Source organism: Ranitomeya variabilis, chromosome 6 (assembly GCF_051348905.1).
Source record: "Ranitomeya variabilis isolate aRanVar5 chromosome 6, aRanVar5.hap1, whole genome shotgun sequence".
Classification (NCBI taxonomy): Eukaryota; Metazoa; Chordata; class Amphibia; order Anura; family Dendrobatidae; genus Ranitomeya; species Ranitomeya variabilis.
Window position 1 is genome coordinate 566,315,489 of NC_135237.1, and position 72,089 is coordinate 566,387,577.

Genomic DNA, 72,089 nt, shown 5'->3' on the forward strand with positions numbered 1-72,089 from the left:
TACCACAGGTAGTCAGGGCATGTTGGGAGTTGTAGTGGTGCAACAGTTGCAGACTAAAAATTGTTGTCGCACCTCGCAGGAGAAACTAGAGCATCAGTACGCACAAAGCTACAAGCAGGTGTCCCTCCTGAAGGACGAGCTGACCCGAGCCCGAAGCATCGAGGACCAGCTGTACAAGTATGTGAGGGAGCTGGAGCAGGCCAACGACCACCTGGAGAGAGCCAAACGGTGAGTGGGCGAGCCAAACGGTGAGTGGGCGAGCCAAACGGTGAGTGGGCGAGCCAAACGGTGAGTGGGCGAGCCAAACGGTGAGTGGGCGAACCAAACGGTGAGTGGGCCACCCAAGGGGGCGAACACATGTTACAGCACAGCAGTCCTCAGCCAGATGGTGTAAATGTTTTAATAGGGAGGGCGCCGGAGCAACAAGTTCCTACTGTTGCTAACTTCCCGTTCCTGTTATCTTGCGCGGCTGTTTCTGAAGTATCTGCAAGGAACTCCGCTCATTCTGTCTGTCTCCACAGATCTTCTGCTACCAGTTACCCAGTCATTCTGGACTGCTTCCGCAGTATCTACACTGGACCCGTCTAGTCCTGCCAGTCCGCCTGCCTCACTTCCGGACCACGCCAGTACTCCCGGAGCCAGCTTCGACTCCTACACCCGGTATCCTCCGGTCAGCTCTGCAACGTCTGTTAACCTTGCTGGTCTGTCTGTTCCGCTGGGACAGCCGCCATGTGTTCGGGGTATAACTGAAGGTAGCACCCGTGTCCTCCAGGCATTCCATTCTGTCGCTGTTCGAGGGGACTTACTACGGGTGTCTGGGGCTCACGCAGTAACGCCTTCTTCGGAGCCCACCGGACCGTGGTCTAGTGGTTCCACATCAAACCTTAATAAATACGAATGTGAACGTCTACATCTGTGCCTCCGTTTCCATTCGTTACAACTGGCCTCCATCTCAGACCCTGACACGCGTTTCCACCCTACTTCGTCTAGGGGTAAAGCAGTGATTAACTACCACAGGTAGTCAGGGCATGTTGGGAATTTAAGTGGTGCAACAGTTGCAGACTAAAAATTGTTGTCGCACCTCGCAGGAGAAACTAGAGCATCAGTACGCACAAAGCTACAAGCAGGTGTCCTCCTGAAGGACGAGCTGACCCGAGCCCGAAGCATCGAGGACCAGCTGTACAAGTATGTGAGGGAGCTGGAGCAGGCCAACGACCACCTGGAGAGAGCCAAACGGTGAGTGGGCGAACCAAACGGTGAGTGGGCGAACCAAACGGTGAGTGGGCGAACCAAACGGTGAGTGGGCCACCCAAGGGGGCGAACACATGTTACAGCACAGCAGTCCTCAGCCAGACTTACCATGTGAGCTCTGTACTGATTTCTTTGCTGCATACATATTTGGGTAGCACTGCGGCTTTACGTAGGGGCAGGTGAAGGTTTTTTCACATTATGGCGCCTTTTTTATTTTTTTAAATGCATGCATTGGGGCTAAAAATTATTTTTTGAGATTTCATTAACAATTTTGAATAATTTGGTTTTCTGTTGCCTCTGTGCTGCACTGTGTATTGCTGGCTGCAGAATGAGCTGAGAATCCGTCAGTGAGTGTTTTCTGACAGTCTCAAGGGAGAGTTTCTAAAAAAAAAAATTATTTCTTTTTTTTCAACATAAAAGTTGCATGGGCAGGACATATAAAGAGTATGTAAAAGCCAAATGGTGTAAATGTTTTAATAGGGAGGGCGCCGGAGCAACAAGTTCCTACTGTTGCTAACTTCCCGTTCCTGTTATCTTGCGCGGCTGTTTCTGAAGTATCTGCAAGGAACTCCGCTCATTCTGTCTGTCTCCACAGATCTTCTGCTACCAGTTACCCAGTCATTCTGGACTGCTTCTGCAGTATCTACACTGGACCCGTCTAGTCCTGCCAGTCCGCCTGCCTCACTTCCGGACCACGCCAGTACTCCCGGAGCCAGCTTCGACTCCTACACCCGGTATCCTCCGGTCAGCTCTGCAACGTCCGTTAACCTTGCTGGTCCGTCTGTTCCGCTGGGACAGCCGCCATGTGTTCGGGGTATAACTGAAGGTAGCACCCGTGTCCTCCAGGCATTCCATTCTGTCGGTGTTCGAGGGGACTTACTACGGGTGTCTGGGGCTCACGCAGTAACGCCTTCTTCGGAGCCCACCGGACCGTGGTCTAGTGGTTCCACATCAAACCTTAATAAATACGAATGTGAACTTCTACATCTGTGCCTCCGTTTCCATTCGTTACAACCGGCCTCCATCTCAGACCCTGACACGCGTTTCCACCCTACTTCGTCTAGGGGTAAAGCAGTGATTAACTACCACAGGTAGTCAGGGCATGTTGGGAGTTGTAGTGGTGCAACAGTTGCAGACTAAAAATTGTTGTCGCACCTCGCAGGAGAAACTAGAGCATCAGTACGCACAAAGCTACAAGCAGGTGTCCCTCCTGAAGGACGAGCTGACCCGAGCCCGAAGCATCGAGGACCAGCTGTACAAGTATGTGAGGGAGCTGGAGCAGGCCAACGACCACCTGGAGAGAGCCAAACGGTGAGTGGGCGAGCCAAACGGTGAGTGGGCGAGCCAAACGGTGAGTGGGCGAGCCAAACGGTGAGTGGGCGAACCAAACGGTGAGTGGGCCACCCAAGGGGGCGAACACATGTTACAGCACAGCAGTCCTCAGCCAGATGGTGTAAATGTTTTAATAGGGAGGGCGCCGGAGCAACAAGTTCCTACTGTTGCTAACTTCCCGTTCCTGTTATCTTGCGCGGCTGTTTCTGAAGTATCTGCAAGGAACTCCGCTCATTCTGTCTGTCTCCACAGATCTTCTGCTACCAGTTACCCAGTCATTCTGGACTGCTTCCGCAGTATCTACACTGGACCCGTCTAGTCCTGCCAGTCCGCCTGCCTCACTTCCGGACCACGCCAGTACTCCCGGAGCCAGCTTCGACTCCTACACCCGGTATCCTCCGGTCAGCTCTGCAACGTCTGTTAACCTTGCTGGTCTGTCTGTTCCGCTGGGACAGCCGCCATGTGTTCGGGGTATAACTGAAGGTAGCACCCGTGTCCTCCAGGCATTCCATTCTGTCGCTGTTCGAGGGGACTTACTACGGGTGTCTGGGGCTCACGCAGTAACGCCTTCTTCGGAGCCCACCGGACCGTGGTCTAGTGGTTCCACATCAAACCTTAATAAATACGAATGTGAACGTCTACATCTGTGCCTCCGTTTCCATTCGTTACAACTGGCCTCCATCTCAGACCCTGACACGCGTTTCCACCCTACTTCGTCTAGGGGTAAAGCAGTGATTAACTACCACAGGTAGTCAGGGCATGTTGGGAATTTAAGTGGTGCAACAGTTGCAGACTAAAAATTGTTGTCGCACCTCGCAGGAGAAACTAGAGCATCAGTACGCACAAAGCTACAAGCAGGTGTCCTCCTGAAGGACGAGCTGACCCGAGCCCGAAGCATCGAGGACCAGCTGTACAAGTATGTGAGGGAGCTGGAGCAGGCCAACGACCACCTGGAGAGAGCCAAACGGTGAGTGGGCGAACCAAACGGTGAGTGGGCGAACCAAACGGTGAGTGGGCGAACCAAACGGTGAGTGGGCCACCCAAGGGGGCGAACACATGTTACAGCACAGCAGTCCTCAGCCAGACTTACCATGTGAGCTCTGTACTGATTTCTTTGCTGCATACTTATTTGGGTAGCACTGCGGCTTTATGTAGGGGCAGGTGAAGGTTTTTCCGCATTATGGCGCCTTTTTTATTTTTTTAAATGCATGCATTGGGGCTAAAAATTATTTTTTGAGATTTCATTAACAATTTTGAATAATTTGGTTTTCTGTTGCCTCTGTGCTTGGACTTGCTCATTGCCCAACCCACTAACCAATGGAATACATCCGATCACTCCCATTTTTAGGGCTAACCGAGCCCCCTTACAGGAGATATATAAACTTGTGTCTGAATAATAAAAAGTCCTTCTTGGAGCTGAGCCACAGATTGATCAAGGAGAGTTTACATCTGACTGTGTGTGTCCGGTGTATTTCTTTAGTGCGCACATGATGAATATCCATTAGGCCAGGAGTAGGCAACTGAAGAGAGTGAACATTTTATTGTTCAACCCAACAACACCAACAATGACTCCTTCTCGTCCAGCTCGCTCTCTAAGAACGCGTTCCTCTCAATGGCTTGATTCAGCTGCTGTTCGAAGTCTTCCAGCAACACGATTGTGGCCCTACGGACAGGGGAGGGGGTGAAAAAAAAAAGGAGTCATCAGCAGAGAGGTTTACTACAAGGGAAAGGTTTCTTCTGTTGTCCCTTTTCCTGTTGCCTGAGAATTTGGAGGTCAGTATTTTGCCTTCAGACCACGTCTGAGCCTGACAAACGGGTATCAATGTGATGACTACATTTACCTGAAGTGAAGTCTACGGTTCGATCGGGGATACATTCAGATCCATTCTGCGGCACTTCAAACAGAAAACCCATGAAGAAACAAGAGCCAAATATGGTCTTAAAAGGATTGTCCACTTTTGGGGACTTTTTTCTTTTTTTTTTTAACTTAAACATTAGGTGCTAAATCTTTTTGTAATTAAAACATTTACACCATTTGGCTTTTACATACTCTTTATATGTCCAGCCCATGCAACTTTTATGTTGAAAAAAAGAAACAATTTTTTTTTTTTTAGAAACTCTCCCTTGAGACTGTCAGAAAACACTCACTGAAGGATTCTCAGCTCATTCTGCAGCCAGCACATGGTCTGCTGATACAGGAATGGCAGCCATCTTTAGTGTCTCATTGATCATCTTGGATACCAGCACATGGCATGCTGATACAGGAAATGGCAGCCATCTTTAGTGTCACACTTTGATCTGGGAAAACTTATGTAAGGTTTAACAGTACATGTTATGGGTTGCTTCTCTCAATCTCTTATGTCTCATGTCTTGAGGTTAATTAAGTATTTGATCTTATGGCTCTCCTCAACAGTCCCCCTAAATACTTAATTAACCCTTTTTTATTATCTTGATCCCACCGTGGTTCCCTAACTCACCAGTGTTAAGTGTCACTATGACATCAGAGGCTTCATGACAATACGGATGCTATAGACACCAGAGAATGTGTGACCATTTATGGGTATATCAGGAGGTATATTGGATCACGTTACCCGTGTCCTCGGGACTTTCCTACCTGCTGGATCTATTACTCTCCAATCTCCCATTTCCATGGTTACATAAAATACACATGTGACTGTTAAATATTGATTGAATTATTCTCATTCAATCCTGTACTGAGCACATTGTTTCTTGCTGACATTACAGCCAGCTATTTCTGTGCATGAAGCTCAGAGCATAAGTTAACTCCATATACAGGGAACACGTGGTCTGTAGACACATATATAAACACAGCTCTTAGGAGGGTGGGGGCCTTTTGTCACGTGGGACCTCCTGCCTTTACCATCATTCTCCATGGACATCAGTCAAGGAAGAAACAGCTGTTAGCTGGCAGCCATGATAACCTTCAGACTTCACACAGACAGACGGTTTTTACTGTTGTGAATTCTGTTGTGGGTTCTGCTCTTGGGCTCCCTCCTGTGGTTATAAATGGTAGTACTGCTGTTTGTCCTTCACAGCAGTTATCAGGTGCGTCCACTTTGGACGGGGCTATTTAGTCTGGCCTCACCCTTTGGTGAGGGCCAGTTGTCATTTGTTTTCTGGAGGATTCACATCTCTGCTTTGTTTCTCCTGCTGGATTGTCCAAATCATCAAAGATAAGTCCTGGCTTTGTTTTTGCAGTCCACATGCGGTGGACTTTATAGTTCAGTGAATTGCTATGTTTTTTCTTGTCCAGCTTTGTCTGTGTAAGGATTTATTCAGCCAAGCTGGTAGCTCTGGAGTTGCAGAGTTACTCTCCATGCCTTTAGTTAGGTGTGGAGATTTTTGTATTCTCTGTGGTGGATTTTTGTAGTATTTTAATACTGACCGCACAGTACTCTGTCCTGTCTTTTCTTTCTAGGTAGCGTGGCCTCCATTGCTAAATTCTGTTTTCAGTCTGCGTTCGTAATTTCCCTCACCTCTCAGTCAATATTTGTGGGGGGCTGTCTTTCCTTTGGGAATTTTCTCTGAGGCAAGATAGTTTTCCTGTTTCTTTCTTTAGGGGTAATTAGTCCTCCAGCTGTGACGAGGTGTCTAGGGAGTGACAGGAACATCCCACGGCTACTTCTAGTTGCGGTGTTAAGTTCAGGGTCTGCGGTCAGTATAGAGGCCACCTACTCCAGAGCTCGTCCATGCTGCTCCTAGGCCACCAGATCATAACATTTTACCATTCAAACTTTGGGAAAGATGAGTATCAAGTGCTGTTATCTACACATGGACAATCTGTTCGGCTACTTCTAGTTGCGGTGTTAAGTTCAGGGTCTGCGGTCAGTATAGAGGCCACCTACTCCAGAGCTCGTCCATGCTGCTCCTAGGCCACCAGATCATAACATTTTACCATTCAAACTTTGGGAAAGATGAGTATCAAGTGCTGTTATCTACACATGGACAATCTGTTCGTAACTATTTCATCAATTTTATGTTTTTGCTGCAATATGGTTTTTCTGTGGACAATCAATAAACCACTACACTTTTTATGAGAATATCATGACATTTTTCTTTAAGAGTAACGCACCTGGTTAAGTCCTGATTACATATTTGTGCAAAATAAGCATATTTAACATTGGCCAAGCCAGCCAGTTTGGATTTTTTGTACTATTTTTGCGTGAATTTCCTTCTTGCACACGGGGGGAGAGAAGAGCTTCGTTAAACGTCAATTGTGCAAGTTTTCAGGAATTTCACTTTAAAACTTCAAGTCACAAAGATCTCACAAGAAGAACATATGAGTAAGGAAACGTAACAGAGACTAACTAGTGTCAGTTGAATTGACAAGCAGTAGGAGTACTACAAGTGCCGGACGTGCTGAAAATAGATGTGCTGAAGTCCAGAGCCCAGCGTTGCCTAACAAAGGAACTACAAACTTTTCAAGGTAAGACAAATGGATTTAATTAATTCATATGCTAAATCAAGTCAGATAGAATTTGTAAGTTTGTTCAAATTTAGCTTAGAAATATTTTGGCTTTCTTTATTTGCAGAATGCAAAATAGCAAATTTAAAGTTAGATTCTAAGCTAATATCTAGGAAAAAAGAAAAAGAGCAACTGAAAAATATATTACATATGGTTAATGTATTTCACGAGTTTGTTACACAAAAGTCCAAAAAAGCTTGTGTAGAAAGAATTTCTAAGGAAATGGAAATTAATGATGTTCCCAAGATTAACTGTAATGTGGAGAGGGAGGAAGATGAAGAGGTGACGCACATGTCTGTAATGGCGGCCACCCAAAGTGACCTTGACTTTGTGTCTCATGATGGAGGACACGTAGGAGACATGACAACTGACAAAGATGATGTAGAAGGGTCACTAAAAATAGAAGACAGCTCAGAAGCCCAACCCCAAACTAAATCTAGGAAAATCCTGTTAAAATTATGCAAAATCATTCCTGCATATGACAAAATCCATGTGTGCAGAAATTCAGAGATATTTGAAAGTTTTGCCGATAAGTTTGATTTGACTAATCAACAGAAAAATCAATTGTTCAAAATGTGGCTTCCGGAAATTTTTATCAGAAGATTCTCATTAAAAATGCGGGATGATGAGTTCCATGAAGAAATGACTGATGTAGAAAGATTAAAAATTTTGATATTTTGTGGATTAAAAGAAAATTATATACAGGTCCTTCTCAAAAAATTAGCATATAGTGTTAAATTTCATTATTTACCATAATGTAATGATTACAATTAAACTTTCATATATTATAGATTCATTATCCACCAACTGAAATTTGTCAGGTCTTTTATTGTTTTAATACTGATGATTTTGGCCTACAACTCCTGATAACCCAAAAAACCTGTCTCAATAAATTAGCATATCAAGAAAAGGTTCTCTAAATGACCTATTATCCTAATCTTCTGAATCAACTAATTAACTCTAAACACATGCAAAAGATACCTGAGGCTTTTAAAAACTCCCTGCCTGGTTCATTACTCAAAACCCCCATCATGGGTAAGACTAGCGACCTGACAGATGTCAAGAAGGCCATCATTGACACCCTCAAGCAAGAGGGTAAGACCCAGAAAGAAATTTCTCAACAAATAGGCTGTTCCCAGAGTGCTGTATCAAGGCACCTCAATGGTAAGTCTGTTGGAAGGAAACAATGTGGCAGAAAACGCTGTACAACGAGAAGAGGTGACCGGACCCTGAGGAAGATTGTGGAGAAGGACCGATTCCAGACCTTGGGGAACCTGAGGAAGCAGTGGACTGAGTCTGGTGTGGAAAGGCGTGTGCAGGAAATGGGCTACAGGTGCCGCATTCCCCAGGTAAAGCCACTTTTGAACCATAAACAGCGGCAGAAGCGCCTGACCTGGGCTACAGAGAAGCAGCACTGGACTGTTGCTAAGTGGTCCCAAGTACTTTTTTCTGATGAAAGCAAATTTTGCATGTCATTCGGAAATCAAGGTGCCAGAGTCTGGAGGAAGACTGGGGAGAAGGAAATGCCAAAATGCCTGAAGTCCAGTGTCAAGTACCCACAGTCAGTGATGGTGTGGGGTGCCATGTCAGCTGCTGGTGTTGGTCCACTGTGTTTCATCAAGGGCAGGGTCAATGCAGCTAGCTATCAGGAGATTTTGGAGCACTTCATGCTTCCATCAGCTGAAATGCTTTATGGAGATGAAGATTTCATTTTTCAGCACGACCTGGCACCTGCTCACAGTGCCAAAACCACTGGTAAATGGTTTACTGACCATGGTATTACTGTGCTCAATTGGCCAGCCAACTCTCCTGACCTGAACCCCATAGAGAATCTGTGGGATATTGTGAAGAGAAAGTTGAGAGACGCAAGACCCAACACTCTGGATGAGCTTAAGGCCGCTATTGAAGCATCCTGGGCCTCCATAACATCTCAGCAGTGTCACAGGCTGATTGCCTCCATGCCACGCCGCATTGAAGCAGTCATTTCTGAGAAAGGATTCCCGACCAAGTATTGAGTGCATAACTGAACATTATTATTTGATGGTTTTTTTGTTTGTTATTAAAAAACACTTTTATTTGATTGGTCGGGTGAAATATGCTAATTTATTGAGACAGGTTTTTTGGGTTATCAGGAGTTGTAGGCCAAAATCATCAGTATTAAAACAATAAAAGACCTGACAAATTTCAGTTGGTGGATAATGAATCTATAATATATGAAAGTTTAATTGTAATCATTACATTATGGTAAATAATGAAATTTAACACTATATGCTAATTTTTTGAGAAGGACCTATAGATCTTGATATTCTTCTAAAATTGAGGATTGGCCAGAAAGAATGTACTTTTACATTCATGTCCATTTTTGAAAGGGTGCACAGACTGGTCAGTACAAATTTCAATAAAAAATCAATGATAAATTGTTTTGTAAACAAATTTAGATTCCTGAATCCTGTATCACGTGTTATTGCGTCACAAAAAGATTCTTTATATGAATGTGCGCAATCCCTTGATTTTTCTAGAAAACATGAGAATCTTGAAAGGAAAACAAATCATACTAAGTTTTTGAAACCAGGCAGAATTATATCTTATCAGAAGCCAAAATCAAAATCTCCAAACCTGACCCAAAATCAAATCTATGAAGTATGAAGAAAATTACATATTTGCTACAAACCCTATAAAAAAATGCAGGAGTCCTCCATTGAAGTGGCTTTGAAAGGGTTAAAAGCTGAAGGTTCAGATCTCTCTGTAAAGATGGCGGAAATTGACAGACGGAAACAGGTGAGTATCCCAGGGGGTGAACTGAACACTCCATTATCACAACTCGGTCTAAAAAAGACCTTATTAAATAGAGTTCTTCAACAAATTATCGACAGAGAGGTAAATTGTGGTTTAGAAATTGACTAAAAATGTAATAAATTATATGATGTGTAGATGGGTTATACAATGTATTATTTATTAATATGTAATTATTTTATAAAATATAATTCTACAGTTAAACATATATATTAATATAGTATACAGTAAATACTGTAGCATATTTGTATAAGTAGAGATTATATTAACTGTATTTTTATATGTACTGTATAGTGAAATGATAAAAATTTACTCCAGTAATAATACTTAGAATTACGTTTATTAAATATATACATATGTATAAGATATTTAAATAATTTTGTTTTTAAATATGAAATTAACCTTATCTTTTATTTTTTCTTAGAGCTTTCATTTCAAAACAGGAATTGAACAAAAAACCTCTTTCATAAATTTATGTCTTTGTTCACAGGAAGTTATAATAACTGCATGATTTATATATTTAACACTTAATAAAAAAAAATAATACATAACTAATAATCTAAAATTTGTGTATTGCAATTTTTGTTCTGTAACACTATCAAAAAAACTTGTTTTTTTTTTCTTTGCATGGTAATAATATAATTTTTTCCTCGTTTGTATGGTGCATGACGTGTCTAGCTGTAAGTTAAAAATAAAAATATCATATATTCTTGTTTTAGTGTAAGGAGAATTTAGAAAGCTCCTCAGCCTTTACATTGAAATGGATGAGTCTTATCTATAGGTTAGAACATAGCGTTACTGTAGATAATATTTGGGGAATGTTCAAATAAATATTAGAATACTAAATTTAATAATTTACAATGCGCATTGATTAATAATTAGGATACAATATTTTGGGTTAACCCCTTCATGACCTAGCCTATTTTGGCCTTAATGACCTTGCCGTTTTTTGCAATTCTGACCAGTGTCCCTTTATGAGGTAATAACTCGGGAACGCTTCAACGGATCCTAGCGATTCTGAGATTGTTTTTTCGTGACATATTGGGCTTCATGATTGTGGTAAATTTAGGTCGATAATTTCTGCGTTTATTTGTGAAAAAAATGGAAACTTGGCGAAAATTTTGAAAATTTCGCAATTTTCACATTTTTAATTTTTATTCTGTTAAACCAGAGTTATGTGACACAAAATAGTTAATAAATAACATTTCCCACATGTCTACTTTACATCAGCACAATTTTGGAAACAACATTTTTTTTTTGCTAGGAAGTTATAAGGGTTAAAATTTGACCAGTGATTTCTCATTTTTACAACAAAATTTACAAAACCATTTTTTTTAGGGACCACCTCACATTTGAAGTCAATTTGAGGGTTCTATATGGCTGAAAATACCCAAAAGTGACACCATTCTAAAAACTGCACCCCTCAAGGTGCTCAAAACCACATTCAAGAAGTTTATTAACCCTTCAGGTGTTTCACAGCAGCAGAAGCAACATGGAAGGAAAAAATGAACATTTAACTTTTTAGTCACAAAAATGATCTTTTAGCAACAATTTTTTTATTTTCCCAAGGGTAAAAGGAGAAACTGGACCACGAAAGTTGTTGTCCAATTTGTTCTGAGTACGCTGATACCTCATATGTGGGGGTAAACCACTGTTTGGGCGCACGGCAGAACTCGGAAGGGAAGGAGCGCCATTTGACTTTTTGAATGAAAAATTGGCTCCAATCTTTAGCGGACACCATGTCGCGTTTGGAGAGCCCCCGTGTGCCTAAACATTGGAGCTCCCCCACAAGTGACCCCATTTTGGAAACTAGACGCCCCAAGGAACTTATCTAGATGCATAGTGAGCACTTTAAACCCCCAGGTGCTTCACAAATTGATCCGTAAAAATGAAAAAGTACTTTTTTTTCACAAAAAAAATATTTTAGCCTCAATTTTTTAATTTTCACATGGGCAACAGGATAAAATGGATCCTAAAATTTGTTGGGCAATTTCTCCTGAGTACACTGATACCTCACATGTGGGGGTAAACCACTGTTTGGGCACATGGTAAGTCTCGGAAGGGAAGGAGCGCCATTTGACTTTTTGAATGAAAAATTATCTCCATCGTTAGCGGACACCATGTCGCGTTTGGAGAGCCCCTGTGTGCCTAAACATTGGAGCTTCCCCACAAGTGACCCCATTTTGGAAAGGAGACCCCCCAAGGAACTTATCTAAATGCATAGTGAGCACTTTAAACCCCCAGGTGCTTCACAAATTGATCCGTAAAAATGAAAAAGTACTTTTTTTTCACAAAAAAATTATTTTAGCCTCAATTTTTTAATTTTCACATGGGCAACAGGATAAAATGGATCCTAAAATTTGTTGGGCAATTTCTCCTGAGTACGATGATACCCCATATGTGGGGGTAAACCACTGTTTGGGTGCACGGCAGGGCTTGGAAGGGAAGGCATGCCATTTGTCTTTTTGAATGGAAAATTAGCTCCAATCATTAGCGGACACCATGTCGCGTTTGGAGAGCCCCTGTGTGCCTAAACATTGGAGCTTCCCCATAAGTGACCCCATTTTGGAAACTAGACCCCCCAAGGAACTTATCTAGATGTGTGGTGAGCACAAAATTATCTGGAATCGATAGCGGATGCCATGTTACGTCTAGAGAGCCCCTGATGTGCCTAAATAGTGGAAACCGCCAAGTTACCCCATTTTGGAATCTAGACCCCCAAGGAACTAATCTAGATGTGTGGTGAGCACTTTGAACCCCCAAGTGCTTCACAGAAGTTTATAACGCAGAGCCATGAAAATAAAAAATAATTTTTCTTTTCTCAAAAAATTTTTTTTAGCCCTGAATTTTTTATTTTCCCAAGGGTAACAGGGGAAATTTTACCCCAATAGTTGTTGTCCAGTTTCTCCTGAGTACGCTGATACCCCATATGTGGGGGTAAACCACTGTTTGGGCACACGTCGGGGTTCGGAAGGGAAGTAGTGACGTTTTGAAATGCAGACTTTGATGGAATGCTCTGCGGGCATCACGTTGCGTTTGCAGAGCCCCTGATGTGCCTAAACAGTAGAAACCCCCCACAAGTGACCCCATTTTGGAAACTAAACCCCCAAGGGAACTTATCTAGATGTGTGGTGAGCACTTTGAACCCCTAAGTGCTTCATAGAAGTTTATAACGCAGAGCCGTGAAAATAATAAATACGTTTTCTTTCCTCCCAAAAATTTTTTTAGCCCTGATTTTTTTATTTTCCCAAGGGTAACAGGAGAAATTTGACCCCAAGAGTTGTTGTCCAGTTTCTCCTGAGTACGGTGATACCCCATATGTGGGGGTAAACCACTGTTTGGGCACATGCCGGAGCTCGGAAGTGAAGTAGTGACGTTTTGAAATGCAGACTTTGATGGAATGCTCTGCGGGCATCACGTTGCGTTTGCAGAGCCCCTGATGTGCCTAAACAGTAGAAACTCCCCACAAGTGATCCCATTTTGGAAACTAAACCCCCAAGGGAACTTATCTAGATGTGTGGTGAGCACTTTGAACCCCCAAGTGCTTCACAGAAGTTTATAACGCAGAGCCGTGAAAATAAAAAATCATTTTTCTTTCCTCAAAAATAATTTTTTAGCCCGCAATTTTTTATTTTCCCAAGGGTTACAGGAGAAATTGGACCCCAAAAGTTGTTGATCAGTTTCTCCTGAGTACGCTGGTACCCCATATGTGGGGGTAAAGCACTGTTTGGGCACACGTCGGGGCTCGGAAGGGAGAGAGCACCATTTTACTTTTTCAACGCAAGATTGGCTGGAATCAATGGTGGCGCCGTGTCGCGTTTGGAGACCCCCTGATGTGCCTAAAAAGTGGAAACCCCTCAATTCTAACTCCAACACTAACCCCAACACACCCCTAACTCTAATCCCAACCCTAACCACAACCGTAACCCCAACACACCCCTAACCCTAGTCTTACCCCTAATTCCAACCCTAAGGCTATGTGCTCACGTTGCGGATTTGTGTGGATTTTTCCGCAGTTTTTGAAAAATCTGCAGGTAAAACGCACTGCGCTTTAGCTGCGGATTTACCGCGGATTTCCAGTGTTTTTTGTGTGGATTTCACTTGCGGATTCCTATTATGGAGCAGGTGTAAAACGCTGCGGAATTGCACAAAGAATTGACATGCTGCGGAAAATACAACGCAGCGTTTCCGCGCTGTATTTTCCGCACCATGGGCACAGCGGATTTGGTTTTCCATAGGTTTACGTGGTACTGTAAACGTGAAGGAAAACTGATACGAATCCGCAGCCAAATCCGCACCGTGTGCACATAGCCTAATTCTAACCCTAATTCCAACCCTAACCCTAATTCTAACCCTAGCCCTAAGTGCAACCCTAATTCTAACCCTAGCCCTAAGTGCAACCCTAGCCCTAAGTGCAACCCTAAGTGCAACCATAGCCCTAAGTGCAACCCTAAGTGCAACCCTAAGTGTAACCCTAGCCCTAAGTGCAACCCTAAGTGCAACCCTAAGTGCAACCCTAAGTGCAACCCTACCCCTACCCCTACCCCTAACACTAACCCTAATGGAAAAACAAAAATAATTATATTTTCTGTATTTTATTATTATCCCTACCTATGGGGGTGATAAAGGGGGTGATTTATTTACTATTTTTTTTATTTTGATCGCTGTGATAGAACTTATCACAGTGATCAAAATGTGCAGGAACGAATCTGCCGGCTGGCGCATGCGCCCGCCATTTTCCAAGATGGCGGCGCCCATGAAGCAGACGGCCGGACACCGGGAGGGACATCGAAGCTAGGTAAGTATGGGGGGGTGGGACCGGAACACGGGGGGGGGGGGATCGGAGGACCTGGGGAGCGGATCGGAGGACCTGGGGAGCGGACAGGAGGAGCCGACAGGAGGAGGGGAGCGGAACGGAGATCGGGGCAAAAAGGACGACTGGGGGGGCGATCGGTGGGGTGGGGGCAGATCGGGGTCTCCAGCCATGGCAGATGCTATTGCAGCATCGGCCATGGCTGGATTGTAATATTTCACCATTTTCATAGGGGAAATATTACAAATCGCTCTGATTGGCAGTTTCACTTTCAACTGCCAATCAGAGCGATCGTAGCCACGGGGGGGTGAAGCCACCCCCCCTGGGCTGAAGTACAACTCCCCCTCTCCCTGCAGATCGGGTGAAATAGGAGTTAACCCCTTCACCCGGTCTGCAGGGACGCAATCATTCTGTGACACAGCATATGCGTCACAGGTCGGGAAGGCACCGACTTTCATGACGCATACGCTGTGTCACAGGTCGGGAAGGGGTTAATATACATGTATTCTTATTCTTTGTATGTGAAATATGTATTGTGAACTTCTATGTGTGTCACAGTCTGAGTGACAGATGACAGATGAGCGTATGAGCAGCTGCTAAGAGTCAAGCTAATGTAAGAGTGAAGTGTAACATAAGAATAGCGTGTAATGTGCGGTATGTGAGAGGCCTCATGATTTATGGTATGATGAAAGAAAAAAAAAAACCTTGTGTGTAAGAGAAAATAGCAAGATTCAGTCAAATTATTACAATAGTAAGATATATTTAAATATTATTTACTCAACATACATTTCTATATTTCTTTAGTAAGTATTATTTCTTGATTTAGTTAATAGTGAATAAGTACAATCACGCATCAATATGGTTTATCAAGAAAATCTACATTTAGAACATTTTTCCAAATTATAATTTTATGATATTCAGTGTTTTTTGTTACATAGATGGGTACATATTTTTAAACAAATATATGGCACAAGCTGATATGACAGTTCTAAAAATGATTATTTTTTAATTTTGGTTTTTACAAATTAATTTTTTCGTAAAATAATATTTTTTGATATTAAGGGGAAATGTGTTTTTGATCTTGATTACATCATCACATTTCATCAATCATCAATATTAATAAGGTATTATTGGGTATAATAACATTAAGTATTATAAAAGTCATTTTTTTTCTCTAATGAAGGTTATTATATGCAAAGCTGCATGATTTCAATATTTTGGTAATCCAAGGTTATGACAACATCTAGATTATGGAAATATTAAAGGAAATGTGTTATTGAGACAAAACCTCTGCATTTATCAACAACATATAAAGCCTTATTTTTATTTTCATTTTTCACTTTTCATTTTTTCTTCAATTTTTATTCTTAATTCTCATTTTTATTTTTCATTTTTCACTTTTCCTTCAATTTTTATTCTCAATTTCTATTTTTTTCATCTCAAAAAGAAAAAAAATCAATATTTAATAAAGTAATGTCTAATACAAGAATATTGCTTTATCAAATATAGTGATCATATGGTTTCATTGTATAAGAAATGTTTCAATTCTGAGTTAAATACAACAATTCTTTCACTCATTCATTCATTTATTCATATATATATATTCTTATTTTGGTTCATGGCTACACATTCTTACATATTATTGGTTATAGTTTATTAATAAAGTTTTAGTAATATCAGCACTTGTTACATAAAAGACACACTGACATCTATGGGTTCAAAAAGAAATTACACCTATGACATAAAAATGTCCTATCACATGAAGAATATGGTTATTATTTATTATTATTATTTTATTTCTCCAAATATGAATTCCATATTAATATTTTGATAATAATTATATGGATATTATTGATTACTATGGTAAGCTATGATATTAGGTTAGGAAAATTACCAGATTTGGTATAGAACAGGGAATGAAGACTTCAATCAAGATACTGAAGTTACGTTAAAAAAGAACTTTTCATATTTTTTAATTCAATTGATTCTTAAAAGTTGCAAGAAGAAAAATCTGCTATCCAGAAGTTCCACAAGGTAACAATGCTATGATTTCTGAGTAATAATAGACTGTGTCAAATACAATTCATATCACCACTCACAACTACAGCATCCATCACTGACAACTATGAGTACTGTATCTAAATTGACAACCACAATTGGGACGATGATCCTATGATGCTAACATGAACTGTGTTATTACGTTCCAGTGGTTTCCTATCACCTGTAAGACTTCCATGAAAGCTGGTGAACAATCAGATAATTGTCAGGACGCTACAACCCTGACATGTGTCCTGTGCACTAAAAACTGGTTATGGTGCTATGATTAGCAGGGAAGAGTCAATGTAACCCTTGCTGTGCTGACCAAAGACGTCACATCTGTTCCAAGCCCAATGCGGAAGATATGGAGATTCCAGATGATTTCCAAGGCGAGCCAATGTAAGTCCAGGTCTTTAAAGGCGACACTGCACAGATATTAAAGCTACATTTCATCTATGAACTTTGTTTTCTTATCAACATTTGAATTTATGGACTTTGATTGACACATGACACACAGTCTCTACAATATCTACATTCTATCATCTATTTCAAAAGAATTATAATAAAGATTGTTTTAAAAAGAACCAAGAAAAAGACATCAAGATGAAGACCAGATGACATCAAATCTGAGATGCTTCAAGCAGATATAGGGAAGTATATATATATATAAATTTTATATGAATATTAGTCACGGCTTACCATAACATGAATTTACATATCATTATATTATTGAGTATATATAACAACATTATTATTATTATTAATATTATTTACTAAATTATGTTGCCAAAGAAGAAGAAAGAAGATCTTATTAATATATTTTATTTGAGGGTTCCAATCAATGCCTGTCACCCTCAAAAGGGGGAATTGTTAAATATTATTAATTGAATTATTCTTATTCTGTACTGAGCACATTGCTTCTTGCTGACATTACTAGGGCTATTTCTGTGCATGAGGCTCAGAGCATAAGTTAACTCTATATACAGGGAACACGTGATCTGTAGCACACATATATAAACGTCTCTTAGGAGGGTGGGGGCGGGCTTTTGTCACGTGGGACTGTCACCTCCTGTCTTCATCATCATTCTCCATGGACATCTGACAAGTCACAAGCAACAGGAACAGCTGTAGCCATAATGACCTTCAGATTTCACACAGACGGCTTTAACCATTCAAACTTTGGGAAAGATGAGTATCAAGTGCTGATATCTACACATGGACAATCTGTTCGTAACTATTTCATCAATTTTATGTTTTGCAATGTGGTTTTTCTGTGGACAATCAATAAACCACTACACTTTTTATGAGAATATCATGACATTTTTCTTTAAGAGTAACGCACCTGGTTAAGTCCCGATTAAATAAATGTGCAAAATAAGCATATTTAACATTGATCACCTAAGTCAGTTTTGTTGTGAGCTGAGAAAGAGTCGTGGCTGAGAGTGACTGGGATACTGTGACCGTGCTGAGGAAGGGACCCACTGCCGCACAGGCAAAGTCCAAGCAAGTGAGTGGCCCTCCTGTATGAAACCATTAAAAACTAAAGAGCGGGGTGAGCACTCAGATTATAAATAATTGTGATGCAAAAAACAGTGGTGCTGATTGGATGAAAAATGCAATCGAACACAAAGGAGAAACAGCATCCAATCTAAAGCACACACAAAATTTCTTTATTAAATAACACAGCTATTTTCAGTATGTATTTATTTACTTTATATTTATTTAATGGGCGTCTGTAGGTTTTGTTCTTTTTGATGTTCACCCCTGGTATTAGCCTCCAAGGTTGCACATGTATTTTAATTGCTTTTAATTTTTCCTTGTTTGCTGTGTTATTTAATAAAGAAATTTTGTGTGTGCTTTATATTGGATGCTGTTTCTCCTTTGTGTTCGATGGCCCTCCTGTGTGTGTTAGCAGAACAGAGCCATCTGTATATAACCCCCCCTGGAGAGCTGTTACTCTACGAACTGGTGGAACACCATCTGTATGTAACCTGCCATTGGTGCTGTTACTATCGATACCAGTATTACAGCACCATCTGTACATAACCTTTTGGGGGAAACATTACTATATTGGCCAGTGGAACAGCTCCATCTGTATATAACCTGCTGGGGGAGTCGTTACTATATGTACTGGCAGAACTGCTCCATTTGGATTTAACGACAGCATCTGGAGACTGCATTTTGGCAAGCTGTCTGCTTAGGCTAGAGAAGTCGCACTTGTCAAATGAAAATGTAGTTCATTTTCCTACGTGCAAAGAGTTAAAAAACACAGCTAATACTGAGTCTGTACTTATCTCTGCTAAGTATGACAGTCATCTGAAGCTATTGTTAAAGGAATTCCAGGAAAGATTTTGTGATTTCTCATCTTTTGAACATTAGTTTGCATTATTCTCAGCACCATTCACCTTTGATGTTGCAAAGGCAGAAGAAAGCCGCAGATGGAACTTTTAGAAATACAATCTGATTCTACACTCAGAGCAAAGTATCTTGAAGTGGGAATACCTGGTTTCTTTTCATACCTTCCTGAAAAGTTTAACAACTTTAAAAAGTTTGCCACAAAGATTATGGCAATGTTTGGTTCAACCAATGTTTGCGAACAGTTATTTTCTTTTATGAAACAAAATCTTCTCAGAGAACAAGGCTGACTGATCACCACTTATCATCTTTGATCAAAGTAGGCACTGCGTTGTCATTTCAGCCTAATATACCAACAATTGTTAGCACAAAGAGGTGTCAAGCCTCAGCACAAAACACTAATGATTGAAAAAAATGATAGCAAATAAATGTTTAGTTTTTAATTGCTGTATTTTTGTTAACCCTGCTGTTCTGTTAGGTCAAAAATGACAGTTTTTGAAATTCTATAATGTTATAAAAATTCAGCGTGTGATTCTGAGACTTGAGGCTCCCTGACTTTTCGTCATTAGGGGGGTACTCTCTGGGAATTTTTTTTTTTTTTTAAATTTTTGTTAAAAATGACAGAACAGTACAAGTGTATGTGAAATCTAAACAGAACAGCAGGGTTAAATATATTAGTTGCTGTTGCGCACTGCAAATATATGTTGCTGTTACATATTACTACTTCATATCTTGTTTTCATGACTGCTGTTACAATACGTGTGTGATATTAGCTGCTGTGCGGCCCTCGCAACAACCTCTTGTTACTCATGTGGCCCTCGGGGTACCCCGAGTTTGACATGCCTGATCTACAGCATTACAGAATGCATTACAGAATGCATTACAGAATGCTGTAGATAAGCCCATGATGCCGATGGCCGCAGCTTATAGGAGAATTTTGGGGTGACAGATTCCCTTTAAAAGAAATCTGTCACCAGGTCTTTGCTACCCCATCTAAAAGCAGTAAGAGGTAGGGGCAGAGACCCTGATTCCAGTAATGTATCAATTACTAGGCTGCTTGCTGTATTTTTATAAAATAACTTATCTACTGCAAATCTTACCAGTTCTCTGAATGCTGAGCTCTATTTAACTCTGCCCCCAGCAGCTTTCTATGTACATTGTGCAGAGGCAGAAAGCTGCCAGCCAGTCACATGGGCGGGGTTATACAGAGCTCATCAATATGGAGGACTACATGGCAGCAGGTTTACTAGTCCTCTAGTGATAAAACTTCAGCGAGCCGCCTAGTAAGTAACACATGACTGGAATCAGAGTCTCAATCTGTACATTATTCTGCTCTCAGATTAGGTGGCAAAAACCTGGTGACATTAAAAATTCCTATAAAGTCTCTAAAGTAATAGAAACAATTCAAGGACTAATTCAGGAGACAGTAGCTTGTGAAATAATGGAAGCTGTCATGTTCTCAGTTCAAATGGACACAACACAGGACATTACTTCAAAAGATCAATGTTCCATCATGGCATGACATGTCATGACAAGCTACTTGCTGTGGTAGAATGTGAATCTTCAGTAGGTGAAAATTTGCTACAGCTTCTTAATGCGAGTACACGAGTCATGCAAAACAGTATTTTATTGCCATTTCTACAAATGGAGATGCGGACATGGAAAAACAATACAAAGGGTTTTCTGCATGGTTGTCAACAGAGTCCCCAGGCTAAATCCATGTCTGGTGCTGTGTGCATGTTCTGGATTTAGTGCTGGCAGATGCCACAAAGGTTGTGCTACCGAGTGCATCATTGCTTAAGTTAATGAATGATAAAGCGGGAACTATTCGTGAGTCATATCACCGCATGAATACATGGCTCAATATCAGTCAGGACCCTCACCATCGAAGACTATCTACAATTTGTGAAACTCGCTAGTGGTCTAAGAGATCAGCGCAGAAAAACATTCAGACCATTTGCAAATCTGGATTCTGTTTCGTATGGTCATCTTACTGTCACATTAAACAGATGATTTTTACCACTGATCAGAATCACATGACAGCGTGGCAAACACTAGATGTTCGGATCCCCCATTCACATAAATGGGGTTCGGAGTGGGGTGTTGATCTGGTACTTGAAACCGAACTTTGTTTTAATTGTTTGGCCGAACACGCCGGACCCTAACATCCAGGAGTCCGCCCATCTCTACTGCTTAGAAGTTTTGCAAAAAAGTATATTGTACCTACTGTGTTCTACTGGTGATTTGCTGACAAGTCATTTTGATCTAATGGTTTGACCAGTTCAAGTATAATTTAGGCAGAATTGGTTCAGAAATGTCGTATTGTCCTGGAGACATTATAGTTATTGGCAAGAAAAGTTAAAACAACCAATGTAAGTGAACCCAAGGACTTAATGTTCATTGCACTAAACATTTCTTTATAACTTTTCTACGCTCTGTTCTTTTATTACTTTGTAAAGTAAAAACATTTTATTATTTACTGCTTTTGATGCATTAAGTATAATATTTTACTACACTATTCTGCACTTTAAAGTGATTATCAAGGACTTGGGACTGATCGCCGATCTGTAGGATAAGTCACCAATATTAGCTTAGCTCTGGCTATGTGCAACAGCTGTATACAGAGTGTGACACTATGGAGAGCGCGGCACTATGGAGAGTGCGGCACTATAGGGAGAGGGGCACTATGGAGAGTGCGGCACTATAGGGAGAGGGGCACTATGGAAAGCGTGGCACTATGGAGAGCGAGGCACTATAGGGAGCGAGGCACTATAGGGAGCGAGGCACTATAGGGAGCGAGGCACTATAAGGAGCGAGGCACTATAAGGAGCGAGGCACTATGAGAGTGCGGCACTATGGGTAGCATGACAATATGGAGTGCGGCACGAGGGGCGGGGAGGCCGCGGCACGAGGGGCGGGGAGGCCGCGGCACGAGGGGCGGGGAGGCCGCGGCACGAGGGGCGGGGAGGCCGCGGCACGAGGGGCGGGGAGGCCGCGGCACGAGGGGCGGGGAGGCCGCGGCACGAGGGGCGGGGAGGCCGCGGCACGAGGGGCGGGGAGGCCGCGGCACGAGGGGCGGGGAGGCCGCGGCACGAGGGGCGGGGAGGCCGCGGCACGAGGGGCGGGGAGGCCGCGGCACGAGGGGCGGGGAGGCCGCGGCACGAGGGGCGGGGAGGCCGCGGCACGAGGGGCGGGGAGGCCGCGGCACGAGGGGCGGGGAGGCCGCGGCACTATGGAGATTGCAGCATCCTCATTATGAGCCCCAGCTCTGGATGCAAAGCTGCGGCTTTTCTTGGTCCTGTAACTAAGAGCAATAATCAGGCCTAAGCTGTAATACTGGAGCAGCGGAGACTACATGTTATATCGTCGTGTTCTTCTCACCTCACTGCTTGTAACCTACAGCTCCACATAGATATTATATTACACATTCACCACGTGACAAGTGGCCGGTGCCCCTTCACATGTCAGGGTTGAATATTAGTCCCACCTGGCCCTGGTTGTCCCCATTATCTTCAGCCTCTAATGCACACAAAGGTCTGTTGTCCGGTATTGAAACATCTGAATTTTATGGTAACAGGATCCTTCATAGATGAAATGGGAAATTGATGTAAACGTCTCATTAGACAAATGTTTTTAGAAATTCTAATTGGATATCACAAAATTATTTTACTTTTTTCCGGTGTGTTAATTCACAAACTTTATTATATGCCTAACATAGAAAAAAAGGAGACAAAACAATGTTTCTCATAAATGTGGCAAGAAATATGTAGAATTTATCCACTTGCCTGGAAAAGCCCAAAGACATTTATTAGAAAGAATCAATGAGGTTATTAAAGAACTGATCAAACAGGAAATCCCAAGGAATCTCATATTATGTGTTGGAAGAAAACAGAAGAATAAAAGAGATTGGAGATCTGTGCCGGGGAGCAAAAAGGGCATTTAGTGGGCATATTGTTGAAGATTAAAAAAAAATTTCCACATTCAACAAGAATAAAACATGGCGACTACTATATCAGCTGCCAGTAAATTAAGGTTTCTAAAGATATGTATCCATATATAGATTAGCCCTTTAATGACAGCCAATACGTCTTTTAACTGACCTGAGATATAAGAGAATAGCCTCCCCATACAGGTGACAATCCCGCAGCTGTCGGCTGTACACTATAGCTGACAACTTGCTGCATCAGCCAGTCAGTGTTTGCACCGTCCAAATCTGTTTAACCCCTTAGATGCTGCTGTCAATAGTGACTACATCATTATAAATGGTTAACAGAGTGTGGGGGCTTCCTCTTTAACCAAATTGGTGCCCTCAGATCTTGATTTTGTGGTCCTGAGGTTTGCCATGGCAATTCATGACCAAATAGTGGCCTTAGAGTCTTAAGGCTGTAGTAATCTGTTCAGAAGTTAGAGGCATTTAGGTGGTAAAAATGCACATTTTCATTTCTGTCATACCACTTTGCATTAGTTCCTGTAAAGCACCTGAAGGGTTAATAAACTGTGGTTTGCTGTGGTATGACTCTCTGGATTAAAGGGATAATCATTCAAAGTTTGAAAATTGCTAATTTTTTTAAATTTTTCTAAAATTTTTGATATTTTTTATAAATAAACACAAAACATATTGACCTAAATTTACCATTATCATAAAGTATAATGTATCATGAAAAAACAATCTCAAAATCACTGGGATTTGTTGAAGCGTTGCAGAGTTATTACCACATAAAGTGACACTGGTCAGATTTAAAAAATTTGGCTCCGTCACTAAGGGGTTAATGCCTAAATGGCAGCAACAGAAGGATGTTGTGAATCCTGTCCTTAAAGTTTAACTTAAACATTTGGACTGAAATTTCTATATTTGTGTCTTTACTTTCAAGCAGATCGGGGAGGTCCAAGTCTTGAAAATGGACAGCCCGGGAGACCGGGCACCGGACAGCCCGGGAGACCGGGCACCGGACAGCCCGGGAGACCGGGCACCGGACAGCCCGGGAGACCGGGCACCGGACAGCCCGGGAGACCGGGCACCGGACAGCCCGGGAGACCGGGCACCGGACAGCCCGGGAGACCGGGCACCGGACAGCCCGGGAGACCGGGCACCGGACAGCCCGGGAGACCGGGCACCGGACAGCCCGGGCACCGGACAGCCCGGGAGACCGGCACCGGACAGCCCGGGAGACCGGCACCGGACAGCCCGGGAGACCGGCACCGGGAGACCGGCACCGGGAGACCGGCACCGGGAGACCGGCACCGGGAGACCGGCACCGGGAGACCGGCACCGGGAGACCGGCACCGGGAGACCGGCACCGGACAGCCCGGGAGACCGGCACCGGACAGCCCGGGAGACCGGCACCGCTCCTGTCTGAGAGCAAAGAGCACAATATGTATTCAATAGAAAGTGCAAGCTGCTTGTCTTCTGCTCTCCACATTTCTCAGGGGAGCTTTAAGTAATCTGAAGACCTGAACCTTACCAATCTGCATGAAATTAAAGACGAGTGTAGATTTCAATGCCAAAGTTTAGATACTTTTTAAGGGAAGGAAGACACAACTTCCTACTGCTGACATTTAGACTTTTGTATGTGCAGTAATATTTTTATTTAGATACAGTGTTAAATTCTATGAGATGAAAAAAAAAATAGAGTTCTCCACTTCATCTAATTTAAGGGCCAATAAAAATATTAAAAAAAAACTTTATATTAAATACAATATAGTTTCAATATATTATATATTTAATGGTTTTTCAGACATCTGTAATACTTTTGATCGTTTAATAAATGACCTGCAGCTTCTTGTCTCCATTCTAAGATTCTATGTAACAATCTACGATGAAGCAAGTTACATCTCCAATATTAGATCAGAGGAAAATGCTATAAAAACATTTAATTGTAATAAAACATTGTGTAGGAAACATCACTGGTGACTGATTCCTGCACTGTGTAATACTATGTAAATTTTCTGTTTCTCAGGAGCAAAAACATCGGTGGGGAAGGTGTTACATGACAACAAGTCTTCTGTTCTCCACAGTCAGGAGGGATCAGGAATTTGGAGCCTCCTGGGGTGAAAACAGCAGACGGAGCAGAAGACGACCGGAGACAGACAGGGAGATTTTACACCCTAAATAATCACAGCTTTAGTGTTACTATTGTCATATAGACTTCAATATTCCACATTAGCTTTAAGAAATCCAACAAATAAGAGGTTCTGGTGAAGCTATAGAGATATTATCATTCAAGGCCATTTTGTACACAGAGCGATAACCATTTTTGTGATCATCTCAGTTGTGAGGACTGAAAATGTAAAAAATATAGAGGAATCACAGAAGAAAAACTTCTAAAAAATGACTTCTACGTATAAATTCATATCTTTGAAAGAATAAAAGTAGCAAAACCGTCTATTAACAATTTTACTAATTTATATTTCCAAATCAATGAGAGAAGATCAATTTATAAGTTGTTTTTGAATTTTATGTATAAATGTTGCAATATAACATGTTAATTTAATTTTTAAGCTCTGGAGTATTACTGTAAATTTATAAGAAATTCCAGATCACAGACATTTTATTACGCTCTTCTATATGTTTCATGAAGAGCAGAACTTATAATTTTCAATCTAAAGATGAAAATTTAATTTTAAATATAGAAATTGTAAATTCGCTTTTCTTAAATTAAATAAGTTTTAAAATTAGAAAATGAACTTTTCACTCTGTTTTTCTGAACATTAGAGCAGATATGAATAATACACTTTCCAGCATCTCAATGACTGAAGCCCTCGCAGATATCAGACTCATGTTAGCCACAATCACCGATATCAAATCATTCGGCCGACATTAATATATACGGGGGCGCCGGCCAAATAAACATTGGGGGAGGAATGTCGATCAGGCACGTATGATTTCAGACTGCTGATGGCTTTGTTCTCCTGGATCTAAGCTGAGGGTAGAGACGTCTTTTCGAGAACACAGGAATGCTAGACATAAAAGTTTAATTACATAGGAAACACAGTCTACATAGCTGTTGAACAAAAATATTCCCAAAGTATTGTCTGGCAGATGGCTATCCAATGCGTATGGAGGCATGTATCATGGTAACATAGTTAACAAGGCCAAAAAAAGAAATTAATAACTAATAACTATAAGTTACAATAGGGTCCTATGATATGTTTTTGGTCATGAGGTGAAAGAAGACCAAAATGGCCAATTTTCAACCCCAACAATCGATTGTTGGTTATTTCAGAAAAAAAATAACGATTGTTGTCTCTCCAAACAAATCACAAACAAATGTTTGTTGAAAACAAAGATATGGAAGGCTGGATTTTTTGAGGATGACAAACACAAGACTGATGTCATCTCCTTTACTTATTATTTGAAAAGAGGGAGACAAAGCGCAAAATAGGGTCTTATCCCACACAGAGCTTCCAAAGAACTACTCACCACACCTGATATTGTTGAATAAAAGCGTATATAGATGTAGGCTGCTGCAGATCCACGAGTCGATCAACGACCATAGGACATGGTATACTGTGTAGGAAATGTGGATTAAGTCTGCGCTGCCTTAACAATGAGATTCCAAAGGATGATGAAATTAAACGGTGGTTTATTCAACGCGTTTCAAGGTCATTTTGACCCCTTCTTCAGGAAATACCACATACAACAAACAGAAACAGTGCACTTACATTGTTTAAATACATACAGAGTTCAAAAAACGGCACCAAATTGTCAGATGACACGTGGTGTCAGAGTTCATAGTTAACAAAAGGTTAAAAAATCTTTGTCGGCACAGAATTTATATTATTCATTAAGGAATAATCTCATATTAACATATCAACTTATATTCACAGGATATTGGGCCGAAAATAAGTTCTTTTAATAATTATGCCTCCTCCATACAGAAATATAATGATCTCATTGCAGAAGAATATGCAAAACCCTCTGGGCAGGCCCATCATTGCAGGTATTAATTCATTGACCTCTAATCTTGTGAAATATATTGACCGAATTATGCTAATACATGTTTTTAATCTTAATAGACACCTTCGTGGTTCCTCCCATCCATTAGCGCTTTTACAGAAAGTTTTGTGGAAATCTGGATACATCTTTCTTACAATAAATGTTTCATCATCGTACTCAAACATCCCACATTATGTAGGACTAATATGTTTTTATCACTTTCTTATGTTTGATAATAGGTACTCTACAGCATAAAAGGATTGGATTTTATACTGAAAAATAATTATTTTACCTTTGAAAATGAATTTTTGTCATCAAATTAAAGGGACTGCGATGGGCTGTAAAGTAGCACCTACTTTCGCAAATCTTTTTGAAGAATTATTTAATTTTAATTAAACTTGGCAGAAACAAATTATTTTTTACAGAAGATTTATTGATGATTTGATTTTCATCCGGGACAACACAGAAAATAATATCGGCCATTTTATTCAGCAAAGTCATAGTAATAACTGGGGTCTTTCCTTTACTGCCTTTTATGATGCTACTAGCATTAATTTTAATATTAAATATAAAACGGACAGCATTATTTCCTTTTCAACCAAAGAGAAATTTATGATCTCTCATTTCTTGAAGGTAATTCAGAATATGTAATTTATGTGATTGAGTGATCTTGTGGCAAACAATATGTGGGAAGAACTATTCAACCACTTCATCTACGGTTAAATTCACACAGGCATACACTGTGTTCCAAATTATTATGCACAAAGAGTTTAGGAGTGATAAGGTTAGAATTTTTGTGTTTGTCATTTAAACTCATTGATGGTGATGTGTGTCAGGGCTCTTTATATCACTGAATTGCAGATACCTGTGCAAATTAGTTTGGCAGGTTTGTCCAAATAAAGGCAAGACTACTTAAGAAGGCTGTTCCACATTATTAAGCAGCCTACATTTTTTGCCAAAATGGGAAAGAAAAAGGATGTGTCGGCTGCTGAGAAGCAACAAATTGTGGAGTATTTAGGTCAAGGCATGACTACAATCAACATTGCCAAGACACTTCATCGTGATCATCGCACAATCAAGAAGTATGTAGCTGATTCCCAGCACACACGTGTGCGTGCTGATAAGGAAAAATTGAGGACTCTTTCCATCAGGCAATAGAGTAAGGTTAAAAGAGAAGCTGCAAAAATGCCTTGTCATAGCAGCAGACAAGTTTTTGAAGCTGCTGGTGCCTCCAGCGTCCCCAGAACAAGATGCAGGGTCCTTGAGAGGTTTGCAGCTGTGCGTAAGCCATCCTGTTGACCACCTCTATCCACTGCACACAAGCAGAAACGGATCCAGTGAGCCAAACGATACATGAAGACTGACTTCCAAACTGTTTTGTTCACCGATGAGTGCCGTGCAACGCTCGATGGTCCAGATGGATGGAGTGGAGGATGGCTGGTTGATGGACACCCCATGAAAACACGGCTAAGGCGCCAACAAGGAGGAGGTGGAGTAATGTTTTGGGCTGGAATCATGGGGAGAGATTGTCAGCCCCTTTATGATCCCTGAAGGGGTAAAGATGAACTCCATAATCTATGTAGAGTTTCTAAAACAACACTTCCTGCCATGGTTCAAGAGGAAGAACCGTGCTTTCCGCAGCAAGATCATTTTCATGCATGATAATGCACCGTGTTATGCTGCAAAAAACACATCTTCATCTCTGGCTGCTATGGGCATAAAAGAGGACAAACTTATGGTGTGGCCACCATCTTCCCCTGACCTCAACCCCATTGAGAACCTCTGGAGCATCATCGAAAGGACCTCAACCCCATTGAGAACCTCTGGAGCATCATCGAAAGGAGTGTTTATGATGGCGGGAGGCAGTTCACATCTAAGCAACAGCTCTGGGAGGCTATTCTGGCCACATGCAAAACAATTGAAGCAGAAACCATCCAAAAACTGACAAACTCAATGGACGAGAGAGTTCAGAAGCTTCTTTCCAACAAGGGGTCCTATGTGCAAATGTAACATAACCTTGAATAAAGTTTACAGTTGAAAACGGTTTGATTTCATTTTGTAATAAGATGATAATGCTTATAACTTCACAACTGACCATTTTTTTTGTTCAAAATATATATATATAAAAAAAAAGGTTGAAAACTCTGCTGTGCATAATAATTTGGAACATGCATTTTGAGTGTTTTTTTTTTTTTTTTTTTTTAAAGATACTGTTTTCATAGGCAGCTTGTTCCAAAACATTGCAATTATACTAGAATATTAGATGACTGGAAAATAACAATGACTGCAATTCAGATAGGTAATTTAGAGATATTTTATTTTAAGAATTGACCCTACCTCAAAAAATCGTAAAAAATTAAATTTGAATTATACATTGACATAATTGTCACTGCGCAAAGGCAATATCGTAGCCCATGAGGTATAACCGAGGCGTGATTATTGGTAATTGAAAACTTTTCCCAATACCCCGCCATGATGACTTGAAATATAGTCAGCATTGGCAATTTTGGTTGGTCTCTCATTGACATAATTGTTTTTAATATAATGATCTCTTTATAATATTGAATAGTCTTTTCCCTAAAAGAATCTTTCTTGCTCTCAACTCATACTCCCTCAGGTTTATGAACTAGATGACTAGGCTTTTTTACGCATCCTGCTACCTACTTCTCATAAAATATATAATTTTTGAAAGAAGAAAGAAATTTCTCTAATCATTTATGACTACATATTTGTTAGTTTTTTATTGATAATTTTTTTTACAGCTTTTTATTGATAAATTTTTTTACAGCACGATGCACTTTATTCCATGTGTGCTTTTTAATTATATTGACTAAAAGCAAATATCTCTTGTGTAGATTATTTGCACTGTACAATCATTGTTACTAACACAACGCACCAACTAATAATTAGAGATGATATAAGGTGCGTTCGTAGTCCGGGGTCCACCGTGCAGCTAAGACACCTGCTGCTCGGTAATGGCAGACTATATGGTGATATAATACAAATACACACACGGGTTAGCTTCACCCGGTATGAAGGAAGCGAACCCTGTTGCGTCACATGGCCGCAATACTGCACAGAGAGCGCAAGCAAGAAGTCACAGAACTCTGCCCCAGACTCAGGGTAAGAGTCCCCCTAGATCTCTTGAGCTCAACACTGTTATTGTGGTGCCAGGGAATTAACTAAAGTAAACATTTATCGAACAAGAGTGCGTGCAGCGTCGCTCTGGCGGACGCCACTAACCACTCTAACTAAGGCACCGCTCCGGCGGTCGCTAACTGGGTTCAGTTTCTTGTGCTAATGTGCAGGATAGCACTGTTGGGCGCTAGGTAGCTCTACCATTTGCGAGCAGGCAACAACACTAGGGATGGGAATGATTCGGAGCTTTCATCCATCGACAGTCATTCATCTACACACACACACGTTAACAAGTTTACACTAACGCATGGCCGAGCAGCCATGCGAACCTTTTATAGTTAGTAGCGCTCCGGGACCTTCCTGATGGTCCAATAGGAGCTGCAACAGGACCTGAGCATGTGACCCCCCAACCTCCAATGAGAGGTCGTCTCGCGGGCATGCTCAGTGTGGGAAAAGCAGGACTTAGTCCCTGAAATGCCTGCTCGTTGCTGATCAGTGATGGCTACAAGGGCAGACCTTGGAAAGCCAGCAGTACCCAAGTGCACAATATCAGCTTGAGCCAGATGCTGGGAACGACGTCTCTGCTGAGCTGGTTCCACTGTGGCCGGAGGAGAATGGGAGACTGCAGTGGACATGGTTTGAGATTCCACTTGTGTAGCGGTGGGAACCTAACACCCACTGGATTGTGATTTCATGACTTAAATCCTTTCTGATGAAACAATTCCATTAGTCTATAAAAAAAAGTGTATGTTCGCCAGCATGGCTGGTGGTGTGTCTGTTTTGGGGGGGCGATCCTGTGGCATTGCTGGTGTGTTGCGCTGCGCTGTGGCTTTTTTTCCCCTCCTCTGTAGCTGCAAACAGACCAACTGCTTTTGCCCAATTTTGACTTTTAAGAATCAAATAATTCCAAGAAAGAAATAATGACAACTCATTTGGAAATATTTTTTCGTTTTTTAATAATAAAAGATCTATTTTATTTCATTAAATCAATTAATAAATATTCGTTGTTAGGTGGAATTCAAACACAACAATTGTTAGCATGCATTTTTTAAGAGATTCATCACGTGATCCAGTAGCTTGTGAACTACGCAGCTGACTTTGGTGATTCGAAAGTCTCATCCTACAGGTTCTTGTCAATTTTTTTTTCTTTTTTTTTCATGGAATAGACTAATAGTTTATTTATTTAACTAATTGATTTACTTTTTTTGGGCCTGATATCCCGTGAATATAAGTTGATATGTTCTTATGAGATTATTCTTTAATTAATAATATAAATTCTGTGCTGACAAAGATTTATTAACCTTTTTTACCTATGAACTCTGACTTCTTATGTATTTAAACAATGTAAGCGCACTGTTTCTGTATGTTGTATTGTTAGGGGTTGAGTTCCTGCCTCTGCACAGGGGGAATCTCAAGCCATCTCCGCTGCCAGTCGCAGTGGAGCCTGCTCAGCAGACGCCAGTCCCAGCGTCTGACTAAGCCTGATAATGTGCAGATGGTTACTGCTGCCTTTCCAGGCTCAGCCATTGTAGCCAGTACTGGTCAGCGGCTCCAGGCTCAGCCATTGTAGCCAGTACTGGTCAGCGGCGAGCAGACGTCTCTGGGACTAAGTCCTGCTTTTCCCCTTCTGAGCATGCCCAAGGTAAGACCTCTCATTGGAGATCAGGGGTCACATGCTCAAGTACTGCAGCAGCTACCATTGGTCCTGTAGGAAGGTCCTGAAGTTGCTGTAGCTATAAAAGGTTCGCATGGCCGCACGGCCATGCGCTAGTATCAACTAAAGTTATGTGCTCTACGCCAGTGTGGTCTTATGCATGTGGATTCAGGGTTCGGCTGTAATAAGCCTAGAATACCGGCACCTCCGGTGAGGAGTTTTGTGTGAGTGGATTCAGGGCCGGCTGAAATAAGCCCCTAGAATACAGGTACCTCCGGTGAGGACTTGTGTGTAAGCTTTGCTGACTGCATGACCACTGTTGACTTTATTTGCTAGCTGTTCCCCTGTGAGGTTAACAGGGCACAGCATTCTCTTTTCTCAAGCGTCTCTGTGAAGTAACAGAATTCGCTTATACCGCCATATAGTACCGCCATATAGTACCGCCATCTACCAGCAGCAGGTTCTCTCCTGCATGATGGACCCTGGGTTGCGAACGCACCTACTATTCAATATATATATTTACTCGGTGCATTCCGCCAACCCTAACAGGACTTTGAAAAACGGGTCACAATGACCTTGAAACGCGTTGAATAAACCACTGTTTAATTTAGTCATATTTCATAATCTCATTGCTAAGGCAGCGCGGATTTAATCCCTTAACCCCCAAGGGTGGTTTGCACGTTAATGACGGCCAATTTTTACAATTCTGACCTCTGTCCATTTATGAGGTTATAACTCTGGAACGCTTCAATGGATCCTGATGATTCTGACATTGTTTTCTCGTGACATGGTACTTCATGATAGTAGTAAAATTTCTTTGACATTACCTGAGTTTATTTGTGGAAATTTGGTGAAAATTTTGAAAACTTGAATTTTTATGCCCTTAAATCACAGAGATATGTCACACAAAATATTTAATAAGTAACATTTCCCACATGTCTACTTTACATCAGCACAATTTTGGAACAAATTTTTTTTTTTTAGGGAATTATAGGGGTTAAAAGTTGACCAGCAATTTCTTATTTTTACAACACCATTTTTTTAGGCACATCACATTTTAAATCACTTTGAGGGGTTATATGATGGAAAATACCCAAGTGTGACACCATTCTAAAACCTGCACCCCTCAAGGTGCTCAAAACCACATTCAAGAAGTTTATTAACCCTTCAGGTGTTTCACAGGAATTTTTGGAATATTTAAAAAATAATGAACATTTAACTTTTTTTCACAAAAAATTTACTTCCGCTCTAATTTGTTTTATTTTACCAAGGGTAACAGGAGAAACTAGACCACAAAAGTTGTACAATTTGTCCTGAGTACACTGATACTCCATAAGTGGGGGTATACCACTGTTTGGGCGCATGGCAGAGCTCGGAAGGGAAGGAGCGCCATTTGACTTTTCAATGCAAAATTGACTGAAATTGAGATAGGACGCCATGTCACGTTTGGAGAGCCCCTGATGTGCCTAAACATTGAAACCCCCCACACCATTGTGGAAAGTAGACCCCCTAAGGAACTTATCTAGATGTGTAGTGAGCACTTTGACCCACAAAGCGCTTCACAGAAATTTATAATGTAGAGCCGTAAAAATAAAAAGTCATATTTTTTCATGAAAATGATCTTATTGCCCCCCAAAAAAATTTATTTTCCCAAGGGTAACAGAAGAAATTGGACCACAAAAAGTTGTTGTACAACTTGTCCTGAGTATGCTGATACCCCATATGTGGAGGTAAACCACTGTTTGGGGCGCATGGAAGGGCTCGGAAGGGAAGAGCGCCGTTTGACTTTTCATTGCAAAATTGACTGGAATTGAGATAGGACGCCATGTCGCGTTTTGAGAGCCCCTGATGTGCCTAAACAGTGGAAACCCCCAATAGTGACACCATTTTGGAAAGTAGACCCCCTAAGGAACTTATCTAGATGTGTTGTGAGAACTTTGAACTCCCAAGTGTTTCACTACAGTTTATAACGCTGAGCCATGAAAATAAAAAATCCTTTTTTTTCCACAAAAATTATTTTTTAGCCCCCAATTTTGTATTTTCTCAAGGGTAACAGGAGAAATTGGACCACAAAAGTTGTTGTCAAATTTGTCCTGAGTACGCTGATACTCCATATGTGGGGGGAAACCACTGTTTGGGCGCATGGCAGAGCTCGGAAGGGAAGGAGCGCCGTTTGGAATGCAGAATTAGACGGATTGGTCTGCAGGTGTCACATTGCATTTGCAGAGCCCCTGTTGCACCTAAACAGTAGAACCCCCCACAAGTGACCCCATACTGGAAACTAGACCCCCCCCCAAGGAACTTATCTAGATGTGTTGTGAGAACTTTGAACCCCCAAGTCTTTCACTACAGTTTATAACGCAGAGCCGTGGAAATAAAAAATAATTTTTTTTCCCACAAAAATGATTTTATTAGCTCCCAATTTTTTATTTTCCCAGGGCTACCAAGAGAAATTGGACCCCAAAAGTTGGTTGTCCAATTTATCCTGAGTACGCTGATGCCCCATATGCTGGGGTAAACCCGTTTGGGCGCACGGGAGGGCATTGTTTTACTTTTTCAAAGCAGAATTGGCTGGAATTGAGATCGGACGCCATGTCGCGTTTGGAGAGCCCCTGATGTGCCTGAACAGTGGAAACCCCTCAATTATAACTCCAACCCTAACCCGAACACACCCCTAACCCTAATCCCAACCCTAACTACACCCCTAACCCTAACATAACACACCCCTAACCACACCCCTAATCCTAATCCCAGCCATAACCCTAACCCTGACACACCCTTAACCCTAATCCCAACTGTAAATGTAATCCAAACCCTAACTGCAGCCCCATCCCTAACTGTAGCCCTAACCCTAACTTTAGCCCCAACCCTAACTTTAGCCCCAACCCTAACTGTAACCCTAACTTTAGCCCCAACACTAACCCTAACCCTAATGGGAAAATGGAAATAAATACATTTATTTTTCTTTCATTTTTCCTTAACTAAGGGGGTGATAAAGGGGGGTTTGATTTACTATTTATAGCGGATTTTTATGATTGGCAGCTGTCACACTAAAAGACGCTTTTATTGCAAAAAATAGTTTTTGCGCCTCCACATTTTGAGAGCTATAATTTTTCCATATTTTGGTCCACAGAGTCATGTGAGGTCTTGTTTTTTGCGGGACGAGTTGACGTTTGTATTGGTACCATTTCCGGGTACCTGACATTTATTGAACGCTTTTTATTCCGATTTTTGTGAGGCAGAATGACCAAAACCTAGCAATTCATGAATTTCTTTTTTTGGGTGGGGAGACGTTTATACCGTTCCACGTTTGGTAAAATTGATAAAGCAGTTTTATTCTTCAGGTTAGTACGATTACAGCTATACCTCATTTATATCATTTTTTTATGTTTTTGCGCTTTTATACGATAAAAACTTTTATATAAAAAATTATTATTTTTGCATCGCTTTATTCTGAGGACTATAACTTTTTTTATTTTTTCGCTGATGATGCTGTATGGCGGCTCTTTTTTGCGGGACAAGATGACATTTTCAGCGGTACCATGTTTATTTATATCCATCTTTTTGATTGCGCGTTATTCCACCTTTTGTTCGGCGGTACGATAATAAAGCGTTGTTTTTTGCCTTTTTTTACGGTGTTCACTGAAGGGGTTAACTAGTGGGGCAGTTTTTATAGGTCGGGTCGTTTTGGATGCGGTGATACTATATATCTGTACTTTTAGTGTTTGTTTTTTAATAATAATAATCTTTATTTTTATATAGCGCTAACATATTCCGTAGCGCTTTACAGTTTGCACACATTATCATCGCTGTCCCCGATGGGGCTCACAATCTAAATTCCCTATCAGTATGTCTTTGGAATGTGGGAGGAAACCGGAGAGAACATACAAACTCTTTGCAGATGTTGTCCTTAGTGGGGCTTGAACCCAGGACTCCTTTATTTAGGAATTTTATTTTTTTTTACACATGTAAAAACATTTTTTTAACTTTTTTACTTTGTCCCAGGGTAGGACATCATGCTATAGTGTCAAATCGCTGATCTGACACTTTGCAAAGCACTGTGTCAGATCAGCGATCTGAAAGGCAGTGCAGGAGGCTTGCCGACGCCTGCTCTAAGCAGGCGTTTGCAAGCCACCTCTCTGCAGGACCCAGAAGGAACAACGTGATCAGATCACATAGCAGTTCCGAGGGTCTCAGGGAAGCACGCAGGGAGCCCCCCTCCCTGTGCATGCTTCCCTATGCCGCCGGAACGCTGCGATTATGTTTGATTGCGGTGTTTCGGGGGTTATTGTGCCAGGAGCGGTCCGTGACCGCTGGAATAATCAGCTGACACCCGGCGGCTATCGGCTGCGCTCCCCGTGAGCGCGGCCAATCGCCTATGACGTACTATCCCATCCCTGGGAATTAAGTCCCGGGTCACCTCGACGGGATATTACGTCATATGGGATTAAGGGGTTAATCCACATTTCCTACACAGTATACCATCTCCTTTACTCATACACTTGGGATACGTTATTAAGATTACATTGTATAGCAATGTCGTATAATGATGGAGGCAGAATCCATGACTTTATCAACTTATTCCAGGGAAAGATGAATATCTGAATAGCTTCATATAAATGGAGAATCACAAGACAAAACATTAAATGAACCTCATGAATTCAAGTTTCCATAGACTGGGGTAGGGGTTCAGTCATTAAGATACCTTCCCCTTATAAAACCCATAGCACATTAGCCCGCTGTAGAGTTTGAGGTAACCATTCGCATGGACAATGAGTTAATTCCATCGCTGTATAAAAATAAGTGGCACCGTTAAATAATATGCAGATCTGCTTGTGTGAACAAGGAACTTACAAAATAAAATACAAGGAAAAGACGCCATAAATTACTAAAGATGGGAAAGGAAAGGAGACGTAAACTACTAAAGCCCTTTCCATATTTATATCTTATTTTGTATTGATACATGAAAAGTATGAACCGCAAAAAAAAAAACAAACCACAAACTATATGTTAGACTATGGAGGCCAAAAGTAATGACTGTATCCAAAGAGTCACACTGTAGAAACCATTAAATATCTAATGCCACCTTAATATTATAGATGGAAACAGGAAAAAAAATCAAATGATGAGACCAAGGACAAATTATCAAGAGAAAAATAAACATATATTTAGGATAAATTATTGGTAATTTAGTCTTTAAGTCACTTTCTTTATACAAACTCACAAAATGTAAGATCTTCAGTAAAAGCAACAAACTGTTGTCCCAATGGTCGCTTTATTTCCATCTTGTCCTCAACATTACCCATGCAGCTGAGGTTTATTAACACACAAGGGGCCACATGGTATATACTAAGGGTACCGTCACACAGTGCCATTTTCATCGCTACGACGGCACGATTCGTGACGTTCTAGCGATATCGTTACGATATCGTTGTGTCTAACACGCTACTGCGATCCGGATCCCCGCTGAGAATCGTACGTCGTAGCAGATCGTTTGAAACTTTATTTCGTCTAGTGTCCCGCTGTGGCGGTATGATTGCATCGTGTGACACAGGTTGTATACGATGTGCGCACAGTAACCAACGACTTCTACATCGCAAATACGTCATGAAATTATCGCTCCAGCACCGTGTATTGCAATGTGTGACCGCAGTCTACGACGCTGGAGCGATAATCATACGACGCTGCAACGTCACGAATCGTGCCGTCGTAGCGATGAAAATGGCACTGTGTGACAGTACCTTAAGGATATACACAATATACATGACAAAAGATGTTTTAAGTGTGGATCACACCCAAGAACTGAAACTTTGTGTATTCACAGTGCTATTGTCTTTATGGATCTAGGTCTTTCAATAAAAGTTGACATGTTATCAGCAAAAGGCTCCATCTTGTTTTGGGGATATTAACATAAGAAAGCCGGATGTGGGGTGATCAGCACTTATTAAGGCTCCTTCCCTGGCCCAGGGTCACATCAGATCTAATTTTGGCATTTGTGTAGACATCTGCGAGATATGAGCTCAAATCTCCAAGCTTTGGAAACCATCAATATTCCATCACCTGATGTGCTCAGTATTGAGCAGATACTAGAGATGGACTCCAACATGGACTGTGGTCCAGGAGAGGATACAAATGCAGAGCGTGACCCAGTCATGACTCCAGGTCAGGAGGAGAAAACTTCTGGGGAAAAAAAGAAAAATTACCAACGATATCCCAAGCCTCCATATTCATACTTGGCCATGATTGCCCTGGTGATTCTAAGTGTCCCAGAAAGGAGGCTGAAGCTGTCGCAGGTAAGAGCAAACTATATTGTAAAGGAAACAAGTTAGTGGGATATTGACTAGATGGGGAAAACAAATCTTTTAAGCCTTTACTACTGCTAAGTGGACACATTTTTAATTTTTGTACATTTGTACTTTCAGTCATATACAAAAAAAAAAATCATATTACTTTCCCACACTGTGGGAATATACTGTTGTGTGTTATAATATACTTATCAGGAAAGGATAATTCACAATTTATGATAAATGGGATTCACTGTTATTACCTCATTTTCTAATTTACAGGACTAAATGTTTTTTGATAAATTTTTTATCTTTAGATTTTAGACAAGATCAGCGACTTCTTCCCCATTTTCAAGGGCCGATATCAAGGGTGGAAAGACTCGGTCAGACACAGCTTGTCCTCTAACGACTGCTTCAGAAAGGTGAGGACTCAGTGTGGTCATTACTGGGGTGATTCTCTTCTAATGAACATTGCTATTTTTTTACATATATAAGGGGAGATTTATTAATATTGTAAAATGCATCATTTTATAAGATGGTAGAAATGGTGGAAATTGGGCAAAATCATCAAACTAGTGCACGGGGTAAGTTACATTTGTAATGACTCATCCTATTTTCAGCCTCAGATATGTGATGTGTCTAATACAAGATCTAATAACATTGCTGCATTTTACAATTGTCTCTTAGACCTGATCTCACTTTCTGGACACTTTTTAAGTCTGGTGCAAAGTAATTTTACCTTAATTCTCTTAGTAGACTCCAGGTTCTCCTCCATAATCCTCATAACAGCGCTGTATTTCTTCTCTAATGAGGCAGGACTTTTCCTCATCTCACTAAATGTTTATAACCTCAGTAACAATTTTCTAACTCATAAATCTCATCTGCATAATTTTAGGTGTCTTTATAATGATTTTGAAAGGAGATGACTTATTTTGAGAAGGTATCACTTTGCTACATTGTAAGAAAAATGTATTTCCCAATTCTAATATTACTGATAAATTTTCCCTCATAAAGAAAACTATAAACAAACGTAGAAATACTAGTTTTCTACCACAGTTATTATCACATAATCATTTCTTCTATACGACCCGTATTTACAGTAGTGACTTACTTTATATTGTAGAAATTGGAATTTTATTTGAACCTCTATCTGAATTTATTTAATCTTTATTTCAGGTGCTAAAAGATCCAAACCAGACTCAGGCCAAAGGAAACTTCTGGACAGTGGATGTGAGTCGGATTCCACGAGAAGCCATGAAACTTCAGAATACGACGGTCGGCAGACAGGATATCTACCACCTGGACCTGGCCCCATTTATCATCCATGGACATCTCTACAGGCCATTAGATGACTATCACCCTTCTGTTTCAAATGACGGAGATCCCATCAGACCAGAACCTGCTGTTCCATCATCCACCTCTTCATCTCCAGACCCTGCATCGTCTTTCCCAATGATTCTGTGGAATCTTCCTACGTCTAATTCCAGCTACATTCCTCCTAATGTGGTTGCCCCTCCCAGTGTTCATCCTCTTGTGCTTTACCCAAATTTCCCATCCATACCCCTGTATAACTACCCCACACCAACTAATTTTAACTCCCCCTTCACATCTTAATCCAATCACACTTACCTAGTCCCTTTTACCCTATGACCACATCTACCCCTCCCTACAGTTTCTGGAAATGAACCCCCTTCATTGCAACTTCCCCCCATAGAACAGTGTTTGACATCCCAGGATGCTTCACGCAAGCTGGGAACCTGCCCCACCAAGGTTTATACAGGGACCACCAAGGACACTTTAAGGTTCATCGGCTTTTGTAAAGAGTTATTTGTTGTTTTCTTGCGTTTGTTATTTTATTCTTAATAAACTTATTTTCACTATAAACAATTATTATCCTGGTTCTTTATATGTAAATGTGATCCTAAAGTTTCCTCATGAAAATGAACGTTCTAGTCACCAACTATCTCTGCAAGATTCCAGTCTCGGCAATTTTGGGTCAATATCTCCAAATTCTTGTGAAGAGATTCTGTATGTCTCCAAATATAACCAGAAACACAGAGGATCAGTATGGGCGGGCTCGTCTCTCCACATGTAGAACTGATATTTGGATCATTATTAATAATACGTCTGCACAATACATGAAATTAGAATATAAAAATGTAAAAAAAAAGTAATAAAACAATACTGACCTGTAGTTTTTACGAGGAGCTGACTTTATCAAGTTTGCATTTTAAAAGCTCATTTTGTCGCATTATTCATCCTGCTGCCAAATATATACAATTTTATGCTTTTCTAAACCTACGTTCATTTATTCATCTGAATTTCAGATTGAATGGAATTAGATTTTGAGCAATTATTTACTAAATTTGATGCAACATGATTAAATATGAAGAGACCAAGTTGAGTGACATTCAAAAGGAGATAAATGATACCAAAATTAATTTAGATCAGTTTAAAGCTGATCTTCAATATGAGTCTGCAATGCAAAAATTACAGGAAACAATTTCGACTTTACAGGATGAAATCGTGGACAGGAAAAAATGCATGATTATACTTCCAACAAAGTTTATGATTGGGGTGCCTGGGAGAATATCCATAAGACCCCTACATCTATTCTCAAACGTATTAAAAGGAAAAATAAGAGTAAACCGCATGTATATTTTACATCGTCTGACCCTGATTCCTCAGACACTAATGTAAGTACTTCAGATGTTTCTGTGGGTAAATCAAGTTATGCGATTAAAACACGCTCTTTCCAATCTTCAAAAAACGTAAGAGGTGGGGCGGTAAGAAACGTGCCGAATATTTCAGCTCGACACAAGAAAGCGCCGGCGGTTTAAATACTCTGAATAACATCCTGAATTTGTCTTCAAGAGTTTTTTCTCAGACTCAACTGAATGTGTTATCACTTGGTCTCAATTTTGCTCCTGACCAGGACTTCAATTTATTTTCTACTATCCTTGATGTAAATAAGGTAGTAAGTAATCTAACCATCAAAAAACATTTGATGCAACCATGCATTATGAATGAAAACAAAGTTTTAAATGAGTTTAAGAATAAAGATTTTTTCAGAATAACTTTTCAGGAACTGGTGGAAAGGGATCTGAAAATTTTGAAGGGTACTGAGATTACTCACCTGTCCAAATCTAATCTTTAGCACAAGGAACGTGCCCCCGCCTTAATGGAAATAAAAAATATGTCTGATATCATCAAAATGTCGGATAAAGGCAGAGTGGTTGTAATCATGAATTCTCTTGATTATAGGAATACAATTTTTGAATTATTATCTGATCAGGGGACATATGAAAAGTTAGCATTCAATCCCACTCAGGCCTTTCAGCTTGAAATGAACAGACTGATTCTTGATGGTCTTTCCTTAAATGTAATGACTAAAAATCAAGTGGACTTTTTGGAGGTTAAGCATTTTGTTTTGCCAATTATGCATGGTTTACCTAAGATTCTTAAGCAGGATGCTTTCCCTCTCATGAGACCAATTGTATCGGGTATTTGGCCCAATCAATGAGCACATGTGTGAGTGGCTTGATTCGCTCTTGCAACCACTGGTGAACAGGACTCCTGGGTACATATAGGATTCCACAGATGTATTAGAGGCTTTTTCATCTAAAATATGGTCATCTCAGTTTTCTTGGCTTAGTTGTGATGTGACATCACTATATACTTGCATTCCTCATTCTGTAGCTATGGGGGTGTTAAAATTCCATTTGGTGAAATTTAGTAGGTATTCTCAAGATTTGATCAATTACATTTTACAGGTTGCATTTTATTAATTGACTCACAATTTTTTTTCTTTTGACACACAATTTTTTTTACAACTGTCTGGAGTGGCCATGGGTGCCAAATTCTCGTCATCTCTGGCAAATCTTGTTATGTCTTTCTATGAATATAATTATTTGTGTTCAGATCTGAATATTTACAGCTCGCAGATTGTGTGGTATGGTACATACATCGACGATACACTTATTATATGGCAGTGCGATGTATCTACCATACCTGATTTTGTCCAGTATATCTTTAGTTCGCCTTTGTTAGTGATCCTACAAGTATTTCTTTCTTGGACCTTAGTTTGCAGGGTAAATCTGGTGAAATAATTTAAACTAAGAAGTTTTCCAAACCATTTGCTGGTAACACAACATTACATGCATCGAGCAGTCACCCTAGACACTTCTAAGTGTAATTAGCAGTTTTCACAATCTGGTGAGAAAATCTTTTGGACTAAAGGTACCTTCACACGAAGCGACGCTGCAGCGATAGCGACAACGATGCCGATCGCTGCAGCGTCGCTGTTTGATCGCTGGAGAGCTGTCACACAGACCGCTCTCCAGCGACCAACGATGCCGAGGTCCCCGGGTAACCAGGGTAAACATCGGGTTGCTAAGCGCAGGGCCGCGCTTAGTAACCCGATGTTTACCCTGGTTACCAGTGTAAAATGTAAAAAAAACAAACACTACATACTCACCTTCGCGTCCCCCGGCGTCCGCTTCCTGCACTGACTGTGAGCGCCGGCCCTAACAGCAGAGCGGTGACGTCACCGCTGTGCTGTGCTTTCACTTTCACTTTGCGGCTCTCAGTCAGTGTGGGAAGCAGACGGCGGGGGACGCGAATGTAAGTATGTACTGTTTGTTTTTTTTACATTTTACACTGGTAACCAGGGTAAACATCGGGTTACTAAGCGCGGCCCTGCGCTTAGTAACCCGATGTTTACCCTGGTTACCAGTGTAAAATATCGCTGGTATCGTTGCTTTTGCTGTCAAACACAACGATACACGGCGATCGGACGACCAAATAAAGTTCTGAACTTTATTCAGCAACCAGCGACATCACAGCAGGATCCTGATCGCTGCTGCGTGTCAAACTAAACGATATCGCTAGCGAGGACGCTGCAACGTCACGGATCGCTAGCGATATCGTTACAAAGTCGTTTCGTGTGAAGGTACCTTAACTTAATTGTCTTCAAAAAACATTGTACTATCTGTGTTAAATTACCAGACTTGTAAAGACTTGATTGCAAGAGCCAAGAGAATTTCACATATTGAAACATTTTTTTCCGTCAACAAATCCTATAAAATCCTCAATAGACAAGAGAGCAATTCCAGCTATGACCAAATTTGGGTAAAATCCAAATTATTTGGATTATCTTATAACAGCGCGAAAGACAGGTAAAATCTTAAAGAATTTTTGATTCTTCACAACTGGTCATCAGGCTGCTCTATTGGAAGTGGAAAAAAAATACAGTATATACAGTATACAATATATGCAAATAATGTATTTATTAATCATATATTAATAATCATATAATCAATCAATAATCAATCAGTCATATAATCAATCAATAATCATATAATAATCATTAATCATATATAGGTTTACGGATTCACTCACAAAGAAAATCTTGATTGGGTCTGATCTGCACTGTATCCTGCAACCAACTTGATTGGCAGGTCACTCCTGTATGTACATAGGGAGAGTCCTCTTAATTCTTTGGAGCATCACTGGGAAAAGCAATGTTCACCAGCTGACCATGTAACTTCTAAGTGTAATTAGCATTTTTCACAATGTGGTGAGAAAATCTTTTTGGACGAACTTAATTGTCTTCAAAAAACATTGTATTATCTGTGTTAAATTACCAGACTTGTAAAGACTTGATTGCAAGAGCCAAGAGAATTTCACATATTGAAACATTTTTTTTCCGTCAACAGATCCTATATAATCCTCAATAGACAAGAAAGCAATTCCAGCTATGACCAAATTTTGGTAAAATCCAAATTATTTGGATTATTTTATAACAGCGCGAAAGGCAGTTAAAATCTTTCTGATTCTTCACAACTCCTGCCCTATTGGAAGTGGAAAAATAGTACTGTGTATGTATATATAGATAGATAGATAGATAGAATATATGCATATAATGTACAGTACAGACCAAAAAATATATATATATGTAAAATACATATATAAATCTAAAAAACAATTTCTGCACTGCTGCGTTAGGTGTCGAGTTCCCACCGCTGAACAGAGGGAATCTCGAACCACCTCCGCTGGAGCCTGCTCAGCATGGACGTCGGTCCCAGCGCCTGACTCGGGTGGATATTGTGCGTTTGGTTACTGCGGCTCTTCCAGGCTCAGTCATTGTAACCAGCACTGATCAGCAGCGAGCAGGCGCTCCTGGGACTAAGTCCAGCTTTTCTTCTTTTGAGCATGCCCAAGGGATGACCTCTCATTGGAGGTTGGGAGTCGCATGCTCAGGTCCTGTGGCAGCTCCTATTGGACCACCAGGAAGGTCCCGGAGTGCTTCAGCTATAAAAGGTTTGCACGGCCGCGCGGCCATGCGCTAGTATAAACCTGTAATTGTGTGCGTGTGGATGTATGCCTGTTCTGGTGATTGCTCCTTAATCATTCCCATTGCTAGATTTGTTGAATGTTCGCGAATGTTGGAGCTACCTAGCGCCTGACAGTGGTATCCTTAACACAAGTGCACGATTCTTACTGTGCCTAACCAGCAGCGACCGCCAGTGCGGCGCCATGCGCAATTAGACAGCTTTCCTAACCCCTGTAAGGGTGGTTAGTGGCATCCGCCAGAGCGGCGCTGTACGCACTCTGTGCAGTAATCTTTAATTAGTCCTGACAACCGGTCAGTGTAGGATGGGAACTCCCGCTTGATCTCAGCATCTGACTCGGGGCGTCCTCAAAAGCCAGAGGGTCAGAGCGGAATCAATCACCAGCATAGTGGGGGTGAATTTCAGGGATCCCACTAGCGTCCATGAGCTGCACCCTGTGACTGAATTTCAGTGATCCCACTAGCGTCCATGAGCTGCACCCTGTGACTGAATTTCAGTGATCCAACTAGCGTCCATCAGCTGCACCCTGTTACTGCTAACAGGGCACAGCATTTCCTTAGTTTCCCTGCGACTTTATGAAGCAACAGAGTTCGCATCAGTTCATACCAGGTGACGAAACCCGAGATTAGTCCGGCGTAGTACCGCTATATGGTTCCGCCATTATATTTATTCGGTGCATTCCGCCAGCCCTAACATTATTCTAGCGCCAGGGTCTGGGTTCGTAAGCCAGTGTGCCATACATCTTGAGCTTCTGGCTGAACGTTTTCCCACGGAACGGGCTAAAGTGGGATTTATTATATCCCTTCTGTCGGGCAGGGCGTTGGGAGTGGGCAACGACGCTGTGGGAGCGTGACGATCATGTGGTGCAGAGTGCTCCACGCTTCCTGGACTCTCTGAAACAGGTCTTTATGGGACCTCGTGTGATACGGAGCTCCATCTGCTGGCATTGACAAAGGGCTCGTCCATGGTCAGTCATTTCGCCATCCACTTCCGGACTTTGGAATCTGAGCTGGAGTGGCCGGATAAAGTCCTTATCACTGTGTTTTGGAAAGGACTGGCTGACCATGTGAAGGACGCCTTGGCCACTATTGAGATTCCCGCCACACTGGAAGAGCTTATAACTATATCCACCCGCATCGACTTTCATTTTAACGAACGAAGGTTGGAGCGAACCCAGTGTAGGCAGAGGTTTCGGTTGGCTCCTACCTTCGCCAGGCCTCTGGAATCTCCGATTAAGGCGTTCGGGCCCCATGAGGCCATGGAGGATTCTCGAGCGGGACCTAAGTCCCGGGCCACTCGAATACCCATGATCTGTAAAGTCTGCCAGCAGTCAGGACATTATGCCAAGAAAGGTCCCCAGCGGTCGGGAAACGACCGCGTCTAGTAACCGTAGGGGGAGGTTCACTAGACACAGTAGCGTCTTCCTCCAAACTGTCCTTCAAAGGGACAATCACCTTAGGCTCATCCACTCCTACAGTTGAGCTTTGTGTGGATTCCGGGAAGGAAGGGAATTTTATGTCCTCTGCCTTCGCCTAACGCCACGCAATACCCTTGGTGATGCTCGCCAAGCCGGTAACTGTACGAGTGGTGAATGGGTCGACACTGCCCTCACAAATAACACACCAGACCATCCCACTAACGTTATCTATGTCTCCATACCAACAGGAGATTATTTCCCTTCTTGTCATTCTCGAAGGAATAGACGAGATCCTGCTAGGGATATACTGGCTACGTTACCTCTCCCCTCATATAGAGTGGTCCTTAGGGAGAATTTTGGGATTGAGTGAATCTTGTGAGGGCAGATGTCTGAGGGAGTGCGTTCAGGTTGCCACTACAGGGGTACTCGCAGATCTTTCCTCTCTCCCCAAGCGCTATTAGTCCTATGGGAACGTGTTCTCCAAGAGGGCTGTGGAGACCCTTCCGCCTCACCCCCCTATGACTGTCCTATTGATCTCTTGCCTGGGTCAGAGCCTCCCCGGGGTCGGGTCTATCCTCTGTCTCTCCCGGAGACAGAGGCAATGACTCAATACATCCAGGAGAATCTGGCAAGAGGGTTCATTAGAAAATCAGTGTCACCTGCAGGGGCGGGGTTCTTCTTCGTGCAGAAGAACGGAGAACTGCGTCCATGTATAGACTACAGGGGTCTTTACGTCATCACCGTTAAGAGTAAGTACCCTTTGCCCCTGATATCTGAGCTCTTCGATAGGCTACGGGGAGCAAGGGTAGCAAGGGTATTTACTAAACTAGATATGCGGGGTGCTTACAACCCGATTCACCTCTGTGAGGGGGACGAATGGAGACGGCTTTTAACACCAGGGATGGGCACTATGAATACTTGGTGATGCCTTTCAGGCTCTGTAATGCCCCAGCCGTTTTCCAAGACTTTGTGAACGATATATTCCGGGAAATGATCTCCACCTCGGTGGTAGTCAACTTATGTTTTACAGAATGCCTAACTGCATTGTCAAAGGTTGCTCTTGTGAATCAAGAAGGCTGAAGACTGACATCACTCTTCATTGTTTTCCCTGGAATCAGGACCGAATAAGACTTTGGCTCCTACAAACTGGGCAGTATGGAAATAATCTTGACCAAATGGCTTAAAAGGTTCTGGATGTAAAAAATAACGATAAGTATTGCTTATGCTCACTCCATTTTGCAAGTGATGCTTATAACTATATTGATGACCGTCGTTCTCTGAGACCGGATGCAATTCCTACCCTCTTTCCAAAGAAATCGATACTTATACCACCTACTGAGTATTATGTTGATCAACAAGTAACACAATTAAGACAATCTGTGGGACTCTTGTTGTGTCTGGTAACAAACACAAATTCAACTACTAGGGTGTCGTACACTCTAAGCTCAAGTTGTACATCAACTCAGTTACTTCAACTAGTTATGGAAAATGTGTTGAATGTGTTTATACAACTTCCACTGAATAGCCTTTACTATAACCAGAGGAAAAGTCGAGAAGGAGGAAGGAGTACCCAACATACATTCCCTAAACGACATACTAGTGAATCTTCAGACACCCTTGCACTTACACATTGCTAAAGTGCCTAACAGACGATCATTTGCTGTGAACACAGAGCATGAGAAATTTAAGCAACCAAGAACGACGCAAACACATTTTTCAAAAAGAAATAGACGCACTATGTGCAAAATGGGTCCTTCAAAAAGACCAAAGTATGAACAAACTCAAACAAAGACTGTTTTTGAACCACTAACATGGGTATGTGAGTCAAGTAGTGACTCAGACATGGAAAAAAATGAGTCCCAACCTAAAACAGATACAGGGTTCCACTAAGAAACAAATACAACTTGACTTAAGTGCACCCAGTGCTGTTCATATAGAAGAGCCTTGTAAAGATGTATTGGAATATGATGAGATGGATTTTGAAGTGTCCTTGTCAAGAACATCACAATTAACATCTACACCATTAAAATATTTTATTCCCACTGTTCAATCATCAGGTTTGGTTGACCATGATTACTGTGCTTATCAAATTACAGAACATTCAAACCAAAAAGAACATGGACAACAATCGGGTGAGCTGTTTTCAGCATTGGAGGAAGGATTTTTGCCACTATCTCCAATACAAGAAGTTGTAGTACTAGAAATGTCCCCACAAACTGAAGATGTGCGTGATAGTACAATTGAGCAAAGTGGCACTACTTATGTTGACTCAAATGACGAATCTTTTCATTGTTCACATTGTGCTGAGGAAAATGAGGATATTTTTTCTGAGGACAGTGATGAGGATACAGAAGACAAAGATTTTGAAGACTTACAGTAGTTTCAGTATGACAACCATGCAGCTGAAAAATATATCTTGTCTTTGACTGTTGTTTGAGGTTGTTAATTTCTAAGGTACCTTGTCAACAGACACCTCAGTAAATTGATCAAATTAAAAAGAAAATTAGTTGGGAGCATGATAATATTTGTGCAGTGTGAAAATGGGCATCGTTTTAAACTGTGGGACAGCCAACCCAAGCATGGATTGAGGCCACTGGGCAATGTATTGATATCATCTGCAATCATTTTAAGTGGTTCAAGCTCTCTAAGAATGAAGCACTTCTTTACTACTCTAAAAAGGTGTAGTATAGGAAAATCAACACATTTCAAAAATCCAAAAAATTACATCTTCCTTGAAATAGATCACCACTGGAACCTGGAACAAAGAAACGTACTCGAGGATATGAAAAAAGCCTCGGTGTGTCTCACAGAGGATGGACAGTCAGACAGCCCTGGATTCTGTGCAAAATATTGCATATATTCTATGATGGACACAGAATCAAAGAAAATTTGCAGTCTTTCTGTTGAGCAGGTGGTTCCACCAACACCTTCAGTTTCCCTTGAAAAAATAGCCTTTGAAAGAAATGTTAATTTCCTCCTTGAACAAGGACTTGACATTCAGGTTATCGCCACTGACCGACACGTTGCAATACATAAACTAATGCGGGAAAAATATCCAAATATTCAACATCAATTTGACGTTTGGCATCTGATTCTAGCAGCATCCAAAAAAAAAGGAGGGTGAAATTCTGTCACATTGGATACAGCCAATCAAAAACCATTTATGGTGGTCTTCGCGTACCTGCAGAAGAGATGCTGACCAACTGATTTTACGATGGAAATCAATGTTGCAACATGTGAGAAATATCCATGAGTGGTCTGGTTCTGAACCCTATATTGCATGTGAGCATTTACCACGCACTGCTGAGAAATTGGACAATACCAAATGGCTAGATCCTACATCGACAGCCATGACCCTGTTGAAAGGAATAGCGGAGAGCAAAAATTTTCTACGGGACATAAGACAGATCAACTACTTCTGTCACACAGGAGAATTGGAATTGTATCATAGCGTATGTTTAAAATACTGGCTTAAGCGCTTACATTCCTTTATTGATGGCATGATTGCTCGCAGCCAGTTGGAGGCCTTGGACCACAATAGAAATGTTGATAATTGAAGGCTGTGGTTCAACATGACACTTATTATTATAGCGCCATTTAGTCCATGGTGATCGGTGGTTACTGCAGGTTTGACAATGAAACTGATTCCACGGGCAGTGCTAGATACCATCTTGAATTCTCAAAAGCACGCAAAGCTTAGGTTGCAAAATGTTTATATGAGCCCACATCACAAGATTTTCAACAAGAAATCGTGGCTGATGTAATTCGAATTATGAAAAAGGAACTTCAAACCACATGGAGTTCTAAACAAGAGCATGCTACACGCTACTAAAGTTTAACATTTCATGTCTAAAAAAAAAAGTGTAACTAATATTTGTACTTAAAGGTGATTTTCAAGACTGGACAACAAGTCAGTAGTGACTGTTTGTAAATGCAGATTTGTGATTCCTCACATCACACACAGGAAGCGAACCGTCATGTGACTGCAAGTATGTGATTTTAATACTTCCAATGGTGTCGGCACGGTGTCTCTCGCAGCGATTTTGTGAGTCTCATTATGCAAACCCTGTGGACAATCAGTGGCTGCTTCACTGTCTTCGCCTTAGGAAAAATGGCTTAAATTTGTTATTTAAAAAAAAAATGCAGCAACACTCAATTCCTACAGATATAAGAGGTTGCTTAGAAGGCGGGGAGAGTGATGCGGCCACTGACTGACCACAGGGTACAATCGCCGCGAGACACCATTGGAACGTGCAGACACTGGAATTGAATAAACATACAGACTGAGAGGGGGTTGTTAGAATAGAGGACAAACTGTTAGGAGTCGAGTTCCCACCGCTGCACAGGGGGAATCTCGAACCATGTCTGCTGCGGTCTCCCATTCTGCATCAGCCACAGTGGAGCCTGCTCAGCAGTGACGTCAGTCCCAGCGTCTCACTCAGTCTGATATTGTGCAAAGGGTTACTATTGCTTTTCCAGGCTCTGCTATTGTACCCTTTACTGGTTTGCGGCAAGCAGGCTTTTCTGGGACTAAGTCCTGCTTTGCACACACTGAGCATGCCCATGGGAGGACCTCTCATTGGAGGTCGGGGGTCACACGCTCAGGCCCTGGCCCTGTAGCAGCTCCCATTGGTCCTCCAGGAAGGTCCTGTAGAGCTGTAACTATAAAATGTTCGCAGGTCCGCAGGGCCATGCGCTAGCGTCAATTTATGTATGAGCTCAGCGACAGTGTGGTCGTATGTGTGTGTATATTCAGGGACCAGGCTGAAATAAGCCCCTAGAATGCTGCCACCTTCGGCGAGGAGTTTCATGTGTGTGTATTCAGGGACCCGGCTGAAATAAGCCCCTAGAATGCTGGCACCTCCAGCGAGGAGTTTTATGTGTGTGTATTCAGGGACCCGGCTGAAAAAAGGCCCGAGAATGCTGGCACCTCCGGCGAGGAGTTTCATGTGACTGGATTCAGGGCTGGCGTATAGCCATCAGAATTCCAGCTCCACCGGAGAGGAGCTGCGCGCTTCCATTTGACTGCATGACTACTATCTGCTCTACTAACTAGCTGTGTTCCCCTGTGAGCTAACAGGGTACAGCATTCTCTTTACTAACGGACTCTGTGAAGTAACAGAGTTCGTTTATACTACTATATTGTACCGCCATATCTAGTAGCAGGTTCTTTCCTGCAAGGTGGATCCCGAGTTGCAAATGCACCAACTACTTCTAATAAATATATATTCGGTGCATTACGCCAACCCTAGCAGTACACTAGCGCCAGGATCTTGCTAAGTTATGGCGGGTGAACAGCGATTGCAGGGGTACATCCAGCTGCTGGAGGGCAGGTTGGCGTCTCTCGAGCGTGCAACCTCAGCGGTGGATGTTACTGCAGTAGCTGTTCAGGCTCCTAGCGTGGCTGCAGCAGCTTTACCCACTGCCACCTCTGTTCCAACCTTATCTCACCTCCCACTGCCTGATAAATACTCTGGTGACAGTAAATCCTGTAGGGGTTTTGTGAGCCAGTGTGGTATACATCTCGAGCCCCTGGCTTCACGTTTTCCCACAGAGCGGGCAAAGGTGGGATTCATAATCTCTCCCTCTCGGACAGAGCTTTGGAGTGGGCTACGCCGCTGTCGGAGCGCAATGATCATGTGGTGCAGAGTGTTCCTCGGTTTCTGGGCACTTTGAAACAGGCATTCTTGGGACCCCAAGTCACCCATGATACAGCGCTCCAACTGCTGGCATTGACTCAGGGTTCAACCATGGTCAGCCATTTTGCAATCCACTTCCGGACATTAGCGTCTGAGCTGGAGTGGTCGGATAAAGCCCTCATCCCGGTATTTTGGAGGGGGTTGGCTGACCATGTGAAGGACGCTTTGGCCACTAGGGAGATTCCCGCCACACTGGAGGAACTCATAGCTATATCAACTCGCATCGACCTTCGTTTTCACGAGCGAGGGTTGGAGCGAGCCCAGTGTAGGCAGAGGTTTCGGCTGGCTCTCACCTTCGCCAAACCTTTGGAATCTCTGGTCCAGGCGCCCGAGTCACATGAGGCCATAGAGGTGTCACGAGCGGGATCCAAGTCCCGGTACGCTCGTGCCATGATTCCCGGCAGTCAGGACATCTTGCCTACCGGTGTCCTCAGCGGTTGGGGAAACGTCAGCGTCTAATGGCAGTAGGAGGAGGTACACTAGACACGGCGACGTTTGTCTCCAAGTTGTCCTTCAAAGGGACAATTACCATAGGCCCATCCACTCTTATGGTAGAGCTTTGCGTGGACTCTGGAGAGGGTAATTTTATGTCATCCGCTTTCGCCCAGTGACACGCAATACCCCTGGTGATGCTTGACAAACCAGTAACCGTTCGAGTTGTAAATGGGTCGACACTACCCTCACAGATTACACACCAAACCATTCCTTTCACTCTTTCTATATCTCCATCACATCAGGAGATTATCTCTCTATTGGTCATTCCTGAGGGAATTGATGAGGTCCTGTTGGGGATACCATTCTCCTCATATAGAGTGGTCCTCAGGGAGCATTTTGGGATGGAGTAAATCCTGTGAGGGTAGATGTCAGAGGGAGTGCGTTCAGGTTGCTACAACAGAGGTACCCGCAGAGCTTTCCTCTCTCCCCAAGCACTATTGTTCCTATGCGGACGTGTTCTCCAAAAGGGCTACGGAGACCCTTCCGCCTCACCGCCCCTATGACTGCCCCTATGACTGTCCTTTTGACCTCTTGCCTGGTGCAGAGCCTCCCCGGGGTTGAGTCTGTCCGTTATCTCTCCCGGAGACGGAGGCAATGACTCAATACATCCAGGAGAATCTGGCAAGAGGGTTCATTAGAAAATCAGTGTCACCTGCAGGGGCGGGGTTCTTCTTCGTGCAGAAGAACGGAGAACTAATTCCAGGCATAGACTACAGGGGTCTTAACGTCATCACCGTTAAGAGTAAGTACCCTTTGCCCCTGATATCTGAGCTCTTCGATAGGCTACAGGGAGCAAGGGTATTTACTAAATTAGATCTGCGGGGTGCTTACAACCTGATTCGCATCCGTGAGGGGGACGAATGGAAGACGGCTTTTAACACCAGGGATGGGCACTATGAATACCTGGTGATGCCCTTCGGGCTCTGTAATGCCCCAGCCGTTTTCCAAGACTTTGTTAACGATATCTTCTGGGATATGCTCTCCACCTCGGTCGTAGTCTATCTGGATGATATTCTCATCTTCTCTCCAGATATTGACTCCCACCGGAGATGTTGGCAGAGTCTTCGACCTCTTACGGGCAAATTCCCTCTACGCAAAGTTGGAGAAATGTGTGTTTGAGCAGGAGTCTTTACCTTTCCTGGGTTATATCATCTCTGTCCAGGGATTGGCTATGGATACTGCCAAACTACAGGCTGTGATGGACTGGCAAGAACCCCACTCTCTTTAAAGCGGTGCAGCGCTTTAGTGGGTTCATTAACTATTATTGCCAGTTCATCCCTCATTTCTCAACTTTGGTAGCTCCCTTGGTAGCCCTGACCAAGAAGGGAGCAAATCCCAAATTGTGGTCTGAGGAGGTCTCCAAGGCCTTCACTTCAATTAAGCCTCATTTTGCTAGCGATCCCATCCTACATCGCCCCGATGTAGATAAGCCGTTTATATTGGAGGTGGATGCCTCATCCGTTGGTGCTGGAGCAATCCTTTTCCAAAAGGATGCTCAAGGTCGGAAGAATCCTTGATTCTTCTTTTCCAAGACCTTCACACCAGCGGAATTATTCCATCGGGGACAGGGAGTTGCTAGCAATGAAGTTGGCCATCTCAGAGTGGAGACATCTTCTGGAGGGGGCTCGCTTTCCCTTCCAAGTATTCACAGACCACAAGAATTTGGTCTACTTGCAGACAGCCCAGCGGTTAAATTCTCACCAGGCCAGGTGGTCCTTGTTCTTTCCCCGGTTCCATTTCACCCTCCATTTTCTTTCTGGGGAGAAGAACATTTGTGCCGACGCTCTCTCTTGCTCCATTGTATCATCTGAGGAGGAGGAGGAAGAAGATCCTCGGCTTATTGTCCCTACCGAGAGCCTGAGAACTGTGGCCCCGGTTTCGCTAGAGTCTGTGCCCCCGGGCAAGACTTTTGTATCATCCAGTCTGCGTCCGGAGGTTCTCTCTTGAGCTCACTGGCCTGAGATGTCGCAGACTATGTTCGGGCGTGTGTCTCCTGCGCCAAGAACAAGTCTCCTCGTCAACGGCCAGTTGGGTTGCTTTACCCCCTGCCGTTGGCACACAGGCCCCGGGAGATGGTCGGGATGGATTTTGTGGTGGCTTACCCAAGTTTTGTAGCTGCACCATTATTTGGTTGATCACTGACCATTTTTCCAAAATGGTGCACTTGGTGCCCCTTCCACGGTTACCTTCTGCACGGGCTCTGGCAGCGTTGTTTATCAAACATATCTTTCTCCTACATGGTATGCCGGACAAAATTGTCAGTGACCGGGGTCCCCAGTTTGCGTCTCAATTCTGGAGAGAACTTTGTCGTCTACTCAGTATTGAGTTGAATCTCTCCTCAGCATATCATCCCGAGACGAATGGGTTGGTAGAGAGGGCAATGTTAGGTGTTGAGTTCCCACCTCTGCACAGGGGGAATCTTGAACCTTCCCCACTGCGGTCTCCAATTCTTCTCCAGCAGCAGTGGAGCCTGCTCAGTGGAGATGTCGGTCCCAGCGTCTATCTCAGGCTGATACTGGGTGACTGGTTACTACTGTTCTTCCAGTCTCTGCCTTTGTAGCCAGCGCTAATCAGCAGCGAGCAGATCTTTCTAGGACTAAGTCCTGCTTTTCCCATACTGGGCATGCCCAGGGGATGACCTCCCATTGGAGGTCGGGGGTCACATGTGCAGGTCCTGAAACAGTTCCTATTGGACCACTAGGAAGGTCCTTAACCTCTTTACCCCCAAGGGTGGTTTGCACGTTAATGACCAGGCCAATTTTTACAATTCTGACCACTGTCCCTTTATGAGGTTATAACTCTGGAACACTTCAACGAATACCGGTGATTCTGACAATGTTTTCTCGTGACATATTGTACTTCATGATAGCAGTAAAATTTATTTGATATTACCTGCGTTTATTTGGGGAAAAAATTGAAATTTGGCGAAAATTTCCCAATTTTCAAACTTTGAATTTTTATACAATTAAATCACAGAGATATGTCACACAAAATACTTAATACCTAACATTTCCCACAATTTTGGAACCAAAATTTTTTTTTGTTAGGGAGTTATAAGGGTTAAAAGTTGACCAGCAATTTCTCATTTTTACAAAACCATTTTTTTTAGGGACCACATCTCATTTGAAGTCATTTTGAGGAGTCTATATAATAGAAAATACCCAAGTGTGACACCATTCTAAAACCTGCACCCCTCAAGGTGCACAAAACCACATTCAAGAAGTTTATTAACCCTTCAGGTGTTTTACAGGAACTTTTGGAATGTTTAAATAAAAATGAACATTTAACTTTTTTACTTCAGCTCCAATTTGTTTTATTTTACCAAGGGTAACCGGAGAAAATGGACCCCAAAAGTTGTTGTACAATTTGTCCTGAGTACGCTGATACCCCGTATGTGGGGGTAAACCAGTTAGGGCGCAGGAGCGCCATTTGACTTTTCAATGCAAAATTGACTGGAATTGTGATGGGACACCATGTTGCGTTTGGAGAGCCCCTGATGTGCCTAAACATTGAAACCCCCCACAAGTGACACCATTTTGGAAAGTAGACCCCCTAAGGAACTTATCTAGATGTGTTGTGAGAGCTTTGAACCCACAAGTGTTTCACTACAGTTTATAACGCAGAGCCGTGAAAATAAAAAAATACATTTTTTCCACAAAAAATATTTTTTAGCCCCCAGTTTTGTATTTTCCCAAGAGTAACAGGAGAAATTGGACCCCATAAGTTGTCCAATTTGTCCTGAGTACGCTGATACCCCATATGTGTAGGGGAAACACCATTTGGGCGCTTGGCAGAGCTCAGAAGGGAAGTAGCGCCATTTGGAATGCAGACTTAGATGGATTGGTATGCATGCGTCACGTTGCATTTGCAGAGCCCCTGATGTACCTAAACAATAGAAACCCCCCACAAGTGACCCCATATTGGAAACTAGACCCCCCCAAGGAACTTATCTAGATGTGTTGTGAGAACTTTGAACCCCCAAGTCTTTCACTACAGTTTATAATGCAGAGAAGTGAAAATAAAAAATCTTTTTTTTTCCCACAAAAATGTTTTAGCCCCCCAAATTTTTATTTTCCCAAGGGTAACAAGAGAAATTGGACACCAAAAGTTGTTGTCCAATTTGTCCTGAGTACGCTGACACCCCATATGTTGGGGTAAACCCGTTTTGGCGCACGGGAGAGCTTGGAAGGGAAGGAGCACTGTTTTACTTTTTCAACGCAGAATTGGCTGGAATTGAGATCGGACGCCATGTCGTGCTTGGAGAGCCCCTGATGTGCCTAAACAGTGGATACCCCCAATTCTAACTGAAACCCTAACCCAAAGACACTCCTAACCCTAACCCCAACCACACCCCCGTAACCCTGACACACCCCTAACCCTAATCCCAACTGTAAATGTAATCCAAACCCTAACCTTAGCCCCAACCCTAACACTAACTTTAGCCCCAACCCTAACTGTAGCCCTAGCCCTAACCGGAAAATGGAAATACATTTTTTTTTTTCATATGTAAACATTTGTTTTTTACTTTGTAACATTGCCCCGGGGGGGGGCATCATGTTACAGGGTCAGATCGCTGATCTGACACCTTACAGAGCACTGTGTAAGATCAGCGATCTGACACGCAGCGCTCCAGGCAGCGCACCGGCCGGTTTTTGGAGTGGACACCATGCGCTGCGCTGCACAGGTTCTTGTAACACCTTGTGTGTATGTGTGTGCCGGTCTCCATGGATACCCTTACACTTCCGGGGTTAAACCGCTTTACTTCCGGTGGTCATTACTATTTAGCGCCCGTTACAGACACTTACCACCATGCCCCCTGAGGAAGGAGAGTATCCGAAACGATCGTTGGGGTGTGTGGACGACTCCTGTGAACCCTCACATCTTATAAACTGTGGTATGTAAAGTTTATGTAATGTTTCTGCTACACTGGGATAGATTGGGAATTTTCCTATATACCCTATAGAATTTAACATGCTGTTGCTAATTTTGGTATATCTTAGCATGAGGACTCCCGAGGACTCCCGGAGTGTAGTCTGACTTTCCTGACAGACATGCATAGTGATACCTTTCTTACAAAGTGATTACTGCTGGGTTTTTGTCCCAATTTTCATAGATTCATTATATCCGATGTGAGGGTTCCATGTGTCCGTTCACACTTGCTTGTTTTTTGTACTCTTTTGCAATGGATGCTTTTCCCTTGCACCATTTTTATACTCTGATTTTGTACTGTCCTTTGTAGTATCCTTAATAAAGCAAATTTTGCATGTATTTATATATGGACTTTCTTTGGTCGTTTTTTCTGGCTTTTTTGCCTTCCTTTTTGTTTATCCATCAAGAGAGATGTAGTCTTAAAAGGTTAAAAAGTATACCGGACATAATTTTTAAACAGGCCGACAAAGGAGGTAACATTGTGATATGGCCTCGTAAAATATATGAAACAAGCCATTCAACATCTTTATGCATGTTTCGCGACCGATCGGCTTTTCTATGTCCATTTGATGACAGCAGGCTAGGATTTTTTGCTTTTGATTGTTCCTTCCCAGTGTGGTATTTCATAATACTTTACCATGCTGATTATGTTTGTGAGTTGGTTGTTATATTACTGTTTTGCTGTGTTTTGCACAGGTTACTCTCACGACATGGACTATAAAGTCAGAGAAAAATCCTGGTTAGGACAGATGGATCAGGTTTTTGGGGATGGTGCGAGTGGTATACAGTTGTCTGGCGATCATAGATGGGACGATCTTTGTGGCTCCATATAGAGGTTGCTTGTGAAGCGTACAAAACTTTGGTGGAACCGGGCCTTTTTGGAGAAATATATGTCACGCGCCTTTATCCCTAGGGGCCTACAGGTTCGGGTTATCCCTACATTTCCTATTGATGATGAACCTTTTATAAGTGATTGGGAGGAAGCATTCAATTTATGCTCTAGATCTTTTATGCAACTCCTCATTAATTTGAATACTAAGTCCATTAACGATCTGGATAAACAGATTGATGCTACCCAACTGAACTCAGAACTGGTTGCCCTAATGAAAAAGTGCAGCAGTTTGATAAGGAACTGGAAAAGACCTTGGATGTGACATTGAAAAAAATTCATGACACCCAGGTCCGGAAATTTAACAGAGACTCAAAAGACTATCAGTCTAAGAATGTTTATAGATGGATGAAAAATACTCCTCATATACAAAATAACTATCGGAGTAATTCCATTTCATCTCTATCATCTGTTGGTGAGACATCTGACACTTCTGTATCATCCATGGTCACAAGCTCAGGAAATAGGAGAGGCCATCATTCGAATTTCCGTCCGTATAAACGGCATGGGTTCCAGCAGGGTGATGGTGGCCATCAGAATAAGGTAATCAATCTGAGTGACTATCCACTTTCTTCTACAGATATATCTCTGTAAGGGCTCATTTCCACATGCGAGGCACACGTCCGTATCTCGCATGTGGAAACCAAGCTGTGGAGCCGGCACTGAGGAGCGGAGCGTGCGGCCGCATAGGAACACATGGAGCTGCACAGCTCCGCTCCAAAGTGCCGGTGCCAGAGCTTGGTTTCCACATGCGAGATACGGACGTGTGCCTCGCATGTGGAAATGAGCCCTTAGAGAAAGGTCTGTCCTTTTCTCCATCCACTGGGCCTGACACCTTCACACTTATTAAGGATCTGCACCTGTTTGCCCGTTCTTTATTATTCAAACGGTATTTTTTTTAATGAAAATTCACACACTATTTCCCACAGAAGAGGAGCAAGCAGCACTGAGGGCCCTCGAGGAGCTGTCTGATAAACAAAATACACCAGAAGGAGGTAGGATTCCATCTTCTATCCGTCCACGTTCTAGGAAGTTCCCCCCACTGTCTGCTTGCAGCAATATAGATTTATTTGTACAGGTTGTGACTAACGATTTTCTTAAAATTCCTAAATCCGTGCAGGCTGATAATTTAACTAGGAACGAACGGCAGCGTATTCGTGCCCTGCAGGATCTGCCACGTATAGTGTTGAAGCCAGCGGACAAGCGGGGTAATATAGTTTTGTGGCCCACAGTTCAATATGAACGTGAGGCTTTCCGTCAACTTAATGATTCTACTTGTTATAAGAAACTGTCATATAACCCCGTGTCCGCTTACATCATGGCACTCGGCGCTATCCTGGCAGATGCTGTGGAGGGGGGCATTATTACTAAAGAACTAGCAGCTGCCCTTACTGTCACGGAGCCTGCAATTTCTACATTCTATTTACTCCCTAAAGTACACAAGAGTGTTAAGACACCTCCAGGGTGCCCCATTGTATCGGGCCGGGGGAACTTCCTAGAGCATGTGAACAAGTGGATTGATTCAATTTTGCAGCCCTTGGTGGAAGGGTTACCTTCATACCTAAAGGACACGACCCACTTGTTACGGATGGTTGATTGTCTTCCACTCGATCCTGATACCCTCCTAGTTACCGCCGAAGTAGAGTCGCTATATACGAGTATTAGGCACACAGATGGCCTTAATGCGGTTAAATTTTTTTTGGAATCATTGGATTGTTCCTCAAATTTGAGGGCCCTGGTACTTCAGCTCCTCGAATTCACTTACGCATATTTTTTTTGTTTTTAAGGGGTCCTTCTTTCTGCAGCTCCAAGGAACGGCTATGGGGGCAGCCTTCGCTCCCTCGTATGCCAATTTGTTCCTGGGGCTGTGGGAGAGGGACCTCTTCCGGTCAGACCAGCGATCGTCATCAATGGACCGCGTCCTCACTTGGACACGGTACATTGATGACATATTTCTGGTCTGGCAGGGTTCAGCCTCGGCCCTTACGGAGCTGATACATGAGCTTAATGCTAACACTTTGAATATACGTCTTACCACCCATCATCACCCTAGTGAAGTTGAATTTCTGGATGTGACTTTGAGGAGAGGGGATATGGGCAATATCTGTACTAGTATTTTCTGGAAACCCACTGCCACCAATGCACTCTTGCATGCCACATCGGCACATCCCCAACATATGATCCATGCAGTACCCGTGGGGCAGTTTCTCCGCCTTCGAGGTATCTGCTCTACACAGACGGAGACGGCCTTAGAACAGGAGGCGGAGAACCTGAAAATACATTTTCGTGAGCGGGGTTATAGCAATCGTGCTATTAAGAGGGCTTACCATCGAGCAAAGTGGTTGGATAGGAATGGTCTTTTATATAATAAGGACAGAAATAACAAGGACTCAAATACAATTAGGTTTATAACTAATTTTAATTCCCAATCTGACTTAATTCGATCTTCGCTTATGAAATCTTGGCCTATCCTTATGGCGGACAAAAAGATCGCTAAACTGTTGCCAGAACGACCACAGATCACTTTTAGACACGCTAAAAACTTGCGTGACCACCTGGTCAGGAGCCACTACAACCATTCATCCCCTCACACGTTTCTGGACACGTTCAAAGCTCGACACGGGTGCTCCCCGTGCGGCCACTGTGTGGCATGCATCAATGTCGACCGTAGTGATAATTTTTGTGATTCTTCTGGTCAGAAAGTATTTAAAATTAAGAGATCTATCACTTGCAACACCAAAAATGTAATATACTTTGCGGTCTGTCCATGCTCCCTGATCTACATCGGACTAACGACACGTCAGTTGAAGGTTCTGGTCAGGGAGCATGTACGGGGTACACTAGCTGCGAAGGACCAGGATGACATTACATTATTAAAGACAATACCAAGGCACTTTAAGTTATTTCACAATTGTAATGGCAGGGACCTAAAGGTAAAGGGCAATGACATTGTTGATCCAGGGATTCGCAGCGGAAAAATTTCACAGCGGTTAGCACAGTTGGAGTCGCGTTGGATCTGGACTTTAAACACGGTCCACCCGTATGGCCTGATTGAGAGCCTTAGTTTCGCTCCCTTCCTGTGATCGTCATTCACTGTATTATGTGTCATCTCTCGGCATTTCATTGCTTTTCTGTACAATTGATTTTAATGTTTTTTTATCTGTTTTACAGTTTTTTCTATCAATTTTTTGGGTACTTGGTGTTTATTTTTGGATTCTATCTTTGTCTGCTCAAGCGTGGCGTTTTTTTGGTGTGACCATCCATCAATATAGTATAGACCTAGCACCTCATGAAACATCGTATGGGGCATACAAGGAACACGTCATCCGTTTGGATGGATATTATGATCAACAATCAAGTCATTCATAAAACATTTGTCCTATATCTTCCGGACACCATGGACTTTGAACTTTTGTACCCAACGGGACGTTACGACTCATAAATAATTTATTTCGAGTGTCATAATTATTGTGGTTTCTACGGATTTCCTGTGAATTTTTACAGGTTCACTTTAATATATATATCATTCATGATTGTATTGTCACATATCAAGATATTAATTGTGTGTCCATAGGTTCCATATATAATTATCTTCTTCGATCGTTATTTATCGTATTATTTCCCACTTGGATATATATATATTTTTTCTAGGTATATTTATATCTTGGTAGGTATAGTGAATGCTTACCAATATGATTGCATGGGCGTGGGGAAACCAGTAGCCTGTGTATATGATGCCTTTCTTACATAATATATATATCAGTTCCTAGTTCTGGGTATCCTGTGTCCTTGGTACAGCATCATACCTGTGCGGTTTGTTTTATGATTTTGCCCTGTGCGGCTATTATTACCCATGCAGTTTGGTTCCATACCTGTTGCCCTTATTCAATATGGTGGCCTCCATCCTATTGTCCCCCCTGCGCATGCGCGGCTCTGGATCCGCCCCTCTTTTTTTTTTTCCCGGCGCTCGTCCTCTTGCTTGCCCGCTGGTGAAATACACAGGGCCCCGTGTTTTTTCCTGGTGTGTTGTGGCGCAGGGCTTGGGCCGGTTTTTGGAGTGGACACCATGCGCTGCGCTGCACAGTTTCTTGTAACACCTTGTGTGTATGTGTGTGCCAGTCTCCATGGATACCCTTACACTTCCGGGGTTAAACCGCTTTACTTCCGGTGGTCATTACTATTTAACGCCCGTTACAGACACTTACCACCATGCCCCGAGGAAGGAGAGTATCCGAAACGATCGTTGGGGTGTGTGGACGACTCCTGTGAACCCTCACATCTTATAAACTGTGGTATGTAAAGTTTATGTAATGTTTCTGCTACACTGGGATAGATTGGGAATTTTCCTATATACCCTATAGAATTTAACATGCTGTTGCTAATTTTGGTATATCTTAGCATGACGACTCCCGGGGTGTAGTCTGACTTTCCTGACTGACATGCATAGTGATACCTTTCTTACAAATTGATTACTGCTGGGTTTTTGTCCCAATTTTCATAGCATCATTATATCTGATGTGAGGGTTCCATGTGTCCGTTCACACTTGCTTGTTTTTTGTACTCTTTTGCAATGGATGCTTTTCCCTTGCACCATTTTTATACTCTGATTTTGTACTGTCCTTTGTAGTATCCTTAATAAAGCAAATTTTGCATGTATTTATATATGGACTTTCTTTGGTCGTTTTTTCTGGCTTTTTTGCCTTCCTTTTTGTTTATCCATCAAGAGAGATGTAGTCTTAAAAGGTTAAAAAGTATACCGGACATAATTTTTAAACTGGCCGACAAAGGAGGTAACATTGTGATATGGCCTCGTAAAATATATGAAACAGGCCATTCAACATCTTAGGGATTCAGCGTGTTATAAAACAAACTTATAATCCTCGTCTTTCAATCAAGACTGTATTGAATACAATTGTACAAAAATCACTACAATAAGGTTTTGATTTCAATAGATTTACTGCAAGCTCTGACTGTCACGGATCCAGAACGCAACGACATCCCCAGGTAGGCCACTAGTCTTGGACATGGGTGGTCTTGTCAAAAATTTATATAAATATGTTGACAACTTTTGGAAAAATTTGGTGCTTAATTTACCCTTGTACCTACAAGATACTACCGACAAACTTCGTAAAATTGATGGGTTACCTATCGATGAAGATATGCTTTTAATGACGTGTGACATAAGAGTCTCTATATACAAACATTAGGCACCAGGATGGCTTGCATGCCATGTCTTTCTTTCTTCAAATGAGTAATTTGGATGGTGATCATAGCAATTTCATCTTGAAATTGTTGGAATTTTATTCATCATAATTTTTTTTACATTCAATGACTCCCGTCTACCTGCAGCTCCAGGGAACAGCTATGGGGGCAGCTTGTGCCCCCTCTTATGTCAACTTGTTCCTGGTGCTGTTGGAGCAGGAGCTTGTCATGACAGATGCACACCAACCAATGGAACGTGTAGTACTTTGTACACGCTTCATTGATAATGTGTGTCTCATTGGGAAGGGTACCCCCCCATACTTGAAAAAATTCTTTGGTGACCTAAACAAAAATGATCTGAATATCCACTAGACTTATAAAAACTTAAAAATAATTTCTGTCAGCAAACCCCCCTAAACCTCCGATTACCCACCCCCGTTCTGCTGATCCCCACATCCCCGTTGTCGGGGGATTATAAAAAAAAATATTTTTTTTTTACAATTTATTTTTTTTATAATTATTTGCAGTTAGGGTTACGCTTGTTAGGATTAGGCAGTAAAACAACACATGTTAAATTAGGGTAAATTTTTTGTTAGGCAGGCAAATAAATGGCACGCAGAACAATTAGCGTGAAGCAAGCATACAGCCTTGCTTTGTTCCGACAGTTAAACACAAACTGCCTCTGAAGAGCAGTTTTCAGGCAGTGATGACAACTCTTCCTCCACAGGATCCACAGCCCGATGTTAGCGGAGTCGTTCGTCACTGCTGAACTTTCAGAGGCAGGACCAAGTACCACCGCAGTCCCCCCACCGTAGTGGTATCATGTCAGTTCATTTTCCCCTCAAATTTCTCCTTTTCCTGCAGCCCCTGGAAAAAAATTAGATGTTACCAATTATACCCATTGATTTTTTCCAAAATTTTGTTAGTCCAGAAGTCCTACTATCGATTGCCCACCAAACAAACTTATATGCCCCGACAATATATCTCCCAAAAACCAACTACCTTTCACTCCCGTTCCTGGTTCCCCACAAATGTTCCCGAAATAATAAAAAATGGGCGTTACCCTGAATATGGGATTGGTTAAAAAAACACTCGGCTCCGACTGGGCAACAAAATTTGTCCACAGCACCCCTGTATTTGCAGCCGTCATGTCCCAAATCCGTTATGAAGCCCCAATGAGATTCCTCCACTTCAGTGATAATTCCCAAGCTCCCCCCCCCCCCAATAACTGACCCTCAACTATGATCGGCTAAACAAATTGAGACCCCTAATTTCCCTCCTACAACATTCATTTCTAAATTCCTATACCCCAGAGCAAAATGTGGCAGTCAACGAGTCCTTGATGAGCTACAAAGGCCGTCCTGTCATTCCACCAAGCGAGCCAAATACTGCTTCAAACTATGTAAAATATGTGAGAGCACATCAGGGTACACTTCCACCTTCCTAATCTATGAAGGTAGGAAGCGCCAAATCTACCTCCCAAACTGCCCCCAGACAATTGCCATCCCAGGCAAAATTGTCTGGGAGCTAATTATAGCGCCTTTTCTCCATCAAGGGTAGTTGTATAGTGAAAACTATTACATCAGCATCCCCTATACAAATCCTTCCATGCTGCAAATACAGGGACCTGTGGGACAGTCAGGAAAAACCGAGTGGGGTTTCCGTCACAGTTGGCGTCCAGACGTCTGGAGAAGGGGGCGTCATTCTCACTCGCAGGTGAGAATGACAGGGAGGACATCTACATGCTGACCACACTGTGACGGTCAGAGACGGGCGCCCCCAGGGACAAACAGAAACCAATCTGCCTCACAGATTACAACAAATTTATGGGTGGCATTGAACTGTCAGACCAGGTTCTGCAACCATAGCTGGTGAAGCAGAAGACCAGGGCCTGGCACAAAAGGGTAGCAATCTACCTCATCCAGATTGCTACCTATAACAGTTTCATACTGTAGAAAAAATCCCAAGGACCGCTCACTTTCCTCCAGTTCCAGGAGAAACTGTTGAGGATCTCATATTTAAGTCAATGGCACAGGGGGAAGCCTTAGAGTCTGAGGATGTCCAGAGACTTGCATTTCCTTGCCCTCTCCGTCACTCCCACCCAAAAGTATCCCCAAAAAAGATGCGGAATTTGTAGGAAGCATGGTAAACGGAGTTATTCCCGGTACTATTGCCCCACGTGCTCATCTCAACCAGGCATTTGTATCTCCCACTATTTTGAGACCTACCACACCTCTTACAAATTATTAGGGGATTTTTTTCAATAATTTATATTTTCTGCTTAGTGGGCTCCAGTAGAGTAACTTTTACGAAACAAGTAATGAAGAGAATATTTTCATCAGTAGATTCCATTTTACCTCCTTTCACAATTCCAGGACTTGATCAATCACATACCAAACCACTATTCCGACAAATTCTCATCCACGTACCCACGTCTGTACGCTCCCGAGTGTGGACCCCCACACTGCGTTTTCCAGTTGACATCCATTCTAATCAGCTGGAAAATGCAGAATATAAAAAAAAAACGCAGCACAAAAAAAAATATGCAGTGGGCACATAGTACAGAGAGGAGAGTGTAAGGCAGTCAAGTGTAGATTGCTCTGCAGTCTTTGTGAATTACAATAGTTAAATGGAGTTAATTCATTTTCCCTATGAAGGGTTAACTTCTGTGGCTCCTCAGTCAGATGAGCTGCTGCTGGGTTTGTCAGGTGACCAGTATTTTGCTGGGCATCTCGGACCTTTCCCGGCGGCGCCTGTGCACTGCAGTACTTCGCTCTGCCCTCAACAGGGCAGAGAATTACGCCTGCGCAGGAGCCGCAGCAGGAAGCAAAGACGTCATTTTATGAAGATGGGATGTGCCGGACCCGGACCGCGACGCCCATTGGACTGGACTGCACCGGACCGCCCCCACAGGTAAGTATAATCTAACTTGTTTTTCTTATCTTTCAGGTTACATCGGGGGCTTATCTACAGCATTACAGAATGCTGTAGAAAAGTCCTCGATGCTTATATACGAAAAAGTAGGTGACAGATTCCCTTTAAGGGTGAAGACACCTGAAACGCGTTGATGTGGGTCATGTAAATTTGTATAGCTGAATGTGTGTCCTCCATCAGTTAGTGGATCTGGAGACTCTTTATTTTGCATTTCACAAGCCTTGACAAGACACTTCCGGGCTCCTAACATCCTCAAGATGCAATCACGGTGAGCTGGATTTTATTTCTTCACTATTGCTACTTGTCGGGAATTGGATTTCTTATATTGTTGACCAGCAGCATGGATCATACACAAATCCTCCTTATGAGAAATACCAAAGGGATAAAGTATTGAACACGCTTACTGAAATTTATTTAATACTTTATACAGAAGCCTTTGTTGGTGATGGAAGCTTCACGATACCTTTTTTATGGAAAAGCTAGTAGCAGACATTGCTCAGGTCTGATTTTGGCCCATTGTGCCACACATTCTTTACCTCCTGAAAGGGAGGAGGCTTTTTGCCACAGCTTGGCAAGCTTACTTCCGGGACATACCCAGTCCATAAAGCTGCAAGGCAGGGCCATCATTCAAATTGTTATGGACGCCTCCACACTACCCAACAATCTGATGGCGGTTTGTGTTTTTGGAAAGGTGGCACCTTTCCTCAGAGAACAGAAATTGCCCATGGTGACAGAAGAAGGGCAGACACCACCACCACATTATGGGGACACAACATTCACTCCACGGACAGAAAATTAAAACACAAAATGATGGAATCACATATCTATTTTACTCGCTTTGCTTTTAGCGCCCTTAATTCCACAGCGCTTTACAGGCATCAGGTGTTTTGTTCTATTTCCAGCAGTAATAAAGGCGATTTAGTGTAAATAAACCTCAAAATGATGTTAAGAGAAAAATACAAGTAATGGATATAAGAATATGGATAATCATGTGACTAAGAAATAAACCTCAAAATGATGTTAGAGAAAAATACAACTCATCCTCAAAAGGATATAGAATAAGGATAATCATGTGACTAAGACATAAAGAAAAAAGTATTTAAAACCTTAAAATATTTCAAAATAAAGTTCCAGAGTTGAGTGATCAGTAATATGTGATAAATCTCAGCAGCTCATGTTAGATAATATGATATACATAGTGAAATCCTAATGCCATTCAGAGCTTGTAGGTGCCACATTACACATTCTGGGGTTTACTGGACTTTTGGATTGTTGGCCGTTCATTGAAGAAAAAAAAAAGGACAGATTATGACAGTAACAAAACCGGTAAAATATAGATGAAGATGACTGAATGTGTGAAGTCTAAAACAATGCTAAAATAGCTATTACACCAGTGCAGTTACAATCCATTAAAAATTGGTAAAATAAATTTCTGCCAGAAATTATAAAGATGCCTTGCAAAAATGTAAAGAACCGTTGAATAAACCTAATGCGATACAATATAAATCACTGCCCGCGCAGTACATCAAGACCAACAACTGTGCAAGGACAGCTTGTATTTATCATTTAACAGGAACCTGTTAGATCAAATAAAGCTATCAGGGATAACCAGCGGGTTAATAGAATTAGTTACCCGGCCGATGTACCGAAGGTGCGGCTCCGCCGAAAAAAAGGAGACGCAGATACGGCTACATCACTGCCCTAAACACTGAGTGGCAGCTGGCTCCGCACTAATACAATGCTTTAAACCCATATCTGCATGGTTATGTTAAATGTTTTTAGCAACCCTTCGTGGTTGTAAATAAAGGGAAAAATAAATTTGAAGTATTTCATAAATAGCATAAATATAAAGCTTTATGTGCTGCCATATTCGAACAGGAAAAAATGAAAAGTAAGAAGTGAAAGTGCAATAAAACTCTGCAATGTAATTGGGTCAGGAAGGGGGGAGTGGGAAATGGGCCAGTCATTAACTGGTTAATGGTGTATATTTATTTTTAAAGAGGGAGTCACTCCTGCAGCCACTTAAGAAGGCATATCTTGAGCCTACATATGTACTGCTTATACATCACAGCACTGCGTCTTATTGGCACTGTATTTTCTAACTGCTGCGGTCTTTGTTGTCAGAATTCGGTCACCTTTCACCGCTAATCCTCATATATGCTTATGACCCCATAGAACCTGTGTTATATACTTTTATAACTGACAGTCTGTTTGAGTAGCTAATCTAACTCTCGGTCTATTTGACGCAAAGTAACATATCCGCCGCCTGATTTCACCATAAGCATAGTGCCTGCGGGCATCCCTGTTAATAACTTGTACTAACCTCCTTTCCTTCCAGGACTAGTGTGTATCTACCCTACCTTTGCCACTCTGCTTAAACTAAAATAATTCTCGTTGCCAGTTTCCAGACCTGGGACCACTGCTGTGGTATTTTCTAAAATCCAGTCCACGGACGTGGGGCCAGCTTCGGCGGCGAACTCTATCATCCAGTTCTTGAACTCGGGACCAATTCAGTGGAGATTCTATACAGCCAGTCTACAGACCTGGGACTAATAAATATACAACAATTGACATCCTAAACATGTGGGGAAAAAATACCTAAATATAAAGTCCCACCATGGAACAAAGTAGCAAAACAATATTCCCCACAACTAGTATGGACGTAAGCAGGACAAGCTGCAACATATCTTTAATAAAGTACTATTTGCTATTTTGGACAAAAAAGCTGGTGTTGGTGCTTTTTGGTTTACTGGGACTACCCTGGTAGTAATTCTTATAACTAACCAATTGAACAGGATAAATGAGTTGCATCAATTCCAAAAACTACGCCTCAAAAATTCCCCTATCCAATACTCATAAGTCTAATAAATCACGCATATCATTTCGTGACCCCTCCCAGGACTCGGTGAACCTATTAAGCCCAGATACGTCAAGGTCACCAAGGACACCATCAAAAAATCCTGGCGACAAATCAGTCCCGAAATTTTACCTAACTAGCCAACAAAACAAACCTCAAAACAAAACCTTCTCACAACAGTCCAAAAGAGAACTGTTTTTCAATTCTGACGAAATGGATACTTCCGTTTCGAGGAAAAGGCTAGGCCCGGAGGATGGGGGGAAAACAGAGTAGTGGCACGTCTGATCACTCGGGCTCCGAATCGGAGGATTACACCCCAAATGCAAGCCCAGCAAGAAGGAGAATTAAAAATACACAAATAGGTTCGGACGATGCAACATCCCATTTAATTAGCATGATGGATGCACATATGAAAGAGATGACTAGGCAAATAAGGGATGAAATGCATTCTAACTTTGAAAAACAGGCTAACTACTTCCAAAAAACAATGGATTCATTTACTGAAAAGTTGGGAAAACAAGAAGAAAAAATTAAGGGGTTAGAAAAAACGGTAGCTAAACACACATCCGAAAACCGAGAACTTAGATCAGAAGTAGACCGACTTAGGCTAAAAATGGCAGATTTGGAGGACAGAAATAGGTGTAATGACATCACAATCCGAGGCATACCTGAAAACGTCCCTCCTGACAAACTTCTTGACTACACTCAATCATTATTCAAGAAGGTCATACCATCCCTCTCTGCCCAAGAGCTCACTATAGATAGAATACAGACTGCCCAAGCCTTCAAGTGTTGCCGCAGACCTCCCTAGCGATACAATTCTTAGGATTCATTTTTTTACGTTAAGGAGCAGTTACAAAACTTCAACAAAAAGGAGAAACAATTCCCTGAGCCTTTTGACAACCTTAAACTGTATGCGGACCTATCTAAAGAGACCCTGGAAGGCAGAAAGGCCTTCAAAAAGGTTACAGCCCCCCTGAGAGACTTGGGAATCCCATACAAATGGGGATTTCCGCTGAAACTCTTGGTGTTATTCAAAGGCAAAACAATCCCCATTAATTCCCCTGATGAAGGGGAAAGGTTCATTGACTCTATCACATAGGTTGTTCTCGGGGTAATCTCTCTGTAAAAAAATTTCATGACCCTAACATATACCCGGAAAAAGGATTCTTATATGGGGTTTTAGAGTTTCTGTCTTAAAGTCCTGAAGGACAAGAAGTAAATATGTTCGAATTGGTTAATATACAGTCTATTTGGTCTTATGTGTTACAAATGTTATAACTGTTTTTCGTTGATTTGTTAAAATGGATATCCTCTGATCAATACTTTTATATCTCGGAGGATGCCTCAAGCTCTGAGCTCTCTCACGAACTTTCCCCCGAACAGCGAAGAACCCACCGGAGGGATTCTTCGGAGAGGACAAGTTAAATTTTTGTGATTCAAGTGTTTTATTTCTCTTTTTTACAGTGTTCACTCACATACTGTACTTGTGTATACAGACGTATTCTCAGTTTTTCTTTTTTGTTGTTGTTCCATTCTTAGAGTAAACCTTTAATCTCCAGTTAATATCATACTGCTTTACTGGTACCAATTCTATCTCGAGTTCTGGAGATTTGTCCGATTGATTACTGTGTCTAAGCTGTTGCACGTGTATTTACGATTACCCTTTGGTAACTGTGGGCGCCTGCTGACGCACATCACAAGTGTCTTCTCTCTCCTTTTTTCCCCCTCTCTTCCCCCCCCTTATCCACTATCCCTCCCTTCCCCCCCTCCCTTACCCTTTCTTTTTTTGCCTACTTCCTCCCCCTCCCTGATAATTGAAAAACCCAATAAAGTTTATTTGAAAAAGAGGGAGTCACTCCAATCTAACGACTCCACAGCCCTGATTTTAGGCCTCATTCAGACGTCAGTGATTTTCTCTGAGTTTTATCAGTGATTTTTTATATTAGTTTGCTGGGGTGGTAATTTTTTATCATCAAAGTTTGTCCGAGTTTAATTAGTTGTTCTCGGATAAGAAAAGTTTTTTTTATCAGTAAATGAAAAACAGACTGCACTCAGATGACATCCGGGTGCTGACAGACTTTTTCCTCGACCCATAAACTTGCATTGCTGATTTAGATGAGACACTCTGATAAATATCGGACAAGTCTCCATGATTTTGCACTGACCTCCAGGGCAGACATATGAATAGCCCTGTTCACTATTATAGGATAGTCGTACGAGAAAACCTGACGTGTGAACGAGGCCTTTGGTGTCAGTAGTAATGCCCAAGTGCCTGCTCATATACATGTAAGGTACATATATATATATATATATATATATATATATATATATATATATACACAGGAGTATGTAAATGGGACTGCTGCTGTGGACACCCGATTTACTGCAGGTTTCTGGACGCTTGGTCTCATGACACAAGTGCGCTTCACAGATATATTTCTTCCCTCTTTATATTAGTTCTTCGCATCTTGGCGACGTCAAAATGCGCGTCAGATTTTTTTTTTTCCTCTTTGCGTCTTAAAATGTGAATTTTCCCTGCAGTCACTATATGCCGTTTTTATTTTGATTTACGGCGCTGTAAGATCATATTTTCTGCCTCGTTTGTTTCTTAATTCAATCTTATTTATACTGAATGTGACCATCAGATCCCTTATGGAGCTCTGCGCGGCGTTTTCTCTCCTCCCAACTGTAAACGTATTGTGGTTTTATCATTTTTCTACTGTTGCATTTTTTTTTTTAAAGAAATTTACACATAACTCGCAGATTTTTCCATCTTTTGCCCTCAGTCGCCTCCTCTGCTCTTGGAGGATTCTGTATTATTTACTCATTAGTGTTTGGTCACTTTTGTGCCGTCATTTGCTGTCGCTATTGGTCAGTTACGATCACTATTTCTCCGCTCTGTGGCATTTTTGCCCCTCATCTCAGCAGTTTCCTCATTTATATCAGCACATGTGCTATTTGTTAAGGGAACTTTTTTCTTTTAGTGACATTCTGTGCTTTTCTGCCATTGTGGCGTCCTGCACTAACACTACAGCTTTCCTGACATTTCAGCGTCTGTATATAGCTCTCAGACGCAGCTCTGACTGACTTTCTTCACAGGAACCATCATGTGAGGTAATTTTACCTCATGGAATCAATAAATCCCTAGAACATATTCCCACTGACGCCATTTACAGCAAGCAGTGCTGTCTGCTGTCTAACTACCATAGCTTCGCTGTGTAATGGCGTCACA

General features: G+C 42.1%; 1 non-coding gene and 1 pseudogene across 1 annotated transcript; both read left to right on the forward strand.

The window, feature by feature from the left end:
- Positions 1-2,353: 2,353 nt before the first annotated feature.
- On the forward strand, positions 2,354-39,899 carry LOC143782143 (uncharacterized; annotated as a pseudogene).
- Positions 29,389-29,529, forward strand: LOC143783649 (U4 spliceosomal RNA). Its single transcript, XR_013217326.1, has one exon. It is a non-coding gene; the product is annotated as a U4 spliceosomal RNA (small nuclear RNA).
- Positions 39,900-72,089: the final 32,190 nt, after the last annotated feature.